Here is a 72,089-nt window from a genome sequence, read left to right as displayed (position 1 = left end):
CAACATTATGAAGTCAGACATTCTCTTAGAAATTATGGAAGTTATGAAAACACAAGAGCCAACACAACACTATAGTGCCAGCTATAATGGCATGTATAATATTATCTCTGTATCTGATGGAAGCAATGTAATGCAGAATGGTTTATTTTAGATCCCTCTGTTTAATTCATAAAGAGAGGCTTGGTAAAGGCCCGTCATTTCAGAAGGCATCAAAGATAATGTAGAAACACATATAATTATCTCATCACCACCTCTCATGATTTGGTGTTCATCAAAGATTTTAGTACCAGAATTGAAATGTGTGAATTGTTTATTGGCAGGATAAATGATGGTGAAAAAACCATTCACCTCATCTAAATGCTCTTGATACAGATTTATTTATTTATTTATTTTTCTGTGAGGTTTGAAAAGGACAAAAACAAGGATAAACTATTTCAGAAAGTGAATGGATACATACATGTCTTAAAGAAAAAACAATATAGAAATACTACCCCAATGGATATCATACATGGCAGAACTAATGACTCTAATGAGATAGCATTATTATGGATTATGAACTATGGACTTGATGTTTTTATTTTATTTTTTTTTCTTACACACATGCAGCTTTTACTAGGTGTTCATTGATAGAGTCGTGTGGATTACTTGTGGATTATTTTGATGCTTTTATCAACTGTTTGGACTCTTATTCATTTATAAGGCCACCACTATCAAACATGATATCATATTCACACGTCTCTCTGTGACATATTGAGGTGATGGTCAGTGCTATGACTTCCACCATCTGGTCCTTGTTATATTAGATGGCTTACTTTTTTTCTCTCAAATGTGTGAGAAAAATGTATGATAGTGAGTTCATTTTCATGTGTAAAAAAAAGCAATCAAAGGTGCTGATTATTACGGCTGTATTAAAAAGAAGCTCAGATTTGCATTAGTAGTCAACAGACTCCATTTGCTTTTCACAATGTTTGTTTTTAAACGTTCTGTAAAAAAGTTTAATGCAGTTGATTTCTTCAGCAGTCTTCGTTGATGTCTGATCTATCCTTTGAGGTGTGGGCTGAGAAAACCGCAATCCTGTATGAGTCAGGCCTTTCATCTTTCGCTAACAAGGTTAGAAAAACTACAAACACTCGTGCTTTTCAGAATTGGTAAGTGGAAAAAGCCCACCACAGCTGCTCCGTTCTTCAGTGGACCAATTTCTTGCACCATGTCAGTCATTGTTAGCAGCACCATGAAGGATCCAAGGTTGCAGTGCCTTCTGTAAATTTAGCACTGAACAATTACGGTCAATCACACAATCTCCTCCGTCATGTTCAATGGCCAGGCCACAACGAGGGACAATGCCTTATAGCTAACTTCATAATTGGTGAATCTAACTAATATCTTGACGTTTGCATTACTTAAGCAGTTCTATATGTTTGGCTTTTCTGACATAGTAAACTTGCTCGGAAGCTCACCTGGTACAGTACTGAATTAGCATTATTTTGGGAATGAGTCCTATGAAATACAAATCACAATAGTCCACAAAAAAGCCCAAATGGCTTGGTTGCTTCAGCAAATGCATTTATTATCTCACATTTGCAATTGTGCACATTATTGGTAAGATTTAAGGTAGGGTAAGGTGTACGTTAATTTCAAATGCAATAGAGCATTAAAAGGACATTTAATTTCCGAAATGATGTAATATACAAATTAACAAACATGATTTAATGTTGCCTCAGTCACGTTTTTCTGTTTCAGGGTAAATTGAACATGCTATTTTGCACCAGTCACTGGACATTTCATTTTGAAACTGGCATGAAACCTGCAAACAATGCAACATAATTTTGCAAAAATGTACCCAAAGGCACTTTTTTGTTTCAGGTTTCGCAGAAATGGTTATAATGCTTTCTGCCATTTTTGTGTCTAGAAAATCTGGAAGCCCTTTACACTGTGTTTATTTCCCCCTAGTTTCATGCTTCACGTCTGCCAGCAAGAGGTGGCTTAATTTATTATTCTCGCACCTGTCTCTCATTTGCCACATTAGTCATAACTATGCAACGGGGATAATTGGTATTCATGAATGTGCTTGCTGGAAGTTATTCATTATTGGGATGCATTAACATGAATTAAAAAACAAATTAACAAAAGGACATGGAATTAAGGGATAAATTGGACCTTTGGTCAGGCGCTTTATATGGTGTGTGTCCTTGTCTATTAACAACGCTGACCTTTTATCTATCAGATTGAATTTTATGGATCTATGAAAGCAGACATGAAGGAGGCACTGTTATCTGTACTTTTGTTTCATCTTTGTGTCTATGTGGATAATAGCACAATTCTTTTGGAGAAAAGAGATACAAGATAATAAATTATCCTCTACGACTCATGCCTAAAGTTGAAATATAAATCTCAACAGTGCAGGTTTTTTTTTTTTTTTTTAAGGGAACATGAAATAATCTTCATTATGACTGATCGGATGAACTCCTGATACCTTCCAATAACAGACTGAATTCCCATTACGTTTAAAGGTGGAATCTGACTCAACAACTGATTGTACGATGATATTCCCTGGTGTTTGTGTGTATAGAGTGTAATTACAGTCATGTGTTTGTCTCCAAGGGAACACTGTTTTGGCTATCAATATGATTTTTGAATAGAGGCTTCATCTACACGAAACAGTATACTTAGCTGGCATGAAACTTCCTTAAGTTCTGCTTCCCTTACTAGACAGAATAAGGAACAAGGATGGGTTGATAACCAGAACTCTCTCTGCTCATAAACGTCCATGCATAAAAAACAAATATAACCAAATATATTCACCACATTTTCTTTTCTCCACAGGGGCGAGCAGTAGAGATGGATTTCCTTGTATCCCAGCATCATTGATTATAGATTAAACTCCAACCAACAGGCAACAGTACATTTTTCTAAACAAGCCTGCTGTTATCCAGCTGAAAGGCTGCGTACATTTTACTCTAGTCACTTACATTCAGAATGTGTTCCGGACAATTTTTGCAACTGTCTGTATTTTCGATTTTCTCTTTGTATCAATTTCCGTTCCTCTTTTTGAAAACTTGCTGATTTGCCACAATGTTCTTCCAGCTGCAACCACAGGGTATCAGAATGTGATGGTGTTGTGTGACATTAAGGTTGCTCTAGATACAATGGAAGGATCATTATAAACAGCATGATAGGAATGCCCTGGTTTTGTGGCTCTATGTCCAAGTGAGAACTGTATGGGAGATGGTGTCGGATGGAAAAGTGTCTGACTAGAGCACACATCACCAGCACCATGTGGCCTGCTGGAATGCATTCCCAGACTCTAGATAAAGTATAATGTGACTACAGAACGAGACTGTCATATGTCAAACCATAGAATGGTACATGGGACATACTGTACACACATTTACAAGCAAAAGTAAGTGGGCCCCACAGACTGAAAATAATCACTCTTTCCGCACTCTTGCTATTTTATTATATATATGTCTGATTAATGTTTTGTTGGTTTGGCCAAATAAAGAGAAATGTTTATAGCTGTTGCCACGCCAATCTCTCATTAGTTGGTACAGTTCATCTGCTTTTTGCAGCACGTGTCCATATCTTTATTGAGTCTGAGATTAAGGTCACAGCAGTTCAATTCTAATAAAAGTGCATTAGTCATCCATATGCTCCCTTCGAACTCACTCGGTCACAAATCTGTTAACCGCGCCAAGTATTCCTCTGTGTTGGCAATATAGCCTATAATCACTTCAGTCTGTCAGTCAATTCATCCATCCATCTATAAAATCAAACATGATCAAATTAGGGGGGACAAAATGTAAGAGTCCAAGTGAAAAAAGGGAGCCATGTTTTCAAGAAGGAATTTTCTCGATCAATCCATTCCATAGGTTCATATGTCTCCTTTAGTAAAAAAGGGGAGAACGGGGCGTATTGTTTACATTACACTAATACATATGGACCATGATGTGTTTTCATTCATTAGGCTTTTCATAGGTCTTTACAAATGACATTAGTGAGGGCTTCTTACCGTGCTCATGATGTGCTTGTGTAATGGTGCGCTATGATATGGTGCTGTTGAGATAACGGACAGCATTCCTGTAGATAATGACAGGCCACAGAGGCAATGGACCACTTGTGCTGACTGCCTGGGTTCTTCTGCTGATGATATCAACTATGCTGCTGGGAAAAAGATATTTCCATTTGCTTAAAGTACAGGAGGTACACTCGGCACTGCTGTGCTCTCTCTTTCTCTCGCCCTCTCTGGAAGCATTACATGTTTTGTCAGATTGGATTAAGAGAAAAGAACAGGCCATATGGCTTTTACTATGCAAAAGAACAAATGTCTAATTTATTTACTATTCATAAGACTGAGTGATTGATCAATAAGGGTGAAAAAAAGACGAAGAGTTCAGACAAATTAGCTTTACAAGTTTTTGTAGGAAATGTTTGTCTTTTATTTTGTATTGTGATAACGTATTTCTGGGTGTTTGGTCACATGGGGCAGGTGGATATTTACCTGCTTGTGTTTCCTGTTTGACATGTGTGAGTAAAGAGGGGGTGAGTTGCTGCAATGCTCACTTTCTGGTGAGCGTTCTAATCATTTTTAAACATTAGTTTGTTATGTCATGTCAGTAAAAGTTCAAAAGAATACAAACAGACTGGAATATCAAGGTTTAGCCCTCACACTTTGTCTTGTTTTTGTTTCTTGTGTCTATAGGTGCGTTCGACTTCATGTAGCTTTCTGCAGACCGATCGCAATCTGACTTGAAGTAGTGCATGCCAGTTAAAAATTTTGTCCGACTTGAGACAGCGTCGACGCCATATGATTGTCACGTGTCGCATCAAAGTACCATGAGAGCATTTTGAGATCAGTTGGCTGACTCAGCCGCCACAGTTTCTCTAGAGTGGCTGCAGGAGCGACGATGAAGACACAGCCGATTGACCAGATTCATCACATGACAATGATCACATGTGTTTCAGGTTATTCAAACCTTTTCAGTTCCAATAATGGCCACAAATCTTTGTTTTTTATAAAGGATAAATAATTTTGTATTTGTAGTCGTACTATTGTATTGAGTCACGTTTATCATACTACACTGATAAAAGCATATATACCCCCACTTTATTAGTATTTTAATAGTATATGATTATGTTGGACTTTATTCTTGAAAATATGACGCTGTATCAGTCAAGTCAGTTTCAAACTCCACTTAGTCTACTGAAATTGCTGTAGTCTTCCTTGCTTCAAGCAAGTCTGTTCAAATAATTCCTGAGACCATTAGTTATCCAAGTCAGTCAAGGCTGTTCCAGACTTTCGAGTTGATCCTGACTGATGCGGCCATTCCAATTGCATTAAAGTCATTCCTGTGTTGACCCAGGCCAATTTAGCCACCTTGAGTCAATCAAGTCAGCTTTACTTATTTCTGTGTTGGTAGATCAATTTTGTCATTCCCTCAGATGTGGAGAAGGAGGGGACATGCATATCAACTTCTGGGCGTTCCTTCTGAACACTCAACCCATGAGTCCAGGAGGACCTGAGTAGAGAACCCTCTGTCCAGAGGTGTCGAGTTCGGTGGCCTTGGTGTCAGAGCCTCAAGTTACAGTTAAGAGTGTATTCTATTAAGGTTACAGAAGTTATTATGTTCAGCCCTTAGAGACGGTTCTTGCCTGTCAAGTCACTCCTTCGGAGGTTATATCTAACTATTCTGTCTGGACGATACAAAGGTTTCCTGTCTGTCCTGTTATGTCCTCGGAGGTTGTTCCTGCCAGCTGGGCCATGGCCATGGAGATTGTTCCTCTCTTGTCAAGCCCTCAAGGGTTCCTAACTGTCATATCTGGGCTATACAAAGTGTTCCTTCCTGTTCTGTCATGCCTACAGAGGTAGTTCCTGCCAGGTAGTCATGGCCATAGCAAGTGTTCCTACCTGTCAAGTTATGACCATATAAAATATTCCTGTCTGTCCTGTTATGTCCTCTAAGATTGCCCTTGCCAGTTGGGTCATGGCCATGGAGCTCCTTTTTGTCTTGTCAATCCCTCAGAGGTTGTTGCTGCTAGTCAAGTTGTATCCACTGAGCTCATACCAGACCTGCTTTCGGCTGTTTCTGAGAAGTCCCTCAGAGGATGTTCCTACTCGTTGTGTTCCACCTGAAGAGGCTGTTTCTGTCAGTTGTTGTCCTGTCCTGGACGACAAATGTCTGTCTTGCTAAGCCCAGATATGTTGTTCCTGCTAGTCAAGTTGCATTCACTGAGATCAGACAAGCTATCTGATGAATCCCTCAGAGGATGTTCCTGCTAGTAATGTTTCACCTGTGGAGGCTGTCCACAAGTATACTTCTCTACATGTCATAACCTCTGAAGATGTTCCTGCTAACTGCTTATGACTCTGACTTCAAGACCCACACACATCGCTGCCTGCACTTTCAACTCTCGCAAAACATCATAGATTCTTTCCTTCTACTTAGCCTCTTAGCAGCTATAGGCTGTTGCTCTACATTGCATTCATTTAATTTAAATGGATGGTTGATTTTTTTGTCTCTCTTTTTTAATATTAGTTTGTAATGTTGCTGTTTAAGAAAAAACAATGTCTGCAAAGTTGAAGCAATGTAGGTTCAATGCAGAAAGAGATAGATCCTTTTTTAAAATTCTGGCAGTTTAAAGCCTACAACAATGGCAGGTAGGGGACTACAACGAGCTTCTTCCCAGGTCCATAATAACATGAACCCAGATAAACCCCACCCCCGGGAACACGCAACAAAGGGTGCAAGGCCATGTTGTGTTGTTTTAGATATGAGGATGAATTGAAAAAAGGGGGTGCCAAATTTAAAATAACAGTTTTCTATGGTAATATATTTTTTAAATGTAATTTATCCTTGCTGAATAAATCTAAAAAAAATACTGTATGATAGAATATACATGACAGTTGAAGCATCATACCAAGTTATAATCAGTACCAATAAAACTAGGAAAAATCAAAGTAATACTTCATTGTTATTATAAGTACATTCAGAGCTATTAAATGGCACATTGAAAAGAAAAACATTAGCATTAAAAAAGATCTGGCATTACAGATATGAAGTTTATGACTCATACCATTAGCAGTTTAATGTCCTCCCATAAAATGTTTGACTCATTGATGTTGTGATGTCTGTCTATTTAATCTGGAGCCATAGTGACTTGATCAACAAGTTAAAGTCCTCCAAGAGGCATGAAGAGTACCTACCCTAACTGCTTCTGCATTCCTCTTCACACACCCATACCCACACATGTTGGTATTGGTGGTTTACGGGTACTCTCCAAACTGTATTTTCTATTGCCCTACACTTAAACCTAGCCCCTCACAGAAAACTTTGTGCATTTTGATATTTAAAAAAATAATAAAATAAACACAATTTAGTTTGTATTTAAAGACTTTTGAATTATGGGGACATTAGTTTTGAACAACAAATAATGAACAATCACTTAAATATCAGATTGTTTAATGACAGTTTGTTAGCACACAGACCTACAGTATTGTTCAAAATAATAGCAGTACAATGTGACTAACCAGAATAATCAAGGTTTTTCATATATTTTTTTTATTGCTACGTGGCAAACAAGTTACCAGTAGGTTCAGTAGATTCTCAGAAAACAAATGAGACCCAGCATTCATGATATGCACGCTCTTAAGGCTGTGCAATTGGGCAATTAGTTGAATTAGTTGAAAGGGGTGTGTTCAAAAAAATAGCAGTGTGGCATTCAATCACTGAGGTCATCAATTTTGTGAAGAAACGGGTGTGAATCAGGTGGCCCCTATTTAAGGATGAAGCCAACACTTGTTGAACATGCATTTGAAAGCTGAGGAAAATGGGTCGTTCAAGACATTGTTCAGAAGAACAGCGTACTTTGATTAAAAAGTTGATTAGAGAGGGGAAAACCTATAAAGAGGTGCAAAAAATGATAGGCTGTTCAGCTAAAATGATCTCCAATGCCTTAAAATGGAGAGCAAAACCAGAGAGACGTGGAAGAAAACGGAAGACAACCATCAAAATGGATAGAAGAATAACCAGAATGGCAAAGGCTCAGCCAATGATCACCTCCAGGATGATCAAAGACAGTCTGGAGTTACCTGTAAGTACTGTGACAGTTAGAAGACGTCTGTGTGAAGCTAATCTATTTTCAAGAATCCCCCGCAAAGTCCCTCTGTTAAAAATAAGGCATGTGCAGAAGAGGTTACAATTTGCCAAAGAATACATCAACTGGCCTAAAGAGAAATGGAGGAACATTTTGTGGACTGATGAGAGTAAAATTGTTCTTTTTGGGTCCAAGGGCCACAGGCAGTTTGTGAGACGACCCCCAAACTCTGAATTCAAGCCACAGTACACCGTGAAGACAGTGAAGCATGGAGGTGCAAGCATCATGATATGGGCATGTTTCTCCTACTATGGTGTTGGGCCTATTTATCGCATACCAGGGATCATGGATCAGTTTGCATATGTTAAAATACTTGAAGAGGTCATGTTGCCCTATGCTGAAGAGGACATGCCCTTGAAATGGTTGTTTCAACAAGACAATGACCCAAAACACACTAGTAAACGGGCAAAGTCTTGGTTCCAAACCAACAAAATTAATGTTATGGAGTGGCCAGCCCAATCTCCAGACCTTAATCCAATTGAGAACTTGTGGGGTGATATCAAAAATGCTGTTTCTGAAGCAAAACCAAGAAATGTGAATGAATTGTGGAATGTTGTTAAAGAATCATGGAGTGGAATAACAGCTGAGAGGTGCCACAAGTTGGTTGACTCCATGCCACACAGATGTCAAGCAGTTTTAAAAAACTGTGGTCATACAACTAAATATTAGTTTAGTGATTCACAGGATTACTAAATCCCAGAAAAAAAAAAAAATGTTTGTACAAAATAGTTTTGAGTTTGTACAGTCAAAGGTAGACACTGCTATTTTTTTGAACACACCCCTTTCAACTAATTGCCCAATTGCACAGCCTTAAGAGCGTGCATATCATGAATGCTGGGTCTTGTTTGTTTTCTGACAATCTACTGAACCTACTGGTAACTTGTTTGCCACGTAGCAATAAAAAATATACTAAAAACCTTGATTATTCTGGTTAGTCACATTGTACTGCTATTATTTTGAACAATACTGTACTTGAGCAGCATATATGCTAAGATGCTTTGTTTACCTTGTCGTGTCCTGGGAGAGCAGCAGGCGCCAGTAGTGAAAACACAGAATGGAGTTTAATTTATATGGACTCTGAATAAGTCAAGTGAAATGAATTTGAGGAAGCAGCATTGTGGAAGACAAGGCTGTAGCTATAGCTAAAAAGTGGAATGGAGTTTAATTAAGAGGATTCCACAAGTAGAATGGATTTGACTGACATTGCTCTGAAAAGTCCACAGATATATGCATTGAATTAGCAATGATAAAAGTAAGGTGGGTCCAATATCACTGGTTTTAAAAAGTGTGTCGGTATTGTCCCATGCCTTTGCGTGGAAGTGAGTTTCAGAGATTTGTTCAGAAAAACAAATACGGAAGCTTCAGATTATCACTAAACTCTGGCCTGGCACTGAATTTTAATTTGGACATCCAGTTAAGCATTTATCTTCATTAACAACAGCATTGCTCTCCATTTGCTTGTTTTGCTTGGCCTGAATGGAACTGCATGGAAGTATGTTGTTTGTGCCAAAGTTGTTAAACAGTGCAGCTTCTGTCCTGCACAAAACAATCAATCATTTATCTGCAGCAATATACTATAAAAAGGCATCTGCAGTAATAAAGTAAATGAAAGGAGCTCTCATCCTCTTTAGCTTGATTGGTTGAAGAATATAGTCTTACTAACTCAAACACTTCAATATGGGTGATCGTGAAGTTTTAGTCTCTACTCCTACAGAATCACCAAGCCATTCAAGACATCTCCATGTCTAAAATTGTACTTTATAATCTAAAAGGGACACAACAGGTTTATACACCAAACAGTACATAACATCACATTCTGAAAGTGAACCATAAACATATATCCTACTCTGAAAAACCATTCATGTCACGCTGCCCATATTGAGTCCCATAATGTTTTGTGTACTGTCAAGCACTGTATTGTGTGAACTATGTATACAGTTATGTGCTGTACATGTCCTGTGTGTACCATGGTTTGCATTTACATTTATTAGTTTAGCAGGTGCCCTTGTCCGAAGTTAGAACATCTTACACAACTTAACATAAGAGCCAAATATACTAAAAATTAAATTTTAAGTATAAACTAAACAAACAAAAAAATGGAAGTGATATACAGAAAAAGAATAGTGAGAACAAGAATATTTTTGGAACCATAAAACTCATCATGAAACCTATCTATTAAAAAAAAACACATTAGACGAGCACCTCTGATATTTCTCACTGATTCTGTCAAATATTTCAGCTAGATTCTGCCCACAAAGAAATTACAAACCATTTGTTGATCCCAGAGGCTGTAAAGTTTGTAAGGCCATTAACTCAGCAGGAAGTTGAGTTGGCGTTAGTTTGATGATTTGAGCTTTTCAACAGCTTTTGTAAATTAGGCAAACAGCCAAATTTTGTTGTTGTTGTATAAAACATAGTCTAATCTTTCTAAACTGTATGACTTTATTTTTCTTTCAACTGTGGAACATAAAAGGGAAATGTCTGTGGGGTCAATGGTCACCAAAACTGGTCTGTGACCAAAATTGTTCAGAATATCTTCTTTTCTGTTCTGCAAAAGAGTCAGTCACTACCAATACCAAAAGAATTTGGCAAAAAGAGAGATTACATTCCTCAGAATGATTAGTCTCTGTTTGGTGTTGAATTCAGATCAATGAGAGACAATGCACTCAAACAACTCTGGATGGCTTGACATTTAGAGAGAGATAATTGAAGGTCAGTGATATGACACATCATTTTATCCTTGCTGTAAATGTGAGGGCATAAGTTAGCCTGATGATATTTCTGAGGACCAATCAATGGCCATTACACAGACACTTTATGGACTCTTCACCACTAAGGCAATCAGGATCAATTTAGAGTGGCCTGAACTATCCTTCAATTCATTTACCCAACTGAACATAAGATGAGTCAACTCCAAACTCAATATTTGAGAGATATTCACCAAAACAGGCAGACGGAAGAGACGTGACATCCCAATGTCCTTCTCCAAGTATCCATCTTGAGACAAAAGAAGGCATTTGATGGCTTCAGTAACCACTGGGAAGAAAGAACAGGGCACACACTCACTATACACATAAACATAATGATATAAAGAGAGCGATTGTAAGAAAATGCAAAAACAACAACTCAATAACCTCTCTCCAGTGCCCAGCGAACAGTGAAATAGATTTGGGGTTCTTATCATCTGCTAATATGACAGTCAGATGTAGTAGAGCAGAGATCCTCAAATAGTTTTCACTGAGGGACGAATTCTCCCAACAATACCAAGCCAAGGGCCACTGACCAATATATATATATATATATATATATATATATATATATATATATATATATATATATATATATATATATATACAGAAGAACTTTTCCTGTTGAATATAAAAACAAATGAACAAACAAAAAATCTGGATCTCCATGTCTGCTATGCAAATCAACTGTTCCTGCTCATCTCCAGATTGGATCTCTTATCTCCACTTTCCTTAATTGTAGATTCAACTATTATATCTGTCAGCATTAATATTTTTTTACTTAGATTTATTGGGGGATCAAACTGTAACACTGTGCGTCCCAACCCGACACGATGCAATAAAAAGTATCTTTTCCATGTAGTTTTTGACCTAACCATCCATGACACTTGACAATAAGTGACACATAATTTTATTTTAGATATGTTTTTTTTATTATCTGCGACGTCGCGGCAGAAACAACATACAAAATATGATAATGATAATATCAGATAATGATTATGTGCTTTATTCAGTGTTAAAAGTGTCTAATGTGACTTTGAATATTATTTTGAATGATCTTTATAGCCATAGTGAAAGATATTTTACCTCAGATCCTTAAAATAAATTAGGCTAAAGCAAACTTGCATTAAAATTGTGATTGTTGGATGATAGTTTGTTGTTGGATGATAGTTTAAAGGGTTAGTTCATCCAAAAATGAAAATTATGTCATTAATAACTCACCCTCATGTCATTCCAAACCCGTAAGACCTCCGTTCATCCTCGGAACACAGTTTAAGATATTTTAGATTTAGTCCGAGAGCTTTCTGTCCCTCCATTGAAAATGTATGTACACGGTATACTGTCCATGTCCATTAAGGTAATAAAAACATCATCAAAGTAGTCCATGTGACATCAGAGGGTCAGTTAGAATTTGTTGAAGCATCGAGAATACATTTTGGTCCAAAAATTGCAAAAACTACGAATTTATTCAGCATTGTCTTCTCTTCCGTGTCTGTTGTGTGAGAGAGTTTTAAAAAAAGCAATCTGGATATCCGCTTCGCGAATGAATCATTCAGTTCACCAAATCGAACTGAATTGTTTTAAATGGTTCACATGTCTAATACGCATTAATCCACAAATGACTTAAGCTGTTAACTTTTTTTTAATGTGGCTGACACTCCCTCTGAGTTCAAACAAACCAATATCCCAGAGTAATTCATTTACTCAAATAGTACACTGACTGAACTGTTGTGAAGAGAGAACTGAAGATGAACACAGAGCCGAGCCAGATAAGAAGAATCGAGGAGCTGATGATGCTGCGCATGTGTGATTCAGCTTGAAACAGACTGACACACAGATTGGTTTTGCACACTCATGCAAACAAAACACACTCCTTGTCGGCTGCGCGATCGACTCGTAAAAAAGAGATGTAATATTATGATTTCTGTCATATATGTATATGTATATATATATATATATATATATATCCAGAGGAAAGACTCGCAGTCGCCCCCAGCTGTCGACAGAACTCTGCCCAAAACTTAAATACAAGTTGGGGACCCCTGTCAGAAACCACGTTCACCGGGAGGCCATGAATATGGAAAACATGATCTAGGGCAATAGTCGCTGTCTCCCTTGCTGAGGGTAATTTGGTGAGGGAACTAAAATGTGCGGCCTTCGGGGGGAACTACTTTGACTACTGGGACTACCGTGTTGCCGTTAGACAGAAGTAGACCTGTGACTAAGTCCATAGCTATGTTTGACCAGGGTCTCGAAGGGACAGGCAGCGGCTGGAGTAACCCTGCTGGAGGTCGATTGGAGCCCTTACCCGCAGCACAAACAGGACATGCTGACACGAACTGACGAGCGTCCCACGCCATTGAAGGCCACCAGAAGCACTGCTTGATTAGACTACAGGTACGAGTCGCTCCTGGGTGGCAAGCTAGTACGGATGAGTGACCCCACTGTAGGATGTTAGTTCGGATAGATTCTCGTACGAACAACAGGCTCTCAGGGCACCCTGCGGGCACTGTGACGTTGCGCAGAGCTGAGCGGACTCTGGACTCCACCCCCCAGGTGACCATCGCTACTACCCAATCATGGGGCAGAATGTTCACTGGAAGGAAGGATCTTGGTTCAGCCTCAAAGATCCGTGAAAGTGTGTCAGGCTTACAATTCTTGGAACCCGGACGGTAGGAGAAAATTGAACCAACCCTAGAATAGTGCCCAGCGAGCCTGCCGGGAATTCAGTGGTTTAGCGGTGCGGATATATTATAAGTTCTTATGATCAGTCCAAACTAAAAGAGGGACCTCCGCGCCCTCTAACCAGTGATGCCACTCCTCCACTGCCAACTTAACAGCCAGTAACTCCCTATTCCCGATGTCATAATTCCTTTCCGATGGGATTAAATGATGAGAAAAAAATGCACAGGGATGTACTCTGTCATCCAAAATTGCCCCTGCTCACACCTCTGACGCATCCACCTCTACAATGAACTGACAAGACAGATCAGGAGTTACAAGAATGGGAGCCGAAATAAAGCGACTCTTTAATTTAGAGAATGCAGCCTGAGCCTGCGGCGACCAACAGAAACGTGTACGAGTGGAGGTGAGATCCATTAGAGAAGAGGAGACCTGGCTAAAATTCTGAATGAACCGCCAGTAAAAATTGGCAAACCCCAGAATTCACTGGACTGCTCTACGACTATCTGGGGTGGGCCAATCAGCAACTGCTTTTACCTTGGCAGGATCCATTCAGATTCCTTCTGGTGAAAGAATAAATCCCAGGAACGTAACCGACCATGCGTGAAACTCGCACTTCTCCACCTTGGTGAATAAACGATTGGACATGGTCACGATCGTTCTGGGAGAAGATCAGGATGTCATCGAGATAAACAAATACAAACTGGTCGACCATGTCTCTAAGCACGTCTTTGACGAGTGCCTGGAAGACTGCCGGGGAGTTAAAAAAAAAGTCCAAAGGGCATGACCAAATACTCAAAGTGCCCTGTGGGGGTGTTAAAGGTGGTCTTCCATTCGTCCCCCTCCCTAATCATTACTAGGTTATAAGCATTGCAAAGGTCCAACTCCTTAAAGATGGTCGCCCAATACAAGAGCTCAAAGGCTGATGACATCAACGGCAAAGGATAACGATTCTTGACGGTGATGTCATTCAAGCCCCGATAAACTATACAGGGATGGAGCGATCCTTCTTCCCCATGAAGAAGAACCCCACCCCAGCCGGAGAGGAAGAGGGCCGGATGATGCCTTCTGCCTGAGAATCATTGATGTACTTCTCCATGGCCTCTATCTCAGGCCCGGAAAGAGAGTAAAGGCACCCCTTAGGTGGAGAAGTGCCAGGCAACAGATCTATCGCACAGTCGTACGGGTAAACCTGATAAACCTGGTGGAGTGTGTAATTCTAGTGAGATGGGTGCCGCACAGAGTCCTGGCGGAAATCGGCTCGTCCAGTGGAACAGATGGAACACCTAATCGGGCAGCCAGCTCATTGTCCATAAAATTACCCTCAGCTCCAGAATCAATTAAAGCTGACACCTGATGAATAGTCTTATTAAATTGTAATGACGCCTGGAGGACGGAACGACCATCAGAGGGCAGCAATGTATTAGTGAAGCGCACTGTACGACCCTCCTTGGACGAAAAATGCCTCCCCTTCACTGGACACGAGGCTGGCACATGCCAGGTCGGAGAAGAGCTCGTGTGAGACAGTGTTAATTTCGTTGACTAAATATTTTCGTCATTATTTTCGTCACAAATATATTTTTGCGGACGAAAACGAAACGAAAACTAAAAAAGAAGGCACTGATGGAGACTAAAACTATGACTAAATTGATTGACATTATCGTCAACGAATAAAGGACGAGACGAAAATAGACTGTGACGAAAATCAAATCAGCAGACGGGAGAGATGCGAGGAATGAACAAAAGAACCGGCAAAACGGAACAGGCGAGACTGCATGAGAGAAGAGAACCAATCCGAACCTGACTTATTGAGACGTGAAGCGAAGGTTTTCAGTTTTTAAATGAGCTCCCGGGAAGACACGGCATTCGAAGAGGTGATGTCTAAAAGAGCGACAAAATGTCCACAGCTCACTTCACGTTTGAAGACGAACAAAACAAAACAAAGTGTAAAGCACGCGGAGCGCTCATTCGTGGCAAGAACACAACCAATTTGAAAAGACATTTACAGATGAGCCACACGGACATTTTCTCAAATGTAATTTCACAACGATGTTCTTTTGTTTATTGAGCTAAGCAAAATTGGAAGACTGCAGTGCGTAGATGTTGTAGCATTAAATATTACGAACTGAAAAGTACTGTAAAATAGCCCCTTCTTCAAGTTAGATGCTAATACGTAATATTATGATACATACATTTGATTAATACTAATGTTTAGTATATTTTATAATGTTCTACTTGTTGACAATATCACAAATATTTCTATATTAGTCATGTGAAACGTGTATGTTCACATCCTATCATTAAACATACTAATCTAGCAATATTGTAGTATTTAAAACATACAATATTGCTAGACAAATGAATACCTTATAAAATCTTGTTACTTTTTTTATCCACCCAACTTATTAAATATTTACTTTAAATGTATGCACTTATTGTTCAGCTCAGCTGTAAGCTTTAAGGTCCTGGACCTAACTTTATTTTTCTTTTATTGATGGTCAATTGGCAGCTAGTTATTGTTTACATTATCATGACAGTGTTTGTTGCTGCATAAAAGCTTTTGAATTGAAATAAAGACACAGTTGTGTTGAAATAAAGTTGAATTTGTGTTTTATATATTTTGGTTAAGTTTGTTTCCTATACCAGCTGTAAAAAATTGTCTAGTAAATCTGTTATTGATTTTAGTCTTATTTTAGTCGACTAAAATACCAAGCAATTTTAGTCGACTAAAATACCAAGCAATTTTAGTCGACTAAAATAAGACTAAAATTAAAACAAATCAGATGACTAAAACTTGACTAAAACTAAAAATAATTATAGTCAAAAGACTAAGACTAAAACTAAATTAAAATTTCATGTCAAAATTAACACTGGTGTGAGACCACGCCACCGATGCCAGGACCGGAGAGCTATCCAGTTTTCAACGTGGATGGCGAGGTAGACTAAACCATCGAGGTTGGGAGGCAGTTCAAGAAAATATATCTCGTTCTTGTTGTAGTCAATCAACCCATGAAGAAAGTGATCCCACTGCGCTTTAGCATTCCATCCGCATGATGTGGCGAGAGTGCCGAACTCAACGGAGTAATCTGACACAGACTGACCTCCCTGTTGAAGCAAAAATAACGCCCACGCCGCCTCTGTCCCAAGCGCAGAGCAATCAAACACCTTGCGGAGCTCCTCCGAAAACTCCTTAAACGAGCTGCAACACTGATGTTCATTGTCCCATATGGCAGTTCCCCCTTTTTCTCGCTTGTCCAATTAAAAGCGTGATGGTGAATGTCACCTTAGATTGCTCCATGGGAAACAGGAGGTCTGGAGTGAAAAAGTTAGTGAACATTGTGACAGAAATAAACGGCATGAGTTGGGCTACGCATAGTAAGGAGGAGGTGGATTAAGACGAGGCTGTACCCAGCAGCGTGCCTTGCTGTCTGAGGATTCGCAGGACATCAGTCTCCTCTGCTGAGTCCATATTGGTCAGTAGATTCTGTCAGGAACGTGAAGAGAGAGGACTCAAACGCAGAGGATAAGTGCAACAGTTAATTAGGTCTAACAGTAAATCCAAAATTAATCCAACGTGTGGTGACACACACATGCCGAAAACTGGTGTAACAACTCCAGCATAGGCGGAAATCGCGGGTGGGGGTTGGGGAATTCCGGACCCCCCCCCCCCCATTTGAGGGTTGTCCCCCCCTAAAATATAATTGTAATATGTGTATTGTAAATAATATAATGATATATAGTTAAACTAATTGTGTAAGTATTAAAACAATACAAATGCAAACGGAGCAACAACAACAAAAAAGTTTTAAACATCTCGAGTTCACCCTGCTTTGCCTCACATTGCTTTGGTCCACTGCCTGCTCCCCTTTTACCTCACCACCACTGGCACCGACACACACACACACACACACACACACAGTCCGGGACCGGGACCTGTGCGAGAAAACAACGTGTCATGTTTCAGTATTTGTGGAACTGTAGTAAGTCAAGCTTACTTTATTCACATTAAACATCGGATGACGTGATTATTTTCTCTTTAATATAAATGATGCTGAGTCATTAATAAATCGTGTCCAAAAAATATTATTGTTTACCAATTTAATTATATTATTGTGTACCACGTTAATTATAATGTTTACCCATGTTTTATACAGCCATTTACCTAGTTTGTTTAATAAAATCTTACACACACCCTTAGTGTACACATATACAAGTCTTGTACGTTAGATTAGACTAGTGCGGGTGCGCATTTATATTTTCCCGCTTTCACTATGATTTAGTCGGCTCATCGGGTGAGGCAAGGGGAGGCACAGTTTCCCCCAAATTGTGAGGTGAAAATGAGAAAGATTTAATGTTAATAAAATTCACTATTCATTTCAGTTCATGTCTCAGAATTTATTTAGTTTTGTTTGTTATTTCACAGTTGAAATTTCATCAAAGCTCCGCTTTTCTATCGCGAATGTGCCAAAACTGGTGATGTAATTACAACCGCTAAGTGAAAGAGAAGGGGAGGGGGAGGCCAGTGGAACCAATCAGCATCGAGTGTTCACTTTCAGCCCTGAGGAGTGCTGAGAAAAGTAACAACATAGAGGATGCTAATTCTGGAATATCCAGGGGGGCAGGGTTTCATATTATTTTGAAGCACCCCTGGGCGCCCCCATTGGCTAGCGGACCCCCACCTGCTGTTAGCATTCCATTGACTCCCATTCATTTTGGCGTCACTTTGACAGCGAATAAATTTACATCTGAGGCGTTTAAAGATTCCATTTGTCCATTAATTATTTCTAAAGAAACACGAAAATGTATAAAAGGCTCCATTACCTCGTATCTTAAGTTATGGTCCCGTAGAAGCAGTTTTTGTAAAAAAAAAAAATAGGCTAACGATTGCGTCATAACCAGCGACTCTCTGTCGCACAGTAGATAAATTACCGTATGGACAGGAGGAGAAGCTTGCAGGCAATCTTTTACTGTCTATGAGGCAATTGAGGGGAGGTGGAGGCATAAAGTCAAGGGAGATAATTAATCAGAATACTTACCAAAATTTGCTCCTGTTCACGCTCGCCTTCTCTGCAAGATTCGGAGGGTGATTCAGATTTCTCTTGGCACAGCGATTAGAAGACTTACAGGTTGCTCATGTGACATCTACGTCATCAAGTTCAGTTTGAGTCCCCCAGGAAGTGCGTGCTTCTAAATGTATTTATAATGAGTAGCGATTTTGAATATATTTTCTTTACGGTTTCTGACTAAAAGCTGCCAAAAAGCCATTTTAAAGTGGTTAAGCAAATAATAATAATAACAATCGGCAGGGTCCCCAGAGCAATACAATTAACATTAGTGTGCCTCCTCTATTTTAAACTTCACGAGCCGCCACTGGTCAGTTTATTTCATTTTATATAGTTAATCTAATATAACATCATACTAAGAGTGCAGTTGTTCTCCAGATACTAGCATAACAAATGTGATTTTGATTTTTATAAAAAATTAATAAACAAGAATTTAATATTAAGTGCATTTTAGGCACCATATTGCCTGGTTTAGCTCTATTTCACCGACGAAGAAAGTTGAAAACTAAGCTACAGCAGTAACAGCACTAATTGCATTTTTGAGAAACACACTGAGGAGGTGTTTCCTAACTGAATGAATCCACTTTTTGAACAAATCAGTCATTGGCGTAATAAATAATTATTTTTTGTTTTTTCCCCTCTTTCGAGTGTGTATGCCTTTATTTTGCTAGGCATGGCAAATGTCTTTATTAGGGCTGTCAAAAATAGCGCGTTAACGACGTTAATTAGTTGTTTGTCATTAATTACGTCAAATGTTTTAACGCATTTCACGCATGCGCAGTGTGACAAATTATTTAGGTCAGGAAAGTCTCGTCGATCTCTGAATTCTCAAGATAGTAAAAAACAGCGGCGAGCGCTGCGACGAAAACACAGAAGAAGCTTAAGGTTTTACCCCAGTTACTCTCAAATACATTCATGCCAAGCTCGATAAACAGAGACGACTTTGGTAGTTGATACGCTGGAGCTTCTTCCTGTTATAGTATAGAGTCCTGTGTTTCACAATGCCCATGCGCAGAACGCCTACATGCAATGCAGCGAAAATTACAGCTGTTTGAAAAAGCATTTGCATTTTTACTTGGTTTTACTGGCACTTGAAGCCTTCAGAACGTGAAAATATCGATCCTAAAGTATTGTGGCAGAGCAAATGAACACCTCCTAAAAACAAGAGTGCCCAGAGTGCAGAGGGCGCATGTTTGTGTTTATGAGTTCATTCTTTCGAGTTTCTCTATGCATAATTTCATAGATATGTGGCTATATTTAACCACTGGTTCACCTAAAACTCTTACACTATCTGTAGTTAAATGGCATGGTTTGATATAGTGCTCAGGTAAATTTGATTAAGTAAATGTTAAACTTTTGAAATTCAGAAAAAAAAGAACCACATATTGATGAATCAATACATGAAAATTATGTATCTGTGTCCTGTAATTTATCTTTTGGTACGCATTTCAGAAAAAAAAAATGGTTAGGATTCAGGTGTAATTGCAAATAGTGATTAATCATGATTAATCCACTGAAAATTCTGATTAATTTGATTAAAAATTTTAATCATTTGACAGCCCTAGTTTTTATATATGCATGTTTTAATTATAACTGTGAAGCAACAACATTGCTATTAAATGTGCTATATAAATAAATAAAAGTTAAGTTCAAATTCCATTGTATTTTGGTGACTTGATTGTGTAAACAACTTCAAAAACATTGCAACGAAAAAAATTTTTTTGAAGAATGTTTTGGTCAATTTAGTCAGATTTTTCATTGAACCAGAAAGAAAGTTTGAGAAGAAGGATAATGGAACGGTCTCAATGCAATAGTAAGACTTTCCTCTCTGTACACATATCCTCGTCTAGATGTCCAGAGCACAACAGCAGAAAAAGGTGAGGACACAGACACACAGCACAGTCACAATGACAACACAAAATCTACTGACAACAAGGGACAGACAAAGCAGGAAATATGAGGGAGAATGGGAACAAGCGACAGGTGAGGGCAATCAGCTCGTGATCTGCACACACCAGCGCCAATGTATCACAAATCAATATAAATATTCGATAAAAATTTTCCACTGACTTCATTCACAATCTTGATGATCTTCATTACATGTCAGTTATTTTAACAATATTAAATGGCTTACATCAACCAGCCGGATAAAATTCTCACACTACCTATTACCATACCTAAATTATGCAACCTGATCAACTGCACTCAAAGATAGAAATAGGCAAATAGAATAGTTTGAATTTGTTGTTCTGTAAAAGTTACAAATGAAGGCCTAGGATATGAGGCATCTGGCTGGGCTGGTATTAATTATAGACATATTTTGCTTCAGATAATTGATGAAGTCAATAGACCTTTGTTCCCAGCAAAACTAAACCGATCATACAGTTAGAGCCTGAGAAAATGGCTTCAGGAGGCAGAACTTGTGCATGGAATTGAAGACCAATTTAAATTCAATATTTCTTTTCTTGATTAAATTATGGACCTCACCCCAAAATTCAGAATAATTGAAATGAAAGTGCCAAAACAGAAAAAAAATTCAGTGAAAACAGGAGTGAACTCTCTCAATAGTGCCTCCGGTAGAACAGGTGAAGCCAGCAAAGGTTATCACTGACTCATTTATAATTATCATGACAATGTGCATAGAGTTTTTGAATTACAGATGATATTTAAGAACCTGTATTTTGAGTTTATGATCAAATGAAAAGCATGCCAACATAACCCCCAAATGGGTTAGGCATGACCAAGCATGAAATCAGTAAGAGTAGAATAAAGTAGCATGAAGGAAATGAAAATAGACTGTTTAAGGTACTTTAGCATTACTGACGGGACTGTGAGAGAATGTAGGACTAAAAAGCTTGGGAAATACAGCTCTGTAAAAGACCTGGTGGTAATAAATCTTCAGAATTCTGTCTGAAATCCAATCCAGGATAAACTTGTTAAGATACAGCGCTACAGTCCAGCATTTGTTATAGAAAAACTTGTAAAAGAGCTTTGCGAGCTTGTGTCCATCTATGAAACTTAGAACTTCTCTGCAGTATTTCTAATTATCCAGACCAATGAGCTCATCCTAAGGCTTAGTGCTGCAACTTTCCACTAATGCCATCATTTAGACAAGGTGTTCTCAGTCAATATTCAGTCACTGGTTTCATAAAAAATATCCTGTAGACCCTGTAATGACCCAGAAATGGCTTTATCTAATAGTATGAACATGGCAGCAGGGCGATTACAACTTCTAGACATCTGACCTGCAGATCTCAGAGGGAAAAGAGCTGTGTCTGCACACTTTTACGAAGTAAGGCCCAGAGACAGTCAGAATGGCCGTGCCCAGGGCATATTTGCACGAGGATCTGTTTCAAAGTCAAGATCGAGAATGGGCCTGGGTCAGCGATCTTTCTCGTGAACAAGGAAGTAGTTAAAGCCTGAATCACTGTTCACTAGAAAAGCCATTTCCAGAGTTTGTACTTCAGACTGAAGAACGTGAGCATCATTGTCCTGTAGAGAAGTTTGAATAATAATTATGACTCGGAAGTGGCCTGCGAGTGAACTGGAATAAGTAACCTTGTTCTACGATCTGCAAAACCTAACTAGGTCTGATATTACAGCGATAATTTGTTTGGGCCCGCACTGAGTTGGTTGGACGGGCCCAGCATGAACAATGCTTCCGTTGCCCGATCAAGCATTTAGCCGCCTGAGGGCGCTGTAGGACCTCTGTCGAACAGCCGAAAATAAACCATTGAATCACCACATTTCAAAAAGAATCTAAAGAGTCATCTTTTAGCCAGCTGTAGATTGTAAAATTAATTAAGGACACACATGATGCCAGCTTGTTTCGACAGTTCCTGTCCCGCTCTGTGATAGACTTAAGCCAAAAAGGAGGATAGAGAACTTCCTTTTTGTTTTAGAAGCATGTCAGCCACAAATGGTCAGTTGTCCCCTTTTGACCAGCTTCACTCAAATCCACAGTAAGAGACACAGGAAAAAGAGTATTTTACAGGACACTCTCTAGGCCTGCATTTACAAAGGATCTAAGGAACAGTGATAACCTTTAACTCAAGCAAATAGGATTGTAACGTTATGATTTTCACGGTTTGATAATCGTCTCAGAAAATATCATGGTTTTCACGGTATATATTAAACAATAATTCTTATCAGTGACGATGACTCTTAAAAGAAAAAGAACAGGTTATTTGAGTGAGCAAATCCTTTATTACAATAAACTTGGAACCATTTTAATGAAAGTATTGAAGTCTGCCTTCTGAATAAATAAATAAATTAATTAATTTATTTAATAAAATTAAATAAAAAAAGAACTGTGGTTTTTCTCAAATAAAACTAGGAAATGTTTACTTAATTTTTCTCCCAGAGCAGCCCTGGTGATGTTCAATGTTTATGTACGTAACTTAGATGCTGAAAACACCATTTATGTTTGCATACTTCAGTGTGTAGTAAATAAAACGGCGCCATTCAGAGACATGCAGAACCAAGCAGATTATTCATATAGCAGTCTTCTTGTGCACAAATTTTCACAGACAAATATCATATCTACTTTTGATTTATCCATCAGATTGTATGTTTTACATGACACCTTCTCTTTATACTGTAAATTCAATGTCCCGACTGCAACAGAATTCATGTTCACGACTGCAACAGAATTCCCTCTGCATCACAGAAATCATACAACATTATCTTATAACTTATTATAAATGTAACACACCTTTATCTGCACGCAGGGATGGTGTCCACGAAAATAAGCGAACATGTTGGAGCCACTTTACATCCACAGAAGGATCCATCCTTCTGCAAATTTTAACCTTTTTTTCGGCAGGGATGGAGCTTATATATATTCTATGTCTCTTTCGAAAATATGCAAATGTTTATGGTATGAAAACGGTGCACCTTCAAACCATGATAAACTGCCATACCGGTATTAGAGATCGACTGATATGGGTTTTTCTATAGCCGATGACGATGTTTAGAGGTCAGGGTCAGTTGATGGCCGATATGTGCTGCTGATTTTTAGGGCCGATATCTTGAGGTTTTCTCCTTCATTTGCATGCTAAAATGTCACACTAATAATAAGTGGATGCACAACATTTCTAAACGTATCATCATTTATTGAGGACTGACTTGAACCATCTCTCGAATCTTAATTTTGTGCACTGCACAGTATTAAAAAAAAAATTATCCAAAGTTAACCAAACAAATCAATAAACTGACCAAGTATTAAATATATTAAATATTTTTATATAAATATTTGTTTTATATATATATATACACTCACCTAAAGGATTATTAGGAACACCATACTAATACTGTGTTTGACCCCCTTTCACCTTCAGAACTGCCTTAATTCTATGTGGCATTGATCCAACAAGGTGCTGAAAGCATTCTTTAGAAATGTTGGCCCATATTGATAGGATCGCATCTTGCAGTTGATGGAGATTTGTGGGATGCACCTCCAGGGCACGAAGCTCCCGTTCCACCACATCCCAAAGATGCTCTATTAGGTTGAGATCTGGTGACAGTGGGGGCCATTTTTGTACAGTGAACTCACTGTCATGTTCAAGAAACCAATTTGAAATGATTTGAGCTTTGTGACATGGTGCATTATCCTGCTGGAAGTAGCCATCAGAAGATGGGTACATGGTGGTCATAAAGAGTTGGACATGGTCAGAAACAATGCTCAGGTAGGCTGTGGCATTTAAACGATGCCCAATTGGCACTAAGGAGCCTAAAGCGTGCCAAGAAAACATCCCCCAAACCCTTACACCACCAACACAACCAGCCTGCACAGTGGTAACAAGGCATGATGGATCCATGTTCTCATTCTGTTTACGCCAAATTCTGACTCTACCATCTGAATGTCTCAACAGAAATCGAGACTCATCAGACCAGTCAACATTTTGCCAGTCTTCAACTGTCCAATTTTGGTGAGCTTGTGCAAATTGTAGCCTCTTTTTCCTATTTGTAGTGGAGATGAGTGGTACCCGGTGGGGTCTTCTGCTGTTGTAGCCCATCCGCCTCAAGGTTGTGCGTGTTGTGGCTTCACAAACTCTTTGCTGCATACCTCGGTTGTAATGAGTACAGACAAGTACGCATATTGAGAAACGGCTAATGACAGATTTACATCCTCACTCTGAGACGAGAGGCTCACCAGACTCACGAAGCTGACTTTTTGACCTCAGGTCATGTGCTCCCCTCTCACTAAACATTCCAAAACACATACTCTTTCTTTGCAGACAAAATAAACACAAACTTGCATAGAGTTTCTGAAAGACATTCATTTATTACCAATGCTATTAGAGCAAAGATATTCACAAATAATGTGTTATATGCCTTTTTACAGTTTCTGTGCATTATAACCCTTTTAGTAGATAAATGTACCATGTCTGTGTAAGATATGTGAAGTTTAGTGCTGAACGCATGGTTGCGATATTTGCAGAACACTGATGTGAATAAAATGTTGATATTCTGTACCATACTCATGTTACAACACTTTATTGAAGTTATTACCAAAAACTCACAGGGATATTCCTCACTTGAAAGACTAAGCATCTTGTTAATTTATACATGAAAAAGGAACAGTACGCCGGCCTGAGACTCACACCCACAACCCTAGGGTTAGGAGTCAAACTCTCTAACCACTAGGCCACAACTTAATTATGGTGCAGCAGGCTTTGTTCATCTACTGTAAGTGGCTACGAGCAGGCTCTTCTGGACCATTCTAAGCCAAGGTTCTGGTGAGAGCCTGGTGAGGCTGCAAATCCATTCGCTCTCTGTGCTGGCCTTTGATAACTCATTGGGCAGAAGGGTGTCAGGACCCAGAGCATCTCCATTCTCCTCTGATCCACCTAAACAGATTATAATGCTTGTTGCAGATGAGGGATGCTGATTCTTAAGTGTAAAACACAACAGAGGATCAAAGTACTGCAGGGAGAGTTAAATGTGCAAGACCTGTGCCAGCGTTAGATCACTCAAGCCCAGCTGCTCATTGTGCCCATCTGAAGCATCTGCCCATCTTACTGCCTAATGTCATAATTTACGAACAGTCATAATTTAAATAAAAAAAAAATAAATAAAACTATAAATTGTTTTCACAATAAAAAATATTTTGTGTTTATTATATCATAGTTCTATTATGGATTTCATATTTTAAGAATGAAAGATAGTTTTTAGATAGTTTCAATGTGATGTGTATCAAACAAAAGGGTGAAAAAACCCTGATGTATTAAAGTGCCATTCATTTGCACAGAACTAAAATAAACATCTTGACCACAAGATAATATTCTATTCTTTTCAGACATATACTGTATACTATATACACAATGTCTGTAAAACTCAGTGGATTACATAAATGGAACGTTATCATTAAATCAACTTGCTTAAACTAAGCATGAATCTTTCCACAGCTTGAAGTTTTAAGCCAAGTTATTCACAGTGTCATGTAATCTGAAGAACATTATTATAACTGTAAACTTTGAGATATGTGTTTATAATGCTCACATCCAGTTTTATGAAATATAGCTGTTGACTTTCACAAGCATAAATAATTTAAGAAAGGAATATTGAAGGCCTATGGAAGAAAAAGTACTGCAGGCTTGTTTTGATCTGTCTTTCTACAACATGGTTAGTTCTTAAGATATTTTGCAGGTGAATTTTGAACATTGCCAGGAGTGTTTGGTTTGTCATCTATGAAAGACAAAAAAAAAACACAATATGAAAAGTGTTTAAATCCATTTTCTGCATTCTGACTCTTTCTGGGGATTATAATCCATTCTACCCTTTATTTTGGTATACCTCACTTATTTCTTCCTATTCTTTTGTCACTTGTATCTATGTTTATCATGTTGTCTTTTATTTGCTTTTATCTTGGTTCCAGTTGTTTCCTGTCATGCATTGTGAAGTGTGTAGTTGCTTTGTAAAGGCCAGGAATTAAATTGTGATTCACACTCAAAATTCAAAAGTTTACTATTGTTTTATTTTATTAATGTTTAAAAAAGATGTATGCAACAAAACGTGACAACAAACAAGACGAGAAAGTGTGGTGTGAGCGACCTACTAAAAGACCAAACCAAATAACCACATGTTTTCATCAACACCCTTAATGCTGCACGCGAGTATGGACAATTATTGAAAATACTTTTACATTTTTAATGCATTAAATTATATTATCAGCACAAGAAGTTGAGTAAGATTTTCTGAAAACACTGACATCATTGCATCACAAAACCACCTCTGAATAGAACCCTTTGAATATGTGACCTGATATAAGCTGTCAGCAGTTGCAAAAAGAAAGCAAAATGTTATTTTAACACCCACATATCCTTTCTTTATGATACTCTGTGTGGGTAGAATTTTATCGAAATGTGCATGCTGTCACATTGTGCACAAAACACTAAACACTTGCATGTCTGTGAATTAATGCATGTCTGAGACACAGCTTACAAAAAGAATATAAAAATAAATAAAAGCTGGTGGTTGACTGGGCAATTTCTTTTTTTTTTTTTTTTTTACACATGTCTGTATAATAATATAATATATTAATAAATAATATAAAAAGCACAATGCATCAGTATGACCTTTTGAGACAGAGCAACCTGCCAGTCTCTTAGTGCTGGTGCAGATCTAACATGGCTCCAGCTTCATTACAAGTCACTTCCTGTCTACCTATAAAGCTATTCTGCCCCGCTGCTCCCACCGTACTTACAATCAGAATGGTCACCCTAACACACAACACATGTCCATGACCCCTGGCTTTGGGTGTGACTGAAGCCAACAGGGTTTAAAGGAAAGACATATAAAATACAGATAAAATGACATTGTGAAAGGACAGGAAATCAGGATGTTCTGCTTGCTTCGACAAGTCTCCATTTGAGCTTGACATGTTCATGTGCAAGGGTCAACAGGCTATCGTATGCAATCAGGGCATTCACGTAAATCACTTCTGCTTACCAAAAGATTGTCCAGAAAAAGATCTGAAGACCCAGAACATTTCTTTAAGCCAAATACAAAAAAAAAAAAAAAAAAGCTTCACATACAACAGCATTGCAACAAGCTCTGGTAAAAAATAAAAAATAAAATAATTAAGATAGAGAAACGGAAATACATTTGGATTGCATATTATAAAATACCAGAAAATAAAATATAAATATAAGATTTTATGAGAAAGTTTAGTTTTTTACAAGTTTACAGTTTTTCGTATGAATTCATACAATTATCATCATTCCAAAAAAGTACACATAATGAAAGACACAGTATGCTTTCTTTTAGAAAGAGTTTTTTTTTTTTTCTACAGTAAAAGTCGATAACACTCCCCTGAAAATTCTTCTGGAGACTTTGATGAGTTGTAGATACAGACTGCTGACAGATGGTTTTTAGAAAGCAGAACAGACTATTTGCTAAGAGATGTTAGAACGTATTCTATCCAGACAGTAGGATAGATGAGGTGACTTTTCCTGTCAATAGCTTTTATGAACATTATATGCAGCAGTTGATTATTATTAATTTCATAATTTCAGTCTATACATTTTCAGAAAAGTACACTGCTAGTCTACTCCCTTATAGTAAAAAAATGGAAGCAGCAAAGCTGATGACGCAAACTTTCATCATTAGACATAATTTTTATGTTGTTTGTAATGGTATGCGTGGTATTTATTTAGGTGGACGAAAGTCCTGCATAAGAGGGTATTTTCCAATGCAATGTATGAAACAAGGACTTATTAAAGTCATTCCACACCACCCTAGAAATAAAATGATGTTTATATATAGGAAGTATAGGTGTGATAAATGCACAGTACATGTATTTAGCTCTGCACTATTGGCAATTGTCATCATTCTCTTTTTATGTAATCCAACCTATCTCAGACCTCATCCCACATCCTGTTCTTGTTCAAGGCCTGAGTAAGCAGTTCAACACAAGTGATCTGCTGCTGTAATAGAAAAATACTTGATAAATGATAAAGGATTAATCACTTTACCATTTTACTCCCTAATCACAAAGGTCATTTTATTCAACATCAAAATTAAAAGGCCCCTACTGTATGTTTTAGCTCATGCCATAATCATATTGTTATGTGTTCTTAATGTTTTATTTGATCTACAGTGACCCCAAAAAGTATTTAAACCACCAATAATCTAAATGCCATGTGTCATTTCTCAGAATTAAGGAAACCACAGCTGCATTTCATCACAACAATTAGTCATGTCCACTTCAATTTGATGAGCAGAATGATAGCTACAGATCTACCACAGCTGCATTTCATTACAACAATTCAAAGTCATATTCCACTACTATTTGAGGAGCAGATACTGTAGATAGATAGATCAGTTGCTGATCTTTCATGGATGTGGGTTTGTGAAATTATCTGTGGTTGTTTTTTGTGTAAACAGGGTCTTTAAAATCCCTATCATTCACTTAAATTTGTCACCCACTATTCTTCTTCGAAGAAGTCTTGCCATGCTTTGTGTCTGTAGTCCGTAACGCCTGTTGTCCTTAAAACACCAAACAACTGGGCTATTAAGGTTATACACGCTCCAGCTAAATAGGCTTCGATGATTTGCCTTTTTTGGGCATTTGACAAATCAACAATTTCACCCACAGCTTGTACTAAAGAATGCTGAACACAGCTTATACAACATACAGAATAGACAACAAATATATAAATAAATGAAAATCACAGCATTTGTTTTTAATATCACAATAACCACTATAATGGAGAGTGTTCACATTATTTTGTGCCTAATGTCATTTAAAGATCATTTTCTATACTAAGGACGTCCGCATGGATTCTAATGACCTCCTGTTCGCATGTATGTGAACTAAACGTAAGAACAAAAACACAAACAACTGGCATTGTGCTTGGATTTTCATATAAGCTTCAATCATGTTTAATATTCTTGTTAATCAGGTGATAGTTCTTATCTATTTTCTAAAATCATGCTTTGCTGGGTGCATGAGATTCTGTGAACAGAGCATTCCTTTCCGTGCCTTTGGTATCACTGTCATGATGTACAAATCTAATGTGATGCACTGGTTCTAACAATAGTATGAACATTCTATTCTAAAACAAACGACATGCTCAGTTGAGATAGTATCTCTCAGTACAAGAAGTTCTCCACCGCATAGTTCTTCGGGTTTGACACTTGAAAAATGTTGGCATTGGAAATACTAAACCTGATTTAAAATGTGACATCAAACAATTACAAAAAGTAGCAAAGATTATATGTATCATGATGTGAAGAATTACAGCAATCCAACGATAGGCAGTGCTTTTATTAATCTCTGTATATGTTCTGTTCGCTGTTGGTCTGCTAATGCCGGTTTTTGTTTTGGGATCACATAAATCAGATCTTAATATCACCGCTTTCATAGAAATGAACTGAATGATGTAAACTTTTCCTATCTAACACTATTATTGCACTGTTTCCACAACTCCCCTGAATCTCCTTAACGCATAATCACCATTTTAGACTACCAGGTGCTGAAGACTAAAAGATTTATTGCCATACTCTTAAAAGCCTTATGGCTATATTCAGTAAAATACTCTAGAAATGGTTCACATTCTGTTTAAAATCTTCCTGGGTCACCAAAAGTCAAATACCTTTAAATGTAAAAAAAATTAATAAAAGCGGTGGTGACACCCTGCCATAAGAGAGGTTCTTGGATCGAAAGAACTGTTAAGCGCTGGGTTGATTCACAGAACAAAACCACTATCTGAATCTATCTGCACTGCCTGGGGTACAAAGCCATTCTAGCATTGCTGAAGCTAATGAAAAGGACACAAAGGTAAACAGATCCTAACCGGTCTTGCACTGAGAGAGAAAATACATATATATATATATACTGTGTATACAAATGAAAATTATAGATAAATATAAGTACTGTGCTGCAGAGTAAAAGGCATATGTGGTGGGAACTGCATGCACAATTACCCCTATGTGCACTCACCCGCTGAGAGCCGTCCTCAACCAACAGCAACCCCTGCTTCTGCTCTTCCTCTACAGAGAGGAACTGCATGAAATGGCTCACTGCTTTTTATAAACGTTGGAAAGGTGCCCATAACACAGCAACAAAAACAACCTTTTGATGTTGGCAAGCTGAAAAGCCAGAATGCGGTTGGGTCAGGAGGTCAGACTTGGTGTGGCCACATCAAGGAAGTGTCTTATAGACAGGGAAGTTTAGGAGAAAATGGGAAATATCCTATTTCCACAACACAGGGAAAGGAAAACATGAACACAATAAAAAGACTGACCTTGTTTCACACTTATCTTCATCTACAGTATATGCTAAATGGATCGCCTCAGTCTGTGCAGTGACCAAAACATTAGATGTAATTATTAGATATGGCCTGAATATATATCAATTGATTGGCAAAACAAAAGGGAAACACTAAATCTGTCTCCATAGGCAGCCACTCATTTCAGTCAAAAATCTATATGCAACAGTTTGAAATTATTAATGAAAATAAAATAATGTAGGTGAAAGGCTTATGTGCATTCATAATGTATGTCCTCACACACAGCTTTTTATGAAGTGCATTCTCATCTTTAAATGTTGGAAATATATTCATTTTTGAGAACAGCACTGTCGATGGTCTATTCCCACAGCAGGCCGAAGTGCTGATTATTTAGTGATAGTCCAATTTATTCTCATCTTAATCATGGCAGCTCTTGTCACCGCCCCCCCCCCCCCCCCAAAAAAAAAACAAACAAAAAAAAAACATAAAAGATTCACACTTAGTGTCAGTCACTCTAGTGCTCAGTCACTCTAGCCCCTCCTGTCATCGGGTTGTGAATTATATTAAGGGAATCTTGAAATGAAAATGTTTCCCTCATGATTATTTTAATCTCCAAGGGATACAATTCCTATATGGGAGTTGTAAATGCCAAGGGTTTTTGAATGCTGTCTAGTACAAATAATACATTACAAAAAAAGTTTAACACTGTGGCTTTGAAATTTTGCAATGTGAGTGATGACGACTGTTAAAGTCACCATTTCATGCCAAATTTAAATGGTTAAAAAACAGCATACTATTAAAACAAGCTGAATCTGTTGTAATCTGATACAACTATTTATAATGCAAAGCTGAAATGTTTCCGAACAAAAATGCGTTTATCTTTCTTATCAAACAAGTTCTAAACTGAGGCATAGTTTTGATTCTTATCAGAGCGTTTTTTTTTTTGTTTTTTTTTGACGACAATCGTTTGGAAATGGGTTAACATAAGCAATGGGTTTAACAAGTAACTAAGGAAGATAAGTGCACATTTGTCAATAGTACACATTGTATTTTCTAAAAATAACATTTCTAAGTTGAGAGGCATCTGTTATTGCAATGTGGTGGACTTGGAAAGGGTTACCAAAACAAGGCTAAATACAGGTGGTGTCTGTTGACTTTAGTTAACCCTCTATTGCTTTATGGCTTTAGTTAACCCTCTATTGCTTTACGGCTTTAGTTAACACACTACTGCTTTACGGCTTTAGTTAACCCTCTACTGCTTTACAGCTTTAGTTAACCATCTACTGCTTTATCCTGTACTATATGGCACATGATAAAAATGTTTCCACATAATTTCTTGGTCTATTTGGGAACATTTTATTGATAAAACATTTTTTCCTTCACTTTTTCTCTGCAGTGAAAAAGAGGTATGTGTTACACTCTTTGCACATCACTTTGGGAGTTCCTGTGCCCATTAGGTCCCTGCATCTTCCCATTTTGTCACACATTACCGTCCAAGTGGACATCCTGGTTAGTAATGGGTGCTGTGGGCCCCTGCTTCCTTATCGCACAAAGAAAAACTCAATTTCTGGACGTGCAAAATAAAATACAAAAACTTCATGAAACCTGACAAAAGCCAAACATACACACCCATATTTGTATGTACAGTTCATGTCATTTTTAAGTAAGATTAAAGCAAACAATCTTGCCTTCTGTGACTCTGTGACCATGTGTCAGAAGAGGACATCTCGTTTTCAAATGGTGCTTGATAGTGACTCCCACACCGCATAATACTCTTATTTGATACTTTCTGACCATTTGTTGCTATCACTTAAAGAAACATGTACTTAACATTGGGCTTAAGAAAACATTCCATTGCCTGAGTGCTGTAGAGGATTAAAGACTCACTGTAGAAACACCTAGTCATCACGAGGTGTTCACTGCCTCAAGCACTGTTAAAAGAATTTTAGGACAAACAACATGCCTACAACATATTAAATGAAGGAATGTTCTCACTCTTGTCCATTTGCATTGCACACAGAAATAATATGCATTTAATTGAACAGAAAACATTTAATTAAACTATTTTTTTTTTTCTACAATTAAAACCCTTGTTTGACTATTCCAGTGTCATTTCCTTGAACAACACCAACATCACAATATAATAGGAAAATTAGCCGGATTTTTTATCTTTTTAATATTAAGTATACCAAGAATGAATGAGTGTTCCAATTCTTCTCCAAGAGCGAATATTTCCCAGGTATCCTGAGAGAATGGGGAGGAAATAACACAACCATCTGTGTGCTACTCCAGCACATTTACCTATATATATATATATATATCTGTCAACAACAGTTGCAGAAAGTAGGGCAACTCTGTGACATCTCACACTTGTTTATACTGTCTTTTCCTTTCCTGCTTGGTCCCATTATTGTGCTCATCTTGGCTCACAGCCCTGCCTCCTCTGTCATGCATTCAACCACCCTTTACAAGTCTCTTGCTCTATAGATGTTTGTAATTTGACATAAAAATGTATCTCACTGACTTTTTTGTTGTACAGTGTGTCTGTAACATCATTGTCTCATTCCATTCCACACATGTATATTACCTCAGAATAATTAATTCTCTGCCTGACTTCTTACCATCAGTATAGTCTCTGAAAATGACTATTTTTAAAATAATAGCAAGCCATTTAAAAAAAACTTACAGATTAATTACCCTTTTCACCTATGACCTATTCAGGGGTGTAAAACTCAATTCCTGGAGGCCCGGAGCACTGCAGAGTTTCAACTGAACCCTAATCAAACACACCTGATCCAACTGATCAAGTCCTTCAGGCTTATTTGAAAACTACACGATATGTTTGTTGGAAGCAGGGTTGGAACTAAACTCTGCAGGGCTCTGGCCCTCCAGGAACTGAATTTGACACCCCGACCTATATTTAGTTTATAATGGTTATAAACAGAACACTACATATAGAGTAGAGTTGATACACTGTAATTCCAAAAACATTGCCACCATATATTATTATTATTATTATTATTATTAACTTTATGGCAAATGTTTTTAAAAAGAGCCCACATTTTAAACACACGCACACATACATACACACACATGCACACACACTCGTTTACTTAGTTAAGTAAATGGTTTAATGGTTTTTATACTGTACAAACTGTATTTTCTATCAGCCTACACCTAAACCTACCCTTTACAGAAAACTTTCTGCATTTTTACAAAAAAAAAAAAAATACCTTTGTTTACTTCATTTTTATACCAGTTTTACAAATGAGGATGTTCCCAAAATACGTTTTTTGGAGATTGTCAGGTTAAGCTCACTTTTGGGAACAAATGTGTTCCCAAAATATGGTTAAGTAGGTTTTTTTTTTTTTAAGTTAAGTGTTTTTGTTCACTATGAACAGACAATGCATATAGATGTGTCCTTGAATATATCTTCAATATTACTAGCACCTTCACATTAAGGCTTAAAGGCCTTAAGGACCAGACATAAGTAAAAAGTTTAGGCTCTTTCATAACCATTAATGTCAAACCCAGATCAATATATAATAAAGATCCAAGATAATAAAGTCAACGTTTCAAGGGTATGAAAACTAATGATACAGTGTTTTTAAAATACAGTACGTATGCACTTCACGGAAACAGTGAGTGCCATGTAATGACCAAAAGAGACTGCCTCTCATCTACACACCCGCCATCACCCTATATGGTGCTGATAAGACTGGATTCGGAGCAAATTCATCAGAGGCAAAGACTCACAAAATAGCTGCAGACAGACAGACATAAATTAAGACTGAGAGAATAGCTGCAGGCAGACATATATATATATATATATATATATATATATCAGAGTTTCCGCTAGAAAAAAATGGTGCCGGTCAAAGTGACCGGCAGAGGTTTCCTTTTCCCGGACATTTTGATGATATGCCGGTCAAGTAGCTATCGCCTCTTAATTAGTCAAGGTGAGGAAAACTGGAGGCAGGCTATGTAACGTAAAAAATGACATAATCAGGCCGCCGAATGCAACATGTTTATTAGCCTAACTTTCAAATAGACGAAAAAAAAAAAACATTTTCTACTATGGTTCATTTCTTCAATCGGATGTATTTGCGATCCATTCCAGTCTAAACAAACAAAGCATATGTTTCGTCTTGTTTCTAGAGCTGTAATCGGGCCTTAAAAGTTAGGCCCGACAGGACCCGAGCCCGACAGGTTTCGGCCCGAGCCCGACAGGTACATTTTGATTGACAGCTTTTTTAAAGCCCGAACCCGTTTACAGCCCGACATTATTCAAATGTGCGCACGCACACAGCTCTTTTGCCTTTTGCCAACAATGAGCAATTTATTCATGTTTTAACATAATTTACTCATAACTAACGTAGACTAGACCACTTGGAAGTTGGAATAAAGAAATAAAATAAGTCCTGTGTCACGTTCTAGACATAGGCTCATTTAACCTATAAATAGACCAACGCACCAATAAAAACGAGTCATTGAAAAAAATTAAATTAAGATACATTTTAAATTAAGATGGGTATTTGGCAATAACGAAATTAAGATAAAGGCTCCGCCGGATTTGCTTTATTTAATAAAAGAATAATGCCAACATTAGCGTAAATACTCTGTCAACATTATGCATTTAAGACTCAATGAATATTTAGTTATCATTTGAAAAACCTTTACTCACAGAGATTAGGCTCGGTCTACATGTTTTTGTGGAAGAAAATTATTGAATCCACTGTAGATGTCTTCACCGCGTTCCTGCGCTCACTGATGGTGCGTCATTATTCACTCATTATAGACATGGTCAAAACTTTTCCACACCTCGCTCAGAGTTTGCTTTAGTTGCTGGTGCAACCAAAACGTAATCACTAGAGGCAAGCCTCCGTTACACCTGCTCAGCATTCGTTTTCGCATCCTTCTCGCGCTAATCGAAACACATCACATGACCGCTCGTTTACCTCGCAAACCGGAGCGCAAGTCCGAGCCCGACCCGAGCCCGCGTAAGATGATAGAAATTAAGCCCGAACCCGACCGAACCCGTTCGGGCAAAGATCTTCAGCTCTACTTGTTTCATTAAGATAATAATTCATAAATGCACGCATAATTATCAGTTAACTTGATAAAAGTTGCAGATATGTTTTACATGCATGCACAAACAAATGCCTTTCAACTTATGTGTGCAAAATTCAGAATGAAATGAATGTGCAGCAATTTGTACAAATAGAGATTCTAGGTCTACTATACATGTTGTAGCCATTAAATAAGCTTATTTAGTTTAATATTTGTTAAAATATTATAATGTTATTTTTTAATTTATGTTGATTATGAAAAGTGAACCGCACGAGTAAGATAAGATGCGCAATATCGAGAGACATGGAGCGGGTCAGACATGATTTTGACCACTTAATTAAGCTTTGTTTAGTAGAAATACTTTTTTGAAGTGAATTTCGTTTTGTATAAATTGTATCTTAATTTTAGTAATTTTTTTTATAAACCAATTGCCTGGATTTAATACATAAGAAGCAAATATAGCAGACGACAGGCCTAATCATGCAGGCGCCCTCGCGGCCACTTGCATTGCTAGTGAACTGGAGTGCATCTCATCCTAATTTAACGAAACTCAGCGTAGGCCTCACAGACATGAAATATATCTTAAGAAAGCTTGAAATGTCTTTTTAACAATTTAAAACGAATTTTTTTTTTACCTATGCTAATTACACATTAAATTCAAGTAGGCTACTGAGTCGCTGTCCTCAGTGCCCAGAAAAGCGCTGAAATCGAGATGAAAGGGGAACCCGTTTTTTTTTTTTTTTTTTTTTTGGCTTATTTTAACTGGCCCATCCAGTTTTCTGGAGGCCCACCTACAATCAAAATCCTGGCGCCGCTAGTGCTTCGCAGCGGTCTGATATCAAGAAATAACAGACCGCATTCCACATTGGAATTCAACCAAGCCATGTAATAATGTTTAATAACTTTCAAACGAGCCTGTTCCTTCATAACATAGCCAAAGTTCGGTGTATTTTTGCTTTATACATTTTAGGCTTATTCTCAAATTCAGATTGTGTTAGGGGGGGCGGGATTATTAGGCAATTTCATTCGGACAATTTGACCGGAGAGATTTAATTTTGTCGGACATTTCATTTTTTTTTCCGGCCAATGTCCGGCAATTACCGGACAACGGAAACCCTGATATATATATATATATATATACAGTACAGACCAAAAGTTTGGACACACCACAAAGTTTTCTTTATTTTCATGACTATGAAAATTGTAGATTCACAGTGAAGGAATCAAAACTATGAATTAACACATGTGGAATTATATATGGAATTATATACATAACAAAAAAGTGTGAAACAACTGAAAATATGTCATATTATAGGTTCTTCATAGTAGCCACCTTTTGCTTTGATTACTGCTTTGCACACTCTTGGCATTCTCTTGATGAGCTTCAAGAGGTAGTCACCTGAAATGGTCTTCCAACAGTCTTGAAGGAGTTCCCCGAGAGATACTTAGTACTTGTTGGCCCTTTTGCCTTCTGTCTGCGGTCCAGCTTACCCCTAAACCATCTGGATTGGGTTCAGGTCCGGTGACTGTGGAGGCCAGGTCATCTGGCGCAGCACCCCATCACTCTCCTACTTGGTCAAATAGCCCTTGATGCCTTCAGTGTGACTCTACAATTTTCATAGTCATGAAAATAAAGAAAACTCTTTGAATGAGAAGGTGTGTCCAAACTTTTGGTCTGTACTGTATATATATATATATATATATATATATATATATATATATATATATATATATATATATATATATATATATATATGTATATATATATATATATATATATATATATATATATATATATATATATACACACACACACACACGCACACACACACACACACACGCACACACACACACACATAAACACAACATACACTGTCTTTGCACTTGTAATTTTCAGGACAGGTTGCTGTTCTCTTGCAGGATCTGGCAAGATTAATAGTTATTGTTATTGAATTCTGTTAAATGGCACTCAAGTGGCACACAATAAACCTTCATTCAAATGCCAGCAATGGCAGTTTTTCAGGAAGGTGGGACAAAGGAGATTAATCATGAAGGTTATTCATAAGTGTTGATTTGCTATGGAACATTAGCTTTTGGAAATCATAATACATGAAAAAACTAAAGCCAGTTCAATATTTTCTTAGAACACCACAATCTTCCCACCTGCAACTGTCCGACTCATTGGTATTACAACTTTTCTCTAGAACATTTCTACATGCTCCTCCTCTCCTTGAGGAATTCAGCTCTCATACTCTAAGAGGATCAACGCCTACAGCAAGTCACAGCCCCTATGATCTTAAGCCAATGCATACCAAGCCAATTTGAACCAACATGAAAACACAACTCCCTCTGCAGAATTCACTGGTGGCCATGTCTCCATAGAGCACATACTGGAAGACCTCTTTACATTTTTTGTTTTTACCAGTGCCCTTTACAATTTTGCCAGCCAGTATCTGGATTTCCTGATGATGGTGTGTTGGACTTTATTTATATCTGTAAGGTCAGAGAGATATAAGGAACATAAACAGTTGATTCCAAAGAAACTGTCCACATGCATATCAGTATTCAGCACTGAGTTTGGTTAGGATTTCTCATACAACATATAAGGCCTGTCAAGTCCTACTCTACAGGGATTGAAGCCAACTGTAAAAATGTCACTGACTCCCAAAAACCACAATATACAAACTCCAACAGATTTCATTTTCCAAGTAGGTTTTGAAACCTGCCACCACTGCCAAAAGTACCAAAAATAGGTTAAATAACCATGGTGTTGGTGTGCTTGACTGGCCAAAAAACTCACCAGACCGGAAACCCCATAGAGAATCTATGGGCTATTGTCAAGAGGAAAAGGAAAAACAAGAGACCAAAAACTGCAGATGAGCTGAAGGCCACTGTCAAAGAAACCTGGGCTTCCATACCACCTCAGCAGTGTCGCAAACTGATCACCTCCATGCCACGCCAAATTGAGGCAGTAATTAAAGCAAAAGAAGCCCCTAAGTATTGAGTACATGTACAGTAAATTAACATACTTTCCAGAAGGCCAACAATGCACTAAAATGTTTTTTTTTTCTAATTTTCTTATGAAGTATATTTTTGTTAAATGTGAGCCAAAATCACCACAATTAAAAGAACCAAAGACTACTTCAGTCTGTGTGCATTGAATTAATTGTATACATGAGTTTCACAATTTGATTAGAATTACTGAAATAAATAAATGAATCTTTGCCACAATATTTGCCTCATATATATATATATATTAGTGCTGGGCCGTTATCGGGGTTAACATGCTGTGTTAATGTGAGACTCTTATCGGCTGATAAAAAAAAATATTGCCGTTAATCTATTCTCAAAGTTGGGTTAGGAGCTGGGTCTATACTACGCGAGCTATGATGACTTTCACCTTGATATTTTAGCGCGGATGTATACCTAGCCGAATCTGTAGGGGGCGAGAATGAGTCTTTAAACCTGTGTGTATGCCTACTGTGAAATTACCACATCAAACGTGACGTGCTAACATGGATGCAGCTAAGATGCCGCCGGGTTTGCTTTTTTTTTTAAAGAAGCTTCCCAATGGAAACCTTGACAAGATTCGGTATATATATATATATATATATATATATATATATATATATATATATATATATATATATAAATAATTGCCTTAATTTCTATCGCTGTGTGTAGAATTATAATAAATAAATGAATACTGTACTTTAATTCAGAAAAGAGCCATTAAATTTACCAGAAGTGACAGTAAAGACATTTATAATGTTACAAATTGATTCTATGTTAGATAAATGCTGTTCTTTTAAACTTTCTATTCTTCAAAGACATTGCTGTTTGCATAACATTTTATATGTAAAACACATGACATGGTCATGTTGAAACTTTTTGGTCTATCTCACTTGAAGGGAATGGAATGTAATTCCTTGTTGTTCCTGTTTAATCTCAGGTTGACCAGTTTCTCCAAAGGGATTTAAAATTAAGGTATTTAACTTAATACTTTAACTTATCTAGGAGACATTATGTTTCCCAGAGCACTTATCAGTACATTTATTACTTGGACCTAGAGCAATGTGTGCTAACAGCTCTGCTGACCAAGCATTCTCAGTTATTTTTCAGTTTATAGATCACTCTTACCACAGTTTTTGGATCATGAGTCCAGACTGAATCCTCAAGGATTATGCAACGATTATGCAATTATGCTAACAATTGGTAATGGCATTAGATTGCTTTTTTCATTGAAAAAGATGGACCTTTGTGCACTTTTGGCAAACAAGCTACTTTTTAATTGCCTTAGGAACTGCTGGTACCATGTATTCCATAAACAGAAGTCTCAAATAATGCAGAGACAGAGACAATGCCTCATTGTACTAAAACTGTGTAAACCAAAACAGTTTTGTTCATTAAAATGAAGCTGAAATAAAATATACATATTAGATGAATAACTTAAATGAAAATTGAAATGTAATAAAAAAATTATTATAATTACAATTATTATAATATATATATATATATTTTTTTTTTCTTTTTTTTTACTCAACGGATAATCATTAAGTTAAGACAGCTTTATTTGACAACTGAACAAACAATCACCACACCCTTTGTTTTTGGCAGCTACTTTATTCACTCTGAAACCACAGATGGCAAAAACAAATTAAATCTGCTGCTCCCATGAAATTTCTGTAAGTGACTAGTGATCCTGAAGGCCTTGATTAGCTGGTTCAAGTGTGTTAAATTAGGCGGGAGCTAAACTTTGCTGGAAGGTGGCCCTCCAGGATCAGGACTGGTCACCCCTGCTGTAGCCCCATTCCTAAGTCACATTCCCACTTCTACATACACCCTCCTTCTACAAGATAACGTTCAAAAGAAGGCATCTTAGTCAGAATCACAGACCCCTGCTCTAATATCTCTGCAGACAATACACTGCCTCATCTTACCTGCTCTTCACCTCATACCCACATTGTAACACATAGTCCATGGCCATCAGAGAGCACATAGACAAACCACACATAGTAGAGAACGAGGTGAAGAAAACTATTGATCACTACTCTTATCTCCATGTTCCAAGGGTACTCAAAGTCCACCCGCTAATTTTCATACAGACTAATCAAACTCTACAGTAAAACTGGTACCATGGTCACAAACAGTATGGCTATATGCTGAAGTATATTGCAAGATTTATATATATATATATATATATATATATATATATATATATATATATATATATATAGTACAGACCAAAAGTTTGGACACACCTTTTCATTCAAATAGTGTTCTTTATTTTCATGACTGCGCCAGATGACCTGGCCTCCACAGTCACCGGACCTGAACCCAATCCAGATGGTTTAGGGGTAAGCTGGACCGCAGACAGAAGGCAAAAGGGCCAACAAGTACTAAGTATCTCTCGGGGAACTCCTTCAAGACTGTTGGAAGACCATTTCAGGTGACTACCTCTTGAAGCTCATCGAGAGAATGCCAAGAGTGTGCAAAGCAGTAATCAAAGCAAAAGGTGGCTACTTTGAAGAACCTAGAATATGACATATTTTCAGTTGTTTAACACTTTTTTGTTATGTATATAATTCCACATGTGTTAATCCAAACTTTTGGTCTGTACTGTATATATATATATATATATATATATATATATATATATATATATATATATATATATATATATATATATATATATATAACACTTTAGAATAGGTAACACTTGTTAACTATTAACTACGACATTTCTCTCAATAAATTCTTAATTTGTTGCTTATGAATAGTTAGTAAGATAGTTTTTAGGTTTAGGTATTGGGTAAGATTAGGGATATAGAATAAGGTGAAGTAGAATAAGTCATTAATAAGTTCTTAATTAGCACTAATACATGACTAATAATCTAGTATTATGTATTTCAATAAGCAACTAATAGGTGTTACCTATTCTAAAGTTTTACCATTTTTATTTGTTTGCTGATATTTATAATAATATCAGCAACAAATAGACAGTATAAATTGCCTTTTAGGTGCTTTATAAATAAACTTGCTCTTGAACTTTGTATTTGGCTATGTAGCCACTCTAGGTCATTAAATGTCACAAATATATATAATAACCATTTTAAAAAAATGTCATACTGCTGTTAAGTTTAAGTCCAAGTCAAATTTTTGAAGAACATAATGAAGAAAATAATGGCAAAAAAAGATAAAACTGTTTTTTTGAAAATAACATAAACATACATGAAAGCCAGAAACATGTATCAGAACAGAAAAAAAATATTTAAAACTAGTCTGCATTAACTGTTTGAAATACAATTCAAAAAGTCTCACCGTAGCTGTCAGAATGCTGTTACTTAATTTTGTAGCAGCAGTGCAGCCTTCAACTCACTCTCAGCTCATTGGCTGGAAGTCAGCTATGATGTCACCACAGAATGTTATAAGGGCTCTGAAATAGCCTGGGAGCCACACTTAACGTAACACCATTTGGCAGAGTGACTGTGTCTGAGAGAGGTTCAAAACTGCTGTGGTGACAGAGGAAGAGAGAGCACAATGAAAGAGAGATAAGCACGCAAGAGAAAGCCATAATGTGGGAAGAATCTACTCGTTTATAACAAACCTACAGAACTTAAAAGCATATTGTGTCTTTGTATGGAAGGAGAAGTGGAGTTGGAAGCCTTTTTTGGAGGTTTGTAAAAAAAAAAAAAAAAAAAAAAAAGCATTATATTTGCTTTGAGTTTTTACAACTTGTTTACTTACTGTTTACATTTTTTTAATTTTCAGTACACAAGCCTTTGTGTGGGTTTTTTCTTAACTAATTCAGCATATTTCTGCTTTTCCTTCTCAATCTCTGTCAGGTCATGGAAACCACACCTTCCACTATACCTGCATCTGACGAGTGCAATAATTTAACTTCCAACTCCTCCAATACTGGTGAACCACAGATGGTGATTCTGGGCACACTCATGTCCATTCTCGTTCTGATCATCGTCTTCGGCAATGTATTGGTGATTGCAGCCATTGGCCGCTTCCAGCGACTCCAGACCGTCACAAACTGCTTCATTACGTCACTTGCATGTGCAGACCTGGTCATGGGATTGGTGGTGGTGCCTTTCGGCGCCGTTTTCATCATCCTTGACACTTGGCACTTTGGCAAATTTTGGTGTAATTTCTGGACGGCCACCGATGTTCTGTGTGTCACAGCGAGTATCGAGACGCTCTGTGTCATCGCTCTGGATCGCTACCTAGCCATAACATCTCCCTTTCACTACCAGTCCTTACTGACAAAGGGCAGAGCTCGCATTGTTGTGCTGCTGGTGTGGGTCATCGCCGGGCTCATTTCCTTCCTACCCATCTATATGGGTTGGTGGATTTCCGATACTACTGTTGCAAAGTGCTGCCTGAAGAATGTTACCTGCTGTGACTTCAACACCAGTCCCGCTTATGCCATCATCTCATCAATAATCTCTTTCTACATCCCCCTGGTCATTATGATCTTCGTGTATAGCCGCGTCTTCCAGGAGGCAAGGAAGCAGCTGAAGAAGATACACAAAAGTGAGGGACGATTTCATGCTCAGAACAATGGCAAAAAGCAAGAGGAAGCAAACATCCACTGTGAAGCAAGGACTGGCAAGAAGCCTAAGTTCTGCTTGAAGGAACATAAAGCTTTGAAGACATTGGGCATCATTATGGGTATATTCACGCTGTGCTGGCTCCCGTTCTTTGTACTACATGTGGTCACGGCCATATATGGGGAAGAATTGAACAGTATTGCATTCAAAATCTTAAACTGGATTGGTTACGCTAACTCAGCCTTTAACCCACTGATCTACTGTAGAAGTCCAGAGTTCAGGTACGCTTTCAAGGAGCTCCTGCACCTCAACAGGTCACGCTACCCTAACGTTAGGCCAGTCAATGGATATGCATATAGTGGTCACAGCTGGAAAAGTGAGCACCGAGGGCGAAGCAAAGGCAGCTCAGAAGACAGTGACCCAGCTGAGGGCAACTCTGAGAAAGAGGGATGCATGTCAGCAGATAAAACAGACTCTGATGGGAACTGCAATAAAAACATAATGTGTTGTAAATCACCTTGCGAGTCCTGACTCAAAAGGTTTCACATAAGGACAGGTTATGCCTCATCTGGTAAGTGGCCAGCGTTGGGTGTGTGTTTGATAAAGGGACATTTTTAAATATTTGTTTTCCTCATCTACCTCATTGCTTTCTCTTCTAAATTCACTTGCTCTGTCGGTTCATTTCACAATGACCTTGCTCAATAAACTGTTTGTGCCTTTAAAAAGTAGTTTCAGCTAAAGAAAACAACGGCTAACTAGAAGCTAAAAATGCTTATCAATTCAGAATCAACTGAGCAGAAATGCTTGGAGAGATTGTACTTCTTTGATAGCAAAAAGACACTTTGAAGTGGTTGTTCACTAAAGGGACATTCCTCCTGTGTCATATTTCTGTAATTTTTCTTAAACTTAGGAACTGAATTGCAGTTTTAAAGAATGATCTGCTTTCATTAGATTAACAGAGTAACAGGTATTGGCTTCTGAAACATTATGACTGTAACTTAGCTAAAATTTGATGCTTTAATATTACATCATTCAGTTATTCAGGCTCACATATGCACAAAAAACACAAGCATTACTTCACATAATGTATAAGGTTCATTAATTAATTATTCATAAAATAATTACACCACATAAAAATTCTTACACCTGCCACACCCCTGTTTTAGAGTACATCTAACAATGTCTGGGTTAAAACTGACTCAATTGGTTAGTCATCACAGAAACAACGCCTCTTACCACAATGAAAGAGGAAGAGAAACCTTATGTGCATACCAGCTTGTTTAAGGAAATTACTTAATTATAAATTTTAGTCATGTGATTTCTTAAGCCGAGTAATCTTAGATGGAAGTCAACAAATATAAACCATTTTATGCTAATGCACAACGTCACATTTTCACAGCATAAACAAAAATCTGTATCTCTTGCTTAAAACATGTACGATAACAGAACTTCCCTGGTTATTCACCCTAGGCCTATTCTTAACATTTTCCAGTAAAAATTAGCAAGTTCAACAATCCTCAGTGTAAATCTCTGAGTTTCAGTGTTTATCAAAGTCATTATGTGACTCCCCCTCAAAAGATTAAAAATAAATAAATAAACATTATCTAGAAAGATAAGTAAGTTAGGAGGCATCGAGTTTCCTGTCGGGTTCAGCTAATGCATGCAGTGTAAATCACGCAGCTGTTTCCCTGTTTCCTCACTTACTCACATTTCTGACCCAGGCGTTTAATCTAATGTTCCATGCATATCATAAACTGCGTAAGTGGTAAACCGTTTCAATGCTTGTCAGTGTCTGTGAACTATTAATTTAGGGCAAGTGTCTCTCTGTTACTGTGCAGCCTGTTTATGCTGTCGAAAACTGTGAACTTTGCTCTTTAGGAACTCTCTTCATATCAGTTGTGGCTTTTTGTTGTCTTGGTCAATTTAATGTGCAAAGCAAAACACTTTGAAGATTTCAGACATTTCTATATTTTTCCTTTAATGGATAAAATGTAGTGATAATGCATTTCTGTTTCAATGAAGCATTACATCAAAGTGCAGTTTAAAACCAGCTTCCTAAAAGAGCGCACTGTAAATCTGTTCAATATTTTACATGGGAAAAATAAGTCAAACAATGTCAATGTATGTAAATATATATATATTGGAAAAATGCTCAGTCACTGTAAACACATGGACTACCAAGCAACAGCATGCATGTCCTTTTTCAGTAAGTGAAAGTGAATGTGACAGCTTAGACAGATTTTTTTAACACTGCACCCTTCTGGGAAGGATTTTCTCAACATGTAGATCACAGTAAGCTCTCGTGTAAAACTCTGACCTGTACCACCTTGTGCTAAATGAAATATTTGTGCAATCTTTGCTTCGACTGTGGTAATGTGTTTAACAGCTGTGTTATGACTTTATTATAATATTGCCTTCTCTGTGGACACACCTAACCTGTTGAGTAAAGTGTTTACATTCACAAATGTCTTTCAGTTAGACATAGGTCACAGATTATTTGCATGTAAATTGCCATCATGTTAGTGATTAAGCAATGCTCTAAAGTGAATTACGCTATAGACATCATATTGATGCCACATTCAGCATTTAATGTGCACTAAGTATTTTTTCAATAATAAGTTTAACAAATTTGTAGAGTCTAATCACTTCATTGCATTCCATCATCTGTGTCTGTACAAGACAAGACATTTCATAGGCACCTTTTGGTTTTAAAATGTTCTGCTTCACAGTTTGAAACAGAAATTTTGGAAATTGCATGGGAGGAGATTAATTGTCACATTTGTAAGTACAGACACAGTGTGCGCAGCCTCTTACTGATGCATGAAGATGTGACTAAAAATGGCCTGAATATTGCGAGTAGATTTCAAATTCGTAATGCAAATAAAAAAGTTTAGTGAAAGCTTCCCACTCAACAACCTTTTTTGAAACTCTTACTTCATGGCATGTGTACTGTATATAATATTGTTCCAGTATGATGTTTACTTACATTTCTTTGAGCTACTTTCGCACAAGTTTTATCACTGTTTTATTGAACTACAGTGAAGTACGTTCAACAATATTTGTTTATAGTTGTATTTATAAAAATACAAGTGTCATGCCATTTGTATTCTGTAATAAATTATGTATTTAATGTATGCCTGGATGCGACAGATCTTTTTTTTTTTTTTTTTTTTTTTTTGTGTTTGGATGTAAGGCACAAAGCCCTCAAATTAATTCCTAGCATGTTCCTGAAACAAAACAAACAAAAAAAAGCAAAATAAAATGATAAATCAAAGCCTTGGAAAACAGCTTTAGAGTTAGCAGAGGGTCCAAATGATCCTAAAGAGTTTACTTAGCAAAGCTGCATACATTTATAATTCATTTCTGATACATAAATAGCATTAGTCAGCCAGCACATACTTTACAGTACAACTTTTAAGTATTCGATTCAGTGCCCATCAGCCGCCTTCCCTCTATTCTAGGTCATCACCATTGAAGAGTAAATCAATCAGTGAATTACCCACGAGTATGATTTGTGTCATTCTGTGCTCCGTGGAATACATCCCCTTAAGAATAACTTCACCCTTTGCATGCGTAGCTGCAACTCAGCCATGTCTATTTCAGTATGGGAACGAGCCCCTGCAGCATGTGATTGGAATAAACTGTGATATTGTAAAATGTTTCTATTCTGAGCAGAGTTTTAGTACTATATCAGATTCCATTAGAATTCATTCTCATTCACCTCATATGCCTGTGAACAAAAGTGCAGCCTGGATACAGTAAATTAGGTGGCATATAAATGTCTAGGTGTTTGGCCACAGAAAACCTCTGTAGGCTATATATAGGTACAGTGAGGCTATGACTGAAACATTAAAAGGCCAACGATTCATGACGTTATAGTGGTAAATGTTCCCTTGATTGATTGGTACATATGCCTGCTGTGCCATTTAGGAAAGAGCAAAGACAGGAAAGAGAGAATGGAGTCATTTTAATCAAAGCAAAATCAGACATAAATGGACCCACTAGAGAGGAAAATATGGGAAGGTTTTTACCATGAACCCCATTAGTGATGGTTAAAAGATACATTAAGAAATGGATAGATTAATATGTATAATGAATTTGAAAGGATAAAAATGAAATTCTGGCCTTACAGTCCCAATAATGCCCTAAATTAATAATAATGTCGGTTATGTTATATTCCTAGCTTGTGTAACTGAAGTGCATATGCCATGTTACAGTGATAAATATCTTCTATATATATATATATATATATATATATATATATATATATATATATATATAGTACAGAGAAAAAGTCTGGACACACCTTCTCATTCAAAGAGTTTTCTTTATTTTCATGACTATGAAAATTGTAGAGTCACACTGAAGGCATCAAGGGCTATTTGACCAAGAAGGAGAGTGATGGGGTGCTGCGCCAGATGACCTGGCCTCCACAGTCACCGGACCTGAACCCAATCGAGATGGTTTAGGGGTGAGCTGGAACGCAGACAGAAGGCAAAAGGACCAACAAGTACTAAGTATCTCTCGGGGAACTCCTTCAAGACTGTTGGAAGACCATTTCAGGTGACTACCTCTTGAAGCTCATCGAGAGAATGCCAAGAGTGTGCAAAGCAGTAATCAAAGCAAAAGGTGGCTACTTTGAAGAACCTAGAAATATGACATTTTTTCAGTTGTTTCACACTTTTTTGTTATGTATATAATTCCATATATAATTCCACATGTGTTAATTCATGGTTTTGATGCCTTCAGTATGAATCTACAATTTTCATAGTCATGAAAATAAAGAAACATTTATTTTTATTTTTTTTTTGGGATAAGAGTATTGTGAGATTACTGGGCTTTTTATGAGATTCTGAGAAAAAGGACAGCTAAACTCTCAGTTCTTTTATGTATTTATAATTGTATGCATTTTATATTATTAATTAATAGATTTTATATTTTTATACATTAAAAAAAAGACATAAAAACACATGGATATTACACAAATGAACTGAAACAGAAAAACAAACATGTTATACTGATCTACCTGTACAGCAAGTAGAAGAAAAAAACAACCATGTGAAAACATTAGCTGTATCATTAGAGGTGAAAGAGGCTCAGAGGATGTGATTTCCAGAGGTTCACCTATTGGAAAAACATTGCGCCTTTGACGTTAAACTAGCCTATGTGTGAGGTGAAAACAACAGACAACACAACCTCACCTAACATCAGCAGCCTAAAAAAAAGAGGCAGCCAGTCTGTACAACTCATTCTCTGACCCTCTCACCATTAAATCAAAGTCTATTCCACCATGAGAAGGTTTTATAAGGACACAAGTCTTTAACCAGCTTGAGAACGGACTGGTTATTAAATGTGATTTAGAATACTGAACAAGAGCCGCTGGTCGTTATTCACGAGTGCTCTCCAAACTGATCCAATCATTTACTTCAATTACACTTGAGCTTTGGCTGAGCTATAGGCAGCACATCTGAGTTATTAAATCATGCTCAGCTCTCCACCACAAATAAAAGTGTTGCATCAGTTGGCGCCCCTTAAAAAGTCTTTAAACGTCTGTCAGGCACACATATGGCTTCTCTGTCAATATATGATTTGGAACATAATGTCTTTCTCTGGATTCCACATGCCCATGTCACAGGCCAAATGTCTTTCTCTGCAGTATCTCAGCTCCTTAGAAGCATCCTAGATATTGGAATCGTGCTGTGGGTGGAAAAGTGCACCATCCTTTTTCTAAAGGCTTTAAGTAAAGAGGCAAAACAGCGAAGCTCAGGCCTCTGTATCTCCAGCAAAAGAGCGGGGCACTGACCAAGGCACCACACAGTCTAACAACACTGGTCTGTGAGAGACCTCCACAGGCCACCCCAAGAAAGCCATTCTCCTGCCCTGGGGGTTAAAACAGCACAGCATTAGAGGATGGTTTTATTCAGCCTCAGAGTCCAAGAAAAATATCTGAAAAATACTAGTCAAACAAACAGCCCATGGTTACATGCCGTGTTCCTTTCCCACATTTGATACATCTGCCATATTTTGCTATTAGCCTACAGCATATTATATAAATCTCTAAATCTGACAGCAACATGCCACAGCTGTCATCATGGCCGAGCAGAACAAAGAACTTTCACGCTGTAATAGTGCCATAATGGTACTCTGAACACGAGGAGTGGGAGACATCAATACAGTACAGCATAAACATTAGCCATCACCACAGACGAGCTGCATGACGCACGTGGACACAAACACATGAAGACTAACGCTGCTGCATATGCAGTGAAACACAAAAACACCTAGCCGCATACACAAATGGCCACAGGGGAGCTGAAATGAGACACCACAAAAGCACTCAGAGGAGAGATTATGGAGTCACTCACAGGAGCCATTTTCACGAAGTAAAAGCCGAGGGTCTCTTGTGCTTAATGATTTTGCCATTAGAGTAATCCAGTGTCTCATTTTCTCCCTCCAGAACAGACTGCTGTGTGATTTTAACACTACAGTCGACCAGCTGTGACTCACAGTCCTGCCATGTATCTATGTATTTTAATTGATACTGTATGCTAATTTACACGGCAATGAAGAAATTACATGAAGAAGAAAAAAACTTGGTTTATACATGGAATGGGTTTTAAAAGCTCAAGTTCACTTTTAGAGCATTAGAAAAATAGGAAAAAAACACAATGAACTGAAATTGCGAGAATGTTCTTTAAGGGCACTATTCTATAGTAATGTGATAAATAAATATAGAAAAATGTCTCACTTTGCAAGTACATTTATGTGAATGTTTTGATGTTAGTTTTGATGCTAGTTTTGGTTTATGTTTAAACTAGATGTGCTAGTTTCTTTGTGTGTGCAAAACTACTAACATTGAATAGTGACCAATATTAGTTTATTTTAAGCTTTTGTCTTAAACGATCATGCATTATCTTGAAGCACTAAATGAGGTTTGCTCTATTTCAAGTAAAAGGCAGATGGAAGAGTGATCTGGTTTAAACTGGGTTCTGCATACAAAATCTATAAAGGAGGATTTGTTTGTCAAAATGGATAATCAATAAGGCTTCCATGTGGGGAGGGGAGGGGGTTGGGGTTAATAATGAATGACTTACATTAACTTTGTCCCTTTTTGTTCAAGGTTTTCAAAGTACTTCAAAGAGTGACTAATTTCTGGTCCCTATTGATGTCCAGCACAAAGACCTGCTTCACGCGCTGCACTCCACATTTCACAGAAATCTAACGCTAAGAACCATTTGAGCACATGAAAAGAGCTCCAAATCATCCTAGGAGGTATTTCATCTACTCTACTCTTTGCACATAGGCTATCAATGATATGTATACACAATGCATATTAAAATGACTACAGAATGCACTTTTTTTCTCTCATTTTATATCAGATTATTTCACTCAGACATGTAACATATTAATTCAATGTCATGCCTGAAAAAAAAAAATCTCATTAAGTGAGAGATGACTTTTTATGATGTCTGTTTGGCATAGGTTAAAGAACCAAAGGCAGAAACATTAATCTTGTTATTAAGCCTTTTACTTTGACTTAATCATTTTATATCAGAAGACTACCTTATGGTTCTGAATATAATATGTTGCCTTTGTGAAGCAGGACAAATGTTTATTAGTGTAAATTACTTGCTGCTGTCATCACATGACCATCTGTTATCCTGGCTGTCCGCCCCTACTAAAATCAGACCCATCCAGCACCAAATCCTGATGGTACTGTATTTGTCAGTCTTTGTCACTCCTTCATTCCTTTTTTTTTTTTTACTTCTCAGATACAAGCCCTAGAGCTCTGAAATGCAGAATAAAAAAATGCCGGGGATTCATTGTCATATGAAGGAGTAAACCAAGGCCATATGGTAACAGAAATGGAGACTGTGGAATTACTTAAAGAGACATTAAGTGGATGAGGCTGTCAGGAGGTGTCACTGGACTTCTGTTACATCATGTGTTGTTGTTTTTTGTTGTTGTTGTTCTTTCTTTGTCCAGGAGTCTCTAGGTATTTTAATTGCTGCTTTGATGTACACGGCACTTACTGCAGACACATAAAACAAAATTAAATGTGTTGTAAATGATAACAAGATCTCATAAAAGTATATATATATATATATATATATATATATATATACTGTAAATATGGGAGTAATTGTTATAAGAAAATATTTTAAGTCGAAACTGTATTTTGGAGTGCAAAAATTGGAAAAACTCTTCAAAATATACATTTTTTTTTATTTCTCAGACAAAAAAAATCAACATTTTTGGCAATGAGATGAGGGTGAGTAAATATTGACTTTTCACGTTTCACCTTTTAAGAAAAAGAGCTCGGATTCTCTACGAACTAACAACTGAAGTTAACTGTGTGACTTCAGTTTTTGGTTGCAATTCAGTCATTTGATGTTTTACTATTAAAACAGACACTGAGTTATTGATTCAGAGCAGAAGGCTGTTTTCAATTAAAAAGCTGTACGTCTTATTCATCTGTTCTTCATCATTTACAGAATCATGCAGGAATGTGAGATGTAGCGTGATGTCACAGAAACAGGTGTTAATGAAGCATTTGATCCAATCTTGGTGTTTTATTTGCCTGGGCAGAAGAATAGAACAGTTCCAGATGGGCTTTTGAATGGTATTCCTATGATAACATGTTGAAATTTCAATCTTTATTTCACTTTTAGTAGCTTGCAGCAACACACTTAAAAACAAAGGTACCTCAGTGGCTCAATAGTAACACCTTGTGTTTTATTAAAGAATCTATTATTAAAAACTTTTGTATAATTTTTTTGTATAATAAACAACTTAGTTAAACTACTGTCTGCTTTTTATTCATTTCAGTCTTTTTTTTATACAAATTAAGGGGAGTTGTAACACACTCACATTTTTTTGTTTTTAAATAAAATAAATACATTCTCATCACTGAAGGCATGTATTTATGTAAATCCACATATGAGCTGCATTTTTATTGTATTATAAACTTAAATAATAAATAAAAAAAGAGCATAATGTGATTAACCCCTAAAACTCCAGCATATAGATTCTAAAAACATACATGTGTGTGAGATTGGCTCTAATGTCATCAAGAAGAAGTAAACTTTATTTTTAAGAATGAATTAGCATGCAAGAAGCAGTCTTATTTTATGGTCAAGTGACATTTTTATGCTTCATTAGCATATTAGTACAGAACTAATGTTTTAGTTGAGGTTGCATGAGATTAATTCAGCTACAAACAATCAATAGGAAATCCTAGTGTGACGCAAGTGAGGAGGTCAGAGAACAGCTGCCAAATTAGAGGTGTCAGCTCTTCCTGAATATAACTAGCTGTGTAACACCTTAACACATCCCCTTCCACACACTGCTGCACTGCAAACCGCATCTGCAGATGATAAGGCAGAGATGAGGTATATTATGACTATTTCTAATTATAATGAGTGCTCAATTAATTTAAAAGCAAGAGGTCACCATTAATATGTAATTTGCACTCTCCTGGCAGCTATTGCAGGCAAAGAAACAATGCTGATTTCCCCCAGGAATCAACAGCCATTCAGTGTGTTACTAAAACGTGTTTCCTCCTTTTATTAACTAAAGTTCATTAGAAGCAGACTGTGACAAATTCAACATTATGGCCACAGTTTCTCTCACAAATATTTTTAATGGTTCCCTCATATTTTTTTTTTTTTCAAAAACAATAAATTTAAATCACACTGTGTGTTATCCTTTTTTTGTTTGTTTTTTTTAGCTGATCCACGGCTAAAGGTTATGTTCAGTGTATCAATGCCTGTGGTTTATGGGGTGAGACAGCCCTGGCATACAGTGATAAGAAGCACACTGCACTATTATGGATTGAGAGATTTATTGGAAACCAACTGTGGCTCGTTAGAGGAGAACCTGTCTCCAGAGCTCTATTTGAAGTCTTTAACTTACCTGCCAAAATATTTGCTGCCATGAAGCCCGCCTGAGAAGCCTGAGTGTACTTTTAACTACAACCCTATATTTATACTGGTCAAATGTTTGAAATAATGAAGATTTGTAATGTTCTTGAAAAAAGTATTTAATGTTCACCCCATGCTGCATTAATTTAATCCAAAATACCATAAAACAGTAATATTGTGAAATACTATTTCCACTAATCTAGATTAATTTCAAGATCACAGTGAGATTAATCTAGATTAAAAAAATAATAATCTATGCCCACCACTAATATATATATATATATATATATATATATTACTCCAGTGTTCAATGTCACATGATCCTCCTATACACACACACACACACACACACAAACATGTGTGTATAGGAAGATCCTGTGACATTGAACACTGGCTGAAAATTCAGCTTTGCAATCACAGAAATTGATTATTTATTCTATCATTTTGACCAGTAGTGAACATGAAGCTGTAGCATCTATGAAGTGATTTATGCTGGCACTCAGCAGGCAGCTCTAGCTTCAGCCTTTAACTCTGTTGGGTAGCCAATTCACTCCACATGTTATATGTGCCAGGTCGAAATGACTCCAAGCCACTAAAACAATTACAGAGAGAAAGTTTTTATATAGCTCAGTGTGTGCTAATAATTGGATGTGTTTGAGAATGACCTGCATTCTGGTTTTGTCTACAATAAAGGTCTGATGGTGTGGGAGTTGAACCTTACACTGCATTACACTGGGAGAAAGCACATACATTCATTAAGAATGTAATGTTCATATTAATTTGAAGCCTCCTGATGGAAAGCACTTTTTAACCAAGCCCCTTCAGAAAGCTTTTAGTTCTCTCTCTGTGCCTGGAATAAGTTATTTGTTAGCTATAATGATTGCAAATCATACACATATAGGACACAATATTCACCTGGGTGAATTAGCCATGTGCTCATTATGGGATTAAATAAAAAGGATGACTTTAATAAAATGAAAAAAGGCAAACTGTGAAGTTTCGTTTGTAACTTCACAAAAGTCCCTTGAATAAATTACATCTAAGTTCATTAGGTTTCAGTGCAATTTGGGACCAATGCAAGCTTAAATGATCAAGTACAATATATGTTTCTGGTCCTTTAAGATAACATTTTATAAATGACAGTTATATATCTTTGGAATGTCAGAAAAAAAACTTTATTAAGACTTTCTAATCTGAAGAAAACATTGTATTCATAATGCAATCTCATTTGTAATGCATAACCATTAAAAAGATTTAATAAAAATTACAGCTAACTGATTTCCCAAGTTGGGCACACTAAAATAATTCACCATGTTAACCTTATAGCCTACATTGTATGCATAACCATTAAAAAGATTTTATAAAAATTGCATCTAACTAATTTCCCAAGTTGTGCACACTAAAATAATTCACAATGGTAACCCTTTAGCCTACAGTGTGGTTTGTGTTACTACTGTAAAAAATATATCAGTACAGAAACCACATCAGAATTGCCATATGTAGAATGGCGGAGACTGACTATTGCTTCATGGGTGACATAAATACATTAGTAAAGTTGTGAAATTGATGGTTTAAATACAAAAAGAAAGTGTAAAGCTATGCATGTGTTTTTCATTAACTATAAGCTATGTTATTTACAATAATAACTACTGTTTTATTTAGACAGAGCTAAAGCAGCATCAGAACCACATTTCATACTATGAGCTGAGGTGGATCATCTAGAAGACTGACTCAAAAATGTGTCTGTTCACAGACAGGAGCAGGCACAAAGCCACCTCAATGCAGACTAAACTCAACTGTGTAGACCCTTATGAAACAAAAATATATTGCAGTATATTGGAAAATATCATGTAATATATTAGGCATATATTCTTACATATATTTATTTTTTCCAATATATTGCAATATATTTAAAGCGGCAATCATTTGTATATTTTGCAATATATTATATAATATATGTGTCATCAATATATTATTAAATGTATTCAAATATATAAAATATTAGAAATAAAAAGGGAAAATAATATATTACAATATATCACAATATATTTGAAGAAATATATTGGTAAATATATTTTCCTTTCGTAAGGGGAGACACTATCAAAACAAATTTGAAAACCCAAATTGGCATCACTGTTGTCCCATTAAAATCAGTGAAGAAGCTTTAACACTGCAATGTAAGACACAAATGTGATATCCTTTTTTGACAACAATGCCACATAACTGCAATATGAAAACCGAGCGGGTGTCCTGGATTTAAATGCAGGCACTTTTCCTACTTTTTATTAGAGAGAGAGAGAGAGAGAGAGAGAGAGAGAGAGAGAGAGAGACTGCTGGCACACCAGCAGAGTCCACCACTGCGACTTAAGAAAACATTTGTTAATGTAATTAAAACACTTATGTAGCAGCAGGCTTCTGGTATGAATCACGTGGAACTTCCGCTTTCATAAAAAGTGGATTAATCGCCCTAGTATTTAACAAAATAAATAAATAAATAAAGAGTCGCTTTCATTGTTTTAAGAATAGTATACTTTCTCTTACCACAATCACAGAGGAATACTGTATGTTCAGAAGTTAAGTGACTCACCATAGCCAATACCTCCCTCTAGTGGAGGATATTATTAGTATAATACTATAGCCTACATGTATATTTTGAGTAGGCACTACAAACATTTCGGAGGTTTTAAAGATAAAGCAACCGAAAGAATCAAGTCAAGACACCTTTATTTATATAGCACTTTAAACAAAATATAAGAGTCAAAATATAAATAAGTTAACCATACAGTCTTCTGTAGACTGTATACTGAATAGAAGCAAACTGTTTTTGACTGTGACTGTACATACAAAATAAGGAACATAAAAAAAAAACACTGCTTCATATTCAGCAGGATTTACACCAGTTACACGAGTGTTACATTTTAAACTTTGTTTCTCACAATTTTGGTTTTATTAAAGGTTCTCAGTTTCCAAAACCAGATATAAAGAAATTTAAAGTACAGATTCTGTTGAGGTCATTTTAACAGCTTTTTAAAGGCTCACCAGTGAGCATAACATGACCATGTCATGTCTATAACAGCTGAATGCGGCGATTTCACTTCACTTCACAAATGTATCTAGATCTAACAAGTTAATTGATAGATAGATAATTCATTTTTACCTCTTTCCTTCTGTGTCTCCTGGCTAGTCGCGACTCCTAGTTCCCTCGCTTCGCGCGCACTCAGAAAGTTTTCCAAACAAATCAGTCTCTTGCCGCTCTCGTGTCCTCTTGTGCTGGCTGCATTCACTGCAGTCGGACATTGGAGATTTACGCTCATAAATTTTCAAATTGGACATAACTTTTAATTTGTTGCTGCCAACTGGGGTGGCAATGCTTTCTTTTAGGGTGGATCCGGTAGATCCGCCCCACATCTATTAGTGTGAAAGTACATAGCACATAACATGCACAATACCTGTATAAACACGGATATCTATTTGTATAATATGCTTTACATGACTAAAATTGCGTCACCATTTTCAAAAGCCTCCGTTTTCACAGTCCACATTACAAAACAAAAACGGCGTTTTAAAATTTATCCACTTTGATCGAGCATTAAGCCAGTTTTGTTAATAGAGCTTCATTAAAAATGCACATGCTATAGAATCAGTATTTTCCCCATGGACGTTAAAATAATTTCTTAAGTTTTAATTAAGTAAACATTTTAAGAGCCTTCAGGCAGATAAATCAAAAACAAACAAACACAACAATCATATTTACAGATATACAAATGCATTTACAATTATGCGAACTCTTTAAAAATTTACTTTGAAACACTAATAGAATATATATTATAAAATTTTAAACATTTGATAAAAAAGAAAAGAAAAAGTGTCTTATCGCTGTTCTACATTAGAGGAAGTAAATTTTTCAGAGTGATAGAATTGTGTAATTCACAATACTAAAGTCAAGCCCTCCTTCAAACTGCTTTGACGAGTGTGGTTTTGTATTATCTGCACAGCTAGTCTCTGGATTGGTTTGATCAGGATGCACCGCATCTGTTTCCTTCGATACGTTAGTGTCCACGTTAGTGTCGGTCATACTGGACTCTGTGAGAGTACTGGTGCCGCTGCTGGAGTCTGACCGACCAGCTTTGGTGTGAGTATCTGAATCTGCCTCAGCTGGGTCCTGATGTGCTTCTTCTGTGCCGCTAGAGTCGGTGTATCCTGCCAGTTCCTTCCTCAAGCTCTGCGCTTTTTCCATGTAGCTTTTACTCAGTTCAGCATCGGGTATGTGGTTGGCATGGATCTCTGCAAGCTTCATGTAGATTATGTAAAGTGTGCTTAGGCTTTCTTTGTCCTCCAGTGCTGCCGCCAGGGCTAAGTGGAAGTAGCCCATGGCATCATATGCATCCTAAGGCAGAAAAAGTAATAAACATTTTTCATCAAATTCATTTACTCTGAATGTTACTGCTTAACTTATTTTTGTAGATAGTTTGGGCCTCATTCTCTAATAATTTCACACAATTTGTGTTTATATCAAGAACATTTCTCACATAGGTGAGAATCAGATTCATAGAAGGTTTTTAAATGAAAATACATGTGTATGCAGGTGAGAGCATTATTTTCTCTTTCTTCATTTATGTGTGGAAGCATGTACTTTACTGTACTCTTACATTCAAAATATTCAGTCTAGGATGTATGTACCTGTAAAATGTTGAACATAATGAGAGTCTCACCTTTAATCTGTATAGGGTCAGGTCAGCCAGTCTGCAGTACACTTTAACATAGTACCGAACTTCAACGGCATGTTCAAGTACAGTGGGGCAGAGTGAAAGAGACTTCAGGTAGTAGTTCTCTGTCATTTCATACTTCCCTAGAGAGAAGTATACTGAAGCAAGACGATGGAAGGACACTCTCTCATTCAGAGGAACACCTGTAAAAAAAACAAAACAAAAAAAACAAAGCACTTAATATTAAAATGAGTAAACTTTGTCAGGTTATTGCACTTTCCTATATAATTTAACCCCAGTTTTAGTTAACCATCATCACACACAAAATGATTTGTGACATAAAAAAAAAAAAAAACAATGTCAGAGACCATAGAGTAAACTGCAGTGGAAAAAGTTTAAGTTGTACAAATCATTAGAGCACTTTAGATAATCACTTATCATAAAGGATACATTTTAATGTAGGCCAGTTGCCACATCAGAAGCTGACATACTGTTTAGTCTGCCTGAGAATTTATTTATTTATTCTGTAAATGTAATAAATTGAAAGTCATACACATATTCCCATTTATTTACATGAGCAGTTAAATTGTCAGCTGAATTGTCTGCTCGCCTGACAGTACAGAAAAAAAACCTAATGCATTATGTACTTCACAGCCCATTTTACTTCTTTGAAGTCATTAAACTGGGTCTGTTTAGATTTCATCTTGAATTGCATGTATTATGATGTATTCTGCAAATGTCACATGCTGTAGACTGAGGACATGTGTCTCCAGCAGGGGGCCACATAGATTACTTTAAGACTTACAAGCATTAAAACTGGCTATTATTATTATGAATAAATATCATATATATATTACAGGGTCTATAGTAATAATTTTCCAAACAGTGCTTCATTGGCTTTAAAAGCTCAATGTTATAGCTTTTAAATGTTGTTGTTGATGTATATAAAGGTCTTACCAGTTGTGGCGCTGACCTGCACTGCGAGTGTGGCATACTGCAGTGCCTCTTCATACTCCTTCTGCTTCATCAGGAGCTCTGTGAGTTTGCTCAAAAGCCTAAACTCTGAGTGCACATCCTTAATGCTGCGCGCAAATGGCAAACTCCCATCCTTTAGAAAAATAATAAATAAAAATTCACAGTAGATAGATTCTGATGAATAACATGTGACTTAGCATGGATTGCGACATTTTATTTTAACTATTATCGAACTGTCTTGGTAATATCTTTTTTGAACCCAAGATGAGGCCTACTCTGTAAAAAGGTAGGGCAGCCAGATGGTTTCTGTGTCCTTTGAAGAACACATCTCCTGCTTCCTCATAAATGCTCATAGCAAAGCATGGGTCGTTCATCCTCAGGGCTGTCTTTACTGCTGCCTGTAAACAGTTGTTTTTGAAGAATAAATATATAAATGAATGAATATATATTATATATATATATATATATATATATATATATATATATAAACAATATGTTTATAATCTTCATTTTAAAGTCATAATTTTGTGAATTATTTTGATTGGATTGTTATAGTCTATGTGATATGGTAATAAGCTTGTTTACCACAAATTTTAAAGATTAGACTTGTCACTTGTTTGGTGGCACACTTTCCCAAGTGAATATGCAAAAATGATAACACTAATCAATAATTAACTTTAACTCCTTAGCAATACCCCGCTTTGGTCCTTTGTCATACCTGTAGGTACATGTCAGCCAGTTCATCTTCATGGATCAGATAGTAGATACGGCCCACTTGCAGCCATGTCTCAGACTCTTCCTGTCTTTTTCCCAGGTCTATGGAGATTCTTAAGCTTTGCTTTGAATAATCAAGAGACTTCCTTGATGACCTGCAAAGTTTTTAATTTTTTTTATAAATTACTTTTAAATTCACTGATTCATTAGTTTTTTTATTAACTGATTCGATTGATCAAGTGTCAAAGTCTTGGCAATAGTGCTATATTGTGTTTAGAGTAGCTCTTACTTCTCAGTGTTGAGTGAGAGATAGAGGCTGCTGAGAAGTTCCAGGTACTCTCCTTCTAGCTGTTTATTCTTTAGCATTCTGCACAGCCCCACACAGTGCTCATAGTAAACAATACACTGTCCATACAGCAGCAAGTCAGCGTAATGGCGACTTAGAACTTTTGCCACAACCATTTGACCTGCATTTGGAAAGAGTTTTTATTTTTATTTTTTTAGTATTCACTATTAAAAATGACTGAATTTAATTGCATTACATATCAAATTTAAAACATCTGCAAAACAATGATAATGGACCATTTTTCAGAACCATTTTATAAAATTTTAACCGATTGGTTTTGAGGTCATTTTTCAATGTTGTAAGTTCACCTCGAGTTCAAACCAGGTGGCCTATAAGAATAACCACCAAGTACAGTTTGTCATATTAATAATAAATAACATATTAATAATAAATGTTACACAAAGTTTGACCACCAGAAAGTGTCCAAGACTTTTTGTATTCAATTTGAACAATATGTTTAAAATCTTCATTTTAAAGTCATAATTTTGTGAATTATTTTGATTGGAAAGTGTGCTTTTAATGTATATATAAATAAATTTTAAATTTTAAATAAATGCCACTTTTTAAAAAAATTATATTTTTATATAATCCCAATATATTTATACATTTTAATTGTGGCTTAAGTGTCAAAATTATTTCTGCCGTCACTATAGGTGTCAGGTATCGATGCAAACTTGGGGCAATGGGGCAATCCAGAAAAGTCTAATCTTGTTATACTTACTGTGCAGATTGTTAGCACTAATAGCAATAAGGAGGCCCATCTCAAAGCATAGTCTGACTTCCTGACTGCCTCCTCTATCCCTGTAGCTCCGGCCAAGCCAAAGCAAAGCCTGGACATGCTCCTGATCTGTAGGACTCTCTGAAAGAAACTGGAATAGGTGGAGGGAATTGAGTAGGAAACACTCTGCTAAGCCCGAAGCCCCTACAGAAAGAGATAAGCAGCCCAAGTTAGCCAGCGCTAGTGCTTCATTGCGCTTGTTCCCATTCTCTCGAGAGATCTGCAGAGCGTTATAAAAGTTTCTTGCTGCCTCTTGGACTCTGCCCTGTTTGCGGTGGCATAGGGCTAGAAGGTTGTAGACTACACCACGCTGTGTCGGACTGTCTGTTTCATCCAAAGATTTAAGCACAGGTTGCAGAGTATTCTGAGCTTGTATGGGTTCCTCTGTTAGCACCAATAGCCAGGCCAGAAGTATGGATGCCTCAAAGCCCTCCTCTTCATTAACCTGGCTTCCAGTCTGTGCTGCTTTTTGGGCAAAGGGCACAGCCTTCTCTAAAGCTCCATGCTGCTGGTAAACACTAGCCAGGCTCAGGCACAGGTCCCTCTGAGTCCTCAAGTCGTCCCCTTGACTAGCTATTGACAATGCCTGTTGAAGGTAGACCACCACCTGTGCAGGAAGCACAGAAGTACTCTCCTTCCAGTGCGGATTAAGCCTGACTGAGTTTTTGATAAAGAGTTCAATTTTCTGGAATGCATCATCCAAGGAATGCTCTTGCCCTGAGTCTAGACTTAAAGAAGCTAGTGTGAGGTAGGGCAAATACTTTTTATGATAAAGCCTGCACAGCATCCAGTTGAGATCAACTGGGGCTAATGGCCTCCCTTGTTCTGCAGACAGAGTGATAGTAAGGAACTGAAGTCTTTCTACAAAAGGTAAAGCATCCTCTATTTTTCTTAGACGGAGAAAGAGACAGAGGGAGAGGTAGCATGTCCGTGCCTCTAGGTACTTGTCTTTTTCAATTATGGCTTTGCGCATGATTGGTTTGAGCAGCTCAAACTCATCCACAGAGCAGAAGTTGTGGCAAGGAAGACACATAATTAGAGCACTTGCCTTTTCTAGAGTGAATGGCAGCTTGTCCATCATCTTCTGTTTCAGGTAAACAGCAGTGAGATTGGTATACAGTGCAGTTAGAAGAGGTCTGTCATCAAAACCATTTACAGGGACCTTTTGAGCCTCCTCGAAGTACACTCGTGCTTGTGAGTACTTCAGTTTCTTGGCACATAGCCGGCCAAGAAGGAAGCAGGCTCGCCGGTGGGCCCAGAGCATCCTGCCTTTCTTCGCTCCTTCTCGCAAGTTTTCCAGATGTTGAAGCACCTCATCCTCTGCAAGGCCATGGAAGAAAGTGTCCAGGAAAGAGTAGGAGAGGTCATAAAGTGTTTGAAATGTGTCCTGGAAATATTCCAGATTTAGGAGGGTCAGGATTGGGTCACATCTCTCAGCTCCATCAGCCTCCCAGATACCCTCATCCATGAAGTTTGGAGGGTCTTCCTCATATTCATCCATCTCTCTAAAGGTGTCCTCCAGGTTAAAGGAGAGGACCTCAGAGTCCCGGTCGAGATGATTCTGAGAGGTACAAAACGATTGCCGTGGTGAAGAGTGGTAGGGAGTTGCACCACTGATTTCAGATATGGTGCTCCTTCTTTGATCCACTGTAGATTTCTGCTCTGCAGATTATACAAAGAGTAAATGTCAGAATTGTTTGAATTTAAATACTAAATTATGTAATGAAAGAGTAGGAGGTAGGAAGGAAAGGAATATGTGGACAGTATGACTGTGCAACAAAATGAAGAACAAGTTGGTGATTGTTAATTGTTAATTCCATACAGCCGGAAGTTGTAGAAAAACAGAAGTGATAAAAGCGTTCATGCAGCAACCTTTCCTGTTATGTGCTATGTGTAACTTTAAAAAGGGGCTTACCTGACTTCGGATGATTTCTTATGAAAGGGAAATCAGAGTCATCAAGTCTATCTGCAGTGTGAAAGTGTAAAAAATATGAAAATTCTTGAATATGAACTGTATTCAAACATTATTTGAGGTCTCCCAGAGAGAGCTCTTACCCAGTCTATACACAGTGCTTATATCAGTGAAGGATAGATTTGCTAGTACATCAGACTGGTAGGGTTCAAAGCAGGGGTTAAGTTTAGTCAGGGCCACCCTTTCCTCCTCACTGAGAAAGACCAATTGTTCATTGCTGTGCAAAGCCAACAAAGACAACATTATCAGCCACATGACTCTCATTCGGATAGCTTCATCACATCATCACATAACTCCAATAGCCCCCCTTCCAACACCCTAATCACCCCCAGCTAGACAGAGGCACATTCACAAAGGTCAACAGAATAAAATAGCGTTTGCCAGCTGGTTGTTTTCAATTGGTATGTCAGTATTGTCGAGACGCACATTAGATAAATGTTTTTTTACAAAATAAAGAGAAGGTCATTAATTTGAGCACATGCTGAATCTGTGAATATAAATAGTTGAACTGTTTACTTACAGGGGCTCAATGCTCTGAGGTTTTACACTGGCCTTGTGAACAAATCCTATCTCTCCACTGGTGAGGTGCCTTCCTATGAACATGTTCAGAGCATTGAAAACAAATCCCTCAATCTTGATTATGTCTCCCTTGCGTAAGTGCAGCTCATCTTTAACCACTGGGTAATGGTCCACTACTGCTATACAAGTCCCCACCACTGAAAGGGAAGCAAAAAGGAAGGTGGGATTTTTGGTATCACTGTATTTTAGATGAATATTATTTAAACACATATTCTGGGGTTCAATTAAAGTTAAGCTCAGCTGACAGGATTTATCACTGTGGTATTAATGCAAAAACGACATGTCGCTCGTTTTCTTTAAAAACAAGAAGTTGAGGCACTTCTAAAGTAGAACTAAATTGGACCAATTTTTGATAAAAGCAACACTGTGAAGCTTATTTTATTTAAAACTTCTCATTAATTAATTGTGTATTATTTATCTGTATAACTAAAAAAAAAAAAGACACTCGTTTTAGGCTTGTAGGAGTTATTTTATCATGAAATTTGCAAATTGGAATAAAATTTTACACTTTGAATACACATTTTAATTTGACACCTTTTTCGCACTAAATTCAATCTGCATATTGTTTTATGTCTTGTGGCTATACTATAACAGTGAGTATTTTAACTTTCATGTATTGGCCCCATTCACATCCACAGTTTGTGTCTCATTGTTAGCCAGATAATTGAAAGGGGGGACATATACATTTTTGTAATAAACAGTATGCCACAAATTCTGTTGACTGGGCTTAACTTGTAATGAACTCGGAATATTCATTTTAAGGGTTATTTGAAAAGAGAATCTCACCAACAGGATGTTTGAAGAGGCCTTCTGTAACTGGAATCCCCCTGCATTCCCAGGATATTTCTTAAGGAACCACCTAGAGAGAAAAAAGCAGTATTTGTAAGAGATAACCTAAAACAATATGTGTAGAATAGAAGTAGTCATTTAGCCGGACAAAAATAAATAAAATTAAAACATTTCACAGTTACCATGAAACCTATACGGTTAAATGAACTTAGAAGGTCAGGGTCACTTACTGATAGAATGGATAGGGCAGAGGCTGCATATCATGCACAGGGACCAGACCATGTTGGCCCGTTGACAGCAGCATACCCTCCCAAATGGTCTCTTGTCCTATGTCTTTAACCATGACCAGGTCATTCCTCCTGTAGGTCAGCTCCTCTTCCTCCTCTCTGCAATCACTGTTATATAAAGTCTTGGCAAAGAATGTACCTAAAAAAGTAATGAAAATGTTCTTCGTAACTATCCCTGTTTCATATTCCTCTCTACACTCTCAAAAAATTTAATTGAAAAAAGTACAAAAGCTGTCACTGTGGTGGTACCCTATCAAAATGTACTAATATGTATCATCTAGGTACTAATATTTACCTTTAAAGTACTATATAGTATGCACCCTTTAGGGTAAATAAGGTGCAAAGGTGAACTGCCCCAAAACTCTTTGTCTTTCTCTATCTCTCTTTCTTTGAAGTGGATCCATAAACAAGTTAATGCATTCATAGGTCATTCAAAAGTTTGTTTGTCCCATAACAGTTTGTCCTATAAATTGATTTTAGTACGTGTACTAACATGTACTTATAGGGTACTTACAGTGTATTTATCTAAGAAAGTTCTGGTAACACAAGGTAACTACATGGGGTAGGGTTAGGTTTAGGGGTAGGTTCAGGGTTAGTACCTAGTTATTACATAGTTATTGTAATTACTATAATAAGTACATAGTATGTACATGAGGAACAGGACTGTAAAATAAAGTGCTACCATTTGTTTTATGTCTACTTTGTGACTGTGGCCTTAATTAGAGGACACACTTAAAAGTAATTGTTTTGGATAAATACTAGTTATCAATTATGAATGTCCAGGAGAGACTTTGTATGAATAAGGTAGTATATACTAACAAAATTCATAGAAGCACAATATTCTGAATGTAAACAAACCCAAGGATATGTTGAGACTATTATTACACAATCTTATTTTCAGGTTATTTGACCTCTGAATTGGTTAATCTGCAATATTTCTATAGTGGACTTTAGAATATAGTCTAAATCCATAGTCCATATCATTCTACCAATTTGTCCATTTACTGTGTGGTTACAGCTGATTTCGTTAACTAGTGAGAAATCAGCAAACTGTGGAGGCTCATTACCTTCTTGTAGCAGAAGTCCTAAGTAAAGAGTAGCTAAGTGGTCTTCATCCACTGTTACACAGATCTCTACATCACTTAGCAATGCAGGATCCAGCCAGAACGACTGGTCACACAGGAAGTTTTCAAGACATCTTGCTACATACCCTAGAATATAAAAGCAATAGCTACTTGTTAATCTAGAACAGTACAAGGAATCATACTGTAGAAGTGCCAGAAAGTTAGTTCCACTGTGACTAACCGAGTGCCAGGTAAGTGGAGAACTTCCAAATCTCCTCGACAGTCTTAAAGGTGATGATAAAGCTGTCTTTTTCAGCATTAACAGACACAAGTCTTGCAGACAGATCCTGTGTGGATAGTATCAACAGTCACTTGTAATGTAATGTAATAAGTTCATCAGTGGTGCCAGTGCATGTTTTGCATGAATAATTCTGTGTCTGACCTTGAATAGCTGAACAACATCCTGGCTGTTGCTCTCTACTACTCGGAGTCTGGTACGTAGTGCCTCCTGAAGCTCACAGTCAAGCATTACACCAGATCGTCGCCTCCCGCTAAATAACAAAACAACATCTCCAAAAAGCAAAAGAGAATGGAGTTAAGTATCCACCACAAAGAAACCAATTGATCAATTGCATTAGCAGTAACTGGAATGCTCTAGTGATGTAGGGTGTCAACCATCACTAAGCTAGTACGCTTAGCAAACCAATATGAATTGTATTAGATTTTTTTGCAGGAACAGCACTATGAGCGACCACAACACTAAAGACATACCATTAGGGCAAGTGTATACATTTAGGAAGTCGGGCTTAATAAATGTAGCCATTAAAGGCTATTATAGAGATAGAGGCCATTATTTCCATGCAAGTCTATGGGACACAAAAATCCATGCTGAAGATACCTGGAGAGAAGCGTTCTCCTACTGAAGATACTGTGCTGCTTCTGCTGAATGTTTCCTTCCTCCTGCAGTAAATCTCTCTGCTTATGCCTTCTGGCTCCACGTCAGCCTCAGCCTCCGCTTCCTCATCTCCAATAGCAAAACAAAGGAAACAGGGGCCAACACAGCTTTACAGAATGCAAATGCATTTGGTATGTAGTCCAGTGAACTTCCATAGCACCTCATAACTATGATTAGGTTTATGATTAATCAGTAAACTTACAGAAAAGCGAATCTGATTGGCAGAAGAGGGATAAGACTGATGAATTATTGAATAATTAAGGACAAGTATAAGGTCCCTTTTGCAGGTATGCATTTCCTATGTATGAGTGTGTATGGTCATCACCATGTATAATAGTTCCTTATTCAAAAACATGATACGGTTGGTGCTAATTAGCATGTTTGTAGCTATGCAAATATAAAAAGCTTTGTTTACAAGCTCATAAAGTTGTGGACATAAACAGGAAGTGCAAGCCATATCATAATGGCTCTATAAGTATCAGCCAGATAGCTTAAATAATAGCTTCTTCCTCATCTCCGGGTGGGTATGACCTTCCCAGATTTGCATTGAAAAGAGAGGATGTTTTAGACAGTAGTTAAATATAATTCATTAAACACAAAATACATTTATATTAGTATCATATAAAACTCTGTCCTATAGATTCCTATATATTCTAACATTGTTGTTTTCTGAAACATTCATGCTTTACTCAAGAAATCATCTTACCAGCTATCATGGCGTCATTGGGCGAAAAGAGCTCACTGACGGCTGCTAAAGCATATGGAGGGTCATTCCATAAGGCATCGAGCTCAGCGGGTGATATCGCTATTGAAAGGGAGGGTGATGTTTAGGGGAGTGTTATTAAATTAGCTATATGACAAGCTGAAGCATTGTCACAGCCACAGCCTTCAAATAATGAAAGCATGTGCAAAACCAGACCAAGATCTAAGAGAGGGAGTGTGCGCATGCAGACAGTGACAAACTTAAACATTATTAACCCTCATATTGAATTTGCCTGACACTAGCATTGCAAATCATCATGTACACTTAAATTGATACAATCCTCTGTCACGAAAGGACAGCATTTGCTAGTTATTAGTCAACATCTGATAGTAAATTATCTAAAATTACACAAGCAGCAAAACAATATGCCAGAAATTCACACAGCGACAACAGTACGTAATTAGTCACAACAGACAATCACACCATTATGCACAACAACGAGGCACACAAACTGCCCCGAAGGGAAGTGCACATCCTGCATTACCTTCATGGGTAAAGCTATTACCCATGACTGACAGAAACACTGTGATGTCTCCCTGTGAAAGTTACTCTTTCTTCTCATGGCAAAAATCTATGAAAGCCAGGATGGGACCAACCTGAAAATAAGAAGCAGTTTCTGAGGCACGGAATTGGACAGCAGCAGCAGCATGCCATGATGTACACAGCCAGCTTCAAACTCAGGTTCAATAGTGGCCGCTCGATGATAGATCCACTTATCGATGGAGTCACTCCTCTCCCTCTCTCTCTTCCTTTCCATTTTCCTCTCCTGCTTAAACCGCACTCTCTCTACTGCTCAATTCTAACTTCCATCTATTTTGTACTCTCCCCTTTCCTCTCTGCATCCACTCAGCAGATGAGTGAAGCACTGCTGGCATGTTTGTGTGGGCTGGTCAGTGCCTCTCTGTGCCAGGGGCTCTTGAGGAAAATAAGAGCAGCAGCATTCTCACATTGCTGGCATATGGGGACAAAAGGCCCAGTGAATAAATGGGCATTACTCACAGCACATGAACATGGAATTTTTTTATTTATTGGTAATAAATTTAACTTCTGTACTAGACATTGTAATATTAGGGCTAACAGCTCCAAGTTGTACATTCTACCATCTCTGGGTCTAAGGCCCCTTTATGTCTGGCATCATTACTTTCTGCAAGTTTCTATCAGTCCAAAGATAGTCTGAATGTAAACAGGAGTTTTTTTTTTTTTTTTTTTTTTGCAGTGTTTATTTACAGGATTTAAGGGCTGTCAATACAAATAATCATAATAATTTTAAGCCATTGTAAATGTAATTAAACCAAATAAATACAAATTTACCAAAGCTATTTTTGATTTTTGAAAATTATGCAGACGCAAATAAATAAATAAAAAATAGCTGAGAAAATTAAAACATTCCCCATTACTTAAACTTGCTACCTGCCCAGTTCAACAAATCTGTAAGTTAAGGAAGTTTTTTTTTTTTAAGTATCTAGAAGACTACGGGGGTAAAAAGATAATTTGGCAGTACAAATGTTTAACATCTGCTAATGTTGTGGGGGTGAATAATGTATTTACCATTTTTATGCCCATTTCACTGCTTTCTTGGAGGTTTTTTGGTCTCCCAGTTGAGAACCACTGGGGAAATGTGACGACCGAGTAAGACTCCAGCTATTTGGTTTTAATTTGTTATAAGAATGATAAGAATGAGGTTCTTAGGATGCAACCTTTGGTATAAACTTGTAGAGTTCTGTCATCCTATCGTATTTAGTCTTTTTTTAATGTACTGTCTGATTGTCTAAACTACATGGAATCTGTTTCTCTACCAGCACTACTACTGTCTCTGTCTCGGGGCTTAACAAAGAGGGCATCGATACAGAATAACATTGTTAATCTTAGTGTTTTGTTAAGAAAGAACCCAGTCAGATTCTAATTGAATCTGTGGAGATCTTGTGAGTCTGAGCAGCTGTAAACAGCCAGGAGGCTTTTCTCTGCATAACTCTTACAGCATCTCTCTGGTCCTTCAATGCTTTAATCAAGTGTTTTGCCATGGGAATACCCAGTGTGTGAATTATACATACATTTTTTTCTTACTTCTTAACGAAATTTCTTTTTATGGTCATAATGGTAATCTCTTAAAATAAAACATTTAATTCATCTGAATGCAATTTCTTTTAGTGAATGTTTCGTTATCAGTGGGTGAAATTTTGTATGGACTTGTGATTTACCTTTTTTTTTTTACTTACTATGCTAAAAACAACACCAGAGCCCATATGTGTGCAGATGTCATTGCTGATAACTATACACCCAATGTTGTGAAAGTAGCTTAAACTGTTGTAGCATGGCAGTGCAATGTCTATTGAAACGCAATACAAAAAAGTTGAACTGTCCCATGCACCTGGGACAGTGGAGTTAGCGGTGTCTCTCTGGGTTACTGGCTCACTGTGTGGATATCAGGGAAAAGAGCGGGGTAGATTTGTAACATGAGTAAATGCTTTAGACTCTAAGTTTAGAATGTCGCCTAAGCCCAAGCAGCACATGGTGATACTATTAAACTGGACTAAACTAAATTCTTAGAACCTATAGTTGGTGAAACAAACTGATAAATTGTTAGAGAAAACAAATGATCTACATTTTAATATCAGTATTCTATGTAAAAGATATGTAGGGACAACTGGGGGTCTCAACAACTAGTTAAAAAGTAAATACAATATAAGTGAATCACTTTTCCTACTTCCATTCAAAGGTTGATATATATATTAACACAGCAATTTCAGTTGAGTACACAGTCACTCACACACACTATAGTCTCTGAGAGAGAGAGAGAGAGAGAGAGAGAGAGAGCATACCTCTGTCCTGCTGACACCCGGCTGTGAGTTTGTTCCGCATAGATCTGTCAGTATGTGCTCTGTGGAGTTGGCGAAAAGTTACTTTCAAGCTGTCTAAAACTAAACATCATAGTCTGTAATGCTCCTGTAGGATAAGGGGTGTGTATGTGTGTGTGTGTAGGTGTGTATGTCCTTGTGGCATGAGTTTAGAGCTTTTGCTGAACGAAGTATGTAAACTCCTCCCCTAAATGATATGCTGCTTTTTCGTTCTCTCAGTTTCTCTTTCTCTCTCTCTCTCTTTGAGCCCGTCCCTCTCACTCCCCTGTTCTGTTAGACTCTAGGTCAGGTCAGAATTTCTTTAGTCAGTTAATAAGGTGGGATAACAAATCTCTGAATGTCATGACTCAGCAAATACATATCAAATAAAATATTAATACTTCTCATCTAATTAGACTCATGAATCCAACCAGTTGTCTTTACTTTGAAAATTAACAAAAAGGAACGGAATTTCACTTAATTTTTCTCTCATGGAAAAAAGGATAATCCATCTGGTCTGACTTGTTTTTCATTGAATACAACAAAATGCCTTGAGTCCTTATCAACTTCATTACAGTAAAATATGCCCTCTTGCTCACATTCCAAAGGTGCTTTCTACAGCATATCCAGATGTGTGTGTGTGTGTGTGTGTGTGTGTGTGCTCATTCCCATCGTGCTTTGAGTGAAGAATGCATGTAAAAATCTTTAAAATTGTGCTTCTTTTTCTTTAAATCATTGTTATTTTTTTCCCAAGAATGCTTCTCCTTTGGTTTTATCTCGTCAGTAGGTCAGATAACAAACTGGGCCTTGGCTCAGCTAGTCATTTCTTGCTTTTCTCTCTTGGTTAAATATAAACCCTGGAATAGACTCCAGCTTCTACAGACTCTTGTTGAGCTATTACAAAAGTCACCCTGAGATGATATATGGGGTAAGGCATGTGACTTGCTGCCTGGGCTGTGAAAGAAGGTAGTATGTGCACAACGGCGTGGTTAATTCCTTCCACAGGTCACAGATGGTCTGGGTAAATGGATTACATACCACATCAATGATAGAGAATCAAAACCCCCACACTGGTGGAGCCATCAGGCCATGTGCCCAAACTATAGTCAAGGCATTAACTTGGCACACAAGACAAGCAGCTGATGGCCTCCACAGCATGTGTTCCAAAGCTTTTTGGAATGCTTTTGCTTTTTGTGGTCAGCATATACATCACAGTGTGTACATCTGTTTAGTTTATTACATGAATAGTTATATATATAAACACTTTGAAAAATACAAGCTTGTTTAAGATTTTTCTGGATTTTAAATAGTTTGTTTCAGGTGAAAGACAATCATGCGGGTTTGGAACGACATAGAACAGAAGGGCAGAACTTTTTTTTGGGTGACCTAGCCCTTTAATAGACCCTTCATACAAACTGCATTTTTTGTGTAGCAAAAACTAATAACAGGTTAATAAGGTTCTGGCTAGTGAATGTACAGTACCCCAGGGCAGCTCAGAGTCGGGGTAGTTCAGGGAGGCACTGCGTTCCTATGCCCCTTTGTATTAGTGTCCTAAGGAAGAGCAACATCCTGTTGTTGAGGACTTGGTCATATTTTAATACAATGGTAAATCCAGTGCTCTGACAAGCAGTACAGCCCACAATATCCGCTGAAAACACACAACACACATATTCCTGGTACAGATTACATTGTGTGCACACACCACTAAAGATATGCATGCTGTAAAATCAAAGCTATGCAGGTTTAATTACTTCATGTCATTTGATAAGCAGCACATGCTTTAACAAATAACTGATATCTGTCTTGGAATTTGACCTGCATTCTAACAGGTGATTAGAATCGGCATAAAAATTAAATGTGATATTTAAAACTGAAAACTACATATCTAGGAAGTAT

The 72,089-nt window shown here is 37.3% G+C and overlaps 2 protein-coding genes and 1 pseudogene across 2 annotated transcripts in view; 1 reads left to right on the top strand and 2 right to left on the bottom strand.

Annotated features, from left to right (window-relative positions):
* The window catches only part of LOC113057745 (interleukin-12 subunit beta-like), a 47,584-nt gene extending 16,956 nt beyond the window's left edge, over positions 1 to 30,628 (bottom strand). The window contains exon 1 of the mRNA XM_026225244.1: positions 30,591 to 30,628. The gene's annotated coding sequence lies outside the window, so the exon portion shown is untranslated. The remainder of the gene's footprint in view (positions 1 to 30,590) is intronic.
* Positions 30,629 to 42,550: 11,922 nt separating this feature from the next.
* LOC113057743 (beta-2 adrenergic receptor-like) lies at positions 42,551 to 44,690 on the top strand. Its single transcript, XM_026225243.1, has 2 exons — positions 42,551 to 42,625; positions 42,795 to 44,690. Exon 2 carries the CDS (start codon positions 42,798 to 42,800, stop codon positions 44,037 to 44,039), a length of 1,242 nt encoding a protein of 413 aa, XP_026081028.1. The 5' UTR covers positions 42,551 to 42,625; positions 42,795 to 42,797; the 3' UTR covers positions 44,040 to 44,690.
* A 12,408-nt stretch (positions 44,691 to 57,098) lies between these two features.
* On the bottom strand, positions 57,099 to 68,414 carry LOC113057742 (SH3 domain and tetratricopeptide repeat-containing protein 2-like; annotated as a pseudogene).
* Positions 68,415 to 72,089: the final 3,675 nt, after the last annotated feature.

Source organism: Carassius auratus, chromosome 39, assembly GCF_003368295.1.
Source record: "Carassius auratus strain Wakin chromosome 39, ASM336829v1, whole genome shotgun sequence".
Classification (NCBI taxonomy): domain Eukaryota; kingdom Metazoa; phylum Chordata; class Actinopteri; order Cypriniformes; family Cyprinidae; genus Carassius; species Carassius auratus.
The sequence above is the reverse complement of the archived record's forward strand: the minus strand, read 5'-3'. Positions and strand labels throughout refer to the sequence as shown.

Bases quoted from the DNA above. Each gene is read 5' to 3' on its own strand.
- LOC113057743 (XM_026225243.1), top strand. From the start codon at position 42,798: ATGGAAACCACACCTTCCACTATACCTGCATCTGACGAGTGCAATAAT.